General features: G+C 40.6%; 1 long non-coding RNA gene across 1 annotated transcript; it reads left to right on the top strand.

Annotated features, from left to right (window-relative positions):
* Window positions 1-12722: 12722 nt before the first annotated feature.
* Window positions 12723-16708, top strand: LOC147030529 (uncharacterized). Its single transcript, XR_015055795.1, has 3 exons — window positions 12723-15084; window positions 16046-16260; window positions 16386-16708. It is a non-coding gene; the product is annotated as an uncharacterized LOC147030529 (long non-coding RNA).
* Window positions 16709-72089: the final 55381 nt, after the last annotated feature.

Below are 72089 nucleotides of genomic sequence, written 5' to 3'. Positions count from 1 at the left end.
CGAGTTGCAAATCGTTTTTGGACATAAACCACGCCATAAAAGTTTTGATTCAAATGTTTTCAGTTCGTGTTCTGAGATAAAATATAAACACGAGACCTTGTCTCACAGAATAGTTCCTATTTTTTCACAGCATGACAGTCCAAAACCACTTCCTCATTCACACAGCACGGCCGTGTCAAAAAAACTTCCTCATTTTCACGGCATGAACTGAAAACATTTGAAACAAAACTTTTTTTCTGGCATGGTTTATGTACAAAAATGATTTGCAACTCGGGCAGTGGCCAGATGAGATCATTAAGAGAAGTTTATCATTTCGTAATGGCACAAAAGGGGTATCTTAAAAAATATAAAGATTCAAATGTTTTGTTTTTCAATATTTTAGATGGGGATTATTGTGCAAAGAAAATTAAACTATTGAAGGAATTTGAGAATGAACAAATGTTTATAGGTTCAATGAGTGAGCTAAACAATATGCATTGGTTATTTGATAAAGAGTGTCCCGGGGCTTAGACGTTTCAGATATTTCTTTAGAATCACCTTTAACAAATCTTTATCTTGTTGTATGGGCTATTTGAATAGAGAGCCCCTAGGTTAAAAGGGGAAATAAAAAAATGACCGTTTTTACAGCCATTTTTCCCTGCTGTGCAGGGGTTTGGCTTTTTCTTGAGGCAATGTTTTATGGCCGGATGCCCTTCCTGACACCAACCCTGGTCGCCTCTTACGACACACAGGGATATGGTACACCTATTCTAACCGGGGCATACACCGGGACCAGTACACTGGCACTCATTTCGCCGACCTCGGAAGGATGGCAGGCTGAGTCAACCCCCTGGTGTTAATTCAGCAGCCAACGGGATTTGAACTCAGGACCCTGGGATCCCAAGCCACCACCCTAACCACTAAGCCAACACCAGGCTCCAGGTTAAAAGGGGAGACAAATAAATATACCTTGGGCTAAAAAGGGGATTTATTTTTTCAGGGGAAAAAAAAGAAAAATTTCATGGCTGAAAATCCCCCATTCATTTACATGGGGAAAAGTGAGCCAGAACCAGTATTCTTACCCTACTTACGTCATAGCTTGGCTTGTCGAATTGCTACGGCGAACGTAGAAATGAAAAAAAGTTATAACTCTGCGCTATAATTCCACGGCGCCCCTACAGCCTGTAAAATATGGCCAAAAGGCGTAGGGCCTCCCTGAGGCCACCTCAGTTTCTCTGTGGCCGCCGCACGTTTGTCAATTCAGAGGGCGTACGGCCGCCGTATCCTTAAATGTGACCGAGGCCTTACTTCTCTCCCGATGACAATTCTACAATCATTTTACATTGATTGATATAATTATCAAGCGAGAGCAGTGCTCGGGAAAGCACATACAGTGGCCTGCAAATGTATTGACCCCTCTCCAAAGTTTTCATATATTTGATGCTACCTGAGATTATTTCATGATGCTTTCAAATGAAACTTAAAATATGGAGTCTTCACAAACGACTGCAAAGTAGTAAAGGAAAAACATGCAGATAGAATGTAAATTAATTAAATTAACAGAAAAATCAGATTATTATCAGTTGCAGAAGTATTCAAACCTTTTGCCTAATTAACCCTAAATCACCTCAAGAGCAAATTAATTCCTTGAAAGGTTAAAAAATGTGTAATGGGTTTCACCTGCATGTAATCAGTGGTTTAAATTAAACATTAAGCTCCCCCACTTATCTGATGAGTTTTAAAGCGCAACTCACTTCATAAACCAACAAGGCAAACATAATGACCAAGGAGCTTTCCAAAGAAGTCAGACAAAACATGGTGGAGAAGCACCGTTTTGGAGAGGGTTATAAGAAGATTTCAGTCACTCTTTATCACTCTGAGTACGGTGAAATCCATCTTTAAGAAGTGGAAGACATATCATACCACCCAGACTGCAACCAGATAAAGTCGCCCATCCAAAATCAACAGCCGAACAAGCAGGAAACTGGTTCAGAAGGTCACTGTAAATCCAACGAGTGTGAAAAGTCTGCATAGCTCTATGTCTGAGATGGGGGTCAGTGTTCTTCAATCAACAATATCTCATTCCCTTCACAAAGCTGGCCTCAATGGACAGGTGGCAAGAAAGAAGCCGTTAATGAAAAAGACGTATCTAAAAGCTCATATGGAGTTTGCAAAAAAAGCATCTTAATGATGCAACAGACATGTTGAGAAATGTTTTGTGGTCAGACAAGAAAAAAATTGAACTTTTTGGTATAAATTCCCAATGGTACATCTGATGCAAGCCTCACCCCACACATCACACAGTCAACACCATCTCTACTGTCAAGCATGGTGGTGGCAACATTATGTTATGGGGCTGCTTTTCCTCAGCAGGGACTGGTAAACTTATTAGGATAAAAGGGACAATGGATGGTGAAAAGTGAACGAGATCCATGATGAAAACCTGCTTGAGTAGGCCATGAACCTGAAACTGGGTATCGGAGATTCAAATTTCATCAGGACAATGATGCAAAGCACAGAACGAAAGCCACACTGGAGTGCCTGAATAAGAAGAAAATAAATGTTCTTGAGTGGCACAGTCAGTCCTGCCTTGATCCCAAATGAACATTTATGGTAAGACTTGAAGATTGCAGTCTATCGATGATCCCAATCAAACTTGGCAGAACTAGAGCAATTTTCACCTGAAGAATGGGCAAATATTTTACTATCTCACTGTACAAAGCTGGTGGAGACCTACCCAACAAGTCTTGTAGCATTAATTGTTGTAAAAGGTGCTTCCACCAAGTACTGATCGAAGGGACTGAATACATTTGAAACCAGTGACTTTGATTTGTACAAGTTTTTTCAGGTATTCATGACATGTAACCTCCTTCAACTATAACAGTGTTTAGTTTGATCTCTTCAGTTATGAATAAAAAAGTTCATTTGGAAAAATTGTTTCTACATCATTCATAATTCATCTAAATGTGGCATTATTAGTTGGGGGTGAATACCTTTGCAGGCCACTGGACCTCTTCCAGGCTGAACAGTTTACATTGTGGATGCCACTGATATGGCAGATCTGTACCTGGACCTGAACGAAAATATAAATCAGCTTGTTCTTGTCATTAAACTACCTCTCCACCAAGTTTTGTCAAAATCCATCCACAATTTTTTGAAATACCATGCAACTAGCGAGGGAGTATGCTGTTGCAGTTGCAGTTGCAACAACTACGCTATTTGTTGCAGTCTTGGCGATCACCCTTCCCTTTCCAGAGAGGGACAACAATGCCCCTCTTCCAGTTAGTTGGGATGATGCCTGTGTTCCAGGCAGACCACAGAACTTCATGCACTGACATGAAAATTGAGACCAAATTCATAATCCCCCATTTCGGAATGAGTCTAACAGGGTCTAATGAACAAGTAAAAAAGACATAAAATGTCATAGCCCCCGTTGTTTTAGTAATTTTGCTGAACGGAGTTAAATGGCCACCAGTCTACCAGTCAGCCATCTTTGATCAGATAACAAAATAAAGTGAAGTGCATGTGTTTGCCATCATGAAAAGTGCTTGTGTCAAGGTTGAACAAAATCAGACCATGCATGTCTGAGAAATTTTGATAGATTTAATTAACGAAATGGCCGCTAGTCGGCCAGCTTGGATCTGATCTCAAAAAGAAATGACAAACTTATGTAAGCCGTCATTCTTTACCTTTTACGATGTTTGAACAACATTGGAAAATGCATATCTGAGAAATGGTTGAAAATATGTTCAACATCGGGGTTTTTACAACTAAAATGGCCACCTGTCGGCCATTTTGGATCTGATGTCGAAAAAAATGAGGTGCAGATGTAAGTCTTTATTCATTATCTGTGTGCCAAGTTTGAATAAAATCGGAAAATGCATGTCTGAGAAATGGTTGAGGAAGTGTTCGATGCCGGTTTTTTTTTTTTACAACTAAAATGGCCGCAGTCTTCTGGTCAGCCATCTTTGATCAGATCACAAAATAAAGTGAGATGCATGTGTATGCCATCATATGCTGTGCTTCTACCAAGCTTGAACAAAATTGGACCATGCAGGTCTGAGAAAAGGTTGGGGAAACATTTCAGTAACAAAATGGCCACCAGTCGGCCATATTGGATCTGGTGTATAAAAAAAAGTGACGTACATATGTATGTTGTCATTCTTTATCGGGCTACCAAGTTTGAACAGGATTGGTAGATGCATGTCTGAGAAATGGATGAGGATGTGTTCGACACCGTTTTTTTTTTTACAACTGAAATGGCCGCCAGTTGGCCATCTTTGATTGCATCGCAAAACAAAATGATATGCATACCATAGTCATTGGTGATGTGTATGAATAAAATTGGTCCATTTATGTCTGAGATATGATTGCGGACACACACGCGCGCGCGCGCACGCACGCACGCACGCACGCACGCACGCACGCACGCACGCACGCACGCACGCACGCACGCACGCACGCACGCACGCACGCACGCACGCACGCACGCACACACACACACACACACACACACACACACACACACACACACACACACACACACACACACACACACACACACACACACACACACGGAGATGAAATACATAAGCCCCCATTTCGGACTGAGTCCAAGGGGGCCAATAAAAGCAGGGTCGTTTGGGTGGAAACTCAAAATCACAATTGGATTGAGACACGAGAGTGTGGATCGGCTTTGCTCTGCTCACCCCTCCACATGTCGTTACAGAGATCTACATTACAGATTTGCTCTGTTGTCATGATTTGTCCCAAACACAATACAAACATTTATTTTGTTCAAGTTTATTTGTAATATTGGTTATATTATATTTATTTGTAATTTATTTATAATTTACCCGGCATTGCGTGGGAAGAGAAACGTGAATAAGTAATACTGTGTAGCCAATCACAAGGAATGATTGGCTGATTGGAGCACTGTTTCAATTTCTGCGTGTGTCTTAATGATACTACATCAGTGATGCAACATCACTTTTCTGAATCAGCACCAGGAAAATGAGCCACATCTCCATACAGCCGCAGCAAATGCTCACGGACTATGCAGGTAACAAGTCTCATTTCAGTCTCTCTCAGCAACCGCTCGTTGAACACAAAGTCTGACCAGTGATTGCCAATGCTCCGAAGAGACTTGGTACCAAAGAAATTAAGTCTCCATCTCAGATCCCTTGTCAGAGTCCAAGTCTCACATCCATAGAGCAAGACTGGAAGCACCAAGGACTGAAGACTCGGACTTTCGTCCTTCCACACAGGTCCCGGCAGTGCCACACCCCACGATCTAGTGAATCCACGACTCCCCAGGCCCGACCCAGACGTCGATTGACCTCTGGCTCACAGCAAGCAGAAACATGTATATCACTGCCAAGGTAAGTGAATCTCTCCATGACCTCAACATCCTCACCACAAACAGGTACAGACGAGAGAGCAGCATCCAATATGTCAATGAAAGCCTGGATTTTAGTATTGAACAATGAAACCCATAATCCCAGCAGCTCCTACTCCTCAATCAGCACCTCAAGGGCCCCCAAAAGGATATCCAGAATCTCCGCAAAGATGATTGCATCATCTACGAAATCAAGGTCAGAGATCTTGACATTCCCAAACGATGCACCGCAGCTTGAGCTCTCCGACATCCTCCCAGAATCCAGTCCATACAAGTGCTGAAAAGTGTGGGGGACAGTATACACCCCTAAAACACTCCAGGAACAACCAGAAATAAGTCAGAGGTGGTATCACAACATCTCACAGCACTCTCAGTCCCAAAATATAGTTCAGACATCAGATTGATCAGTTTTGGTGGTACCCCCAAAGACCAAGAACCCTCCAGAGGGCATCCTGATTCACTGAATCGAACGCTTTCCAGAGATCAACATAGGCTGCAAGCAGCCCATGCCAAAACTCTCATCTGCATTTGGTGAGGACCCAAAGGGCAAGGATCTGGTCAATCGTTGACCTCTTTGGTGTAAAGGCCCAGTCACACCTTGACGTTTTAGCCAGCTTATGCTGATTTTTGAAAAATTTGTCTAAAACGCTGGCACACGTCGAATAAGTTATAGGTAAGTTTTGGAAACATTGAGAGCACGCTGAAAAACACTGCCATACTTCATAGTACACTGGCTTTCATCGTTGTACTTTGCGGTTGTCCTGAAATTTTAGCATGCTTGAAATTTTATGACTTATGCCAGCGTATGACTCACAAGTTCAGCTACGCTGGCCATAAGTTGTAGGCACGTTATGCGATCGTTGACACACGTTACTTGTAAGTTAATCATAAGTCGAAACACGTCGAGGTAATGTTTAGCGAACCCGAACCTTATTTCTAACCTATGAGTAATGTGTTGTAGGCACGTTACGCGATTGTTGACACGTCCACACACGTTACTTGTAAGTTACTCACAAGTCGAAACACGTCAAGGTTAATGGTTAGTGTCAGTGTTCCAGACTCCCTGTTTTTTTTTTTTTCTTCAGTATGATGGTGATGTTGACACTTCGATTTCTAGTGCAGTTATGATTTAAATCGTTGAGCTTCAGGCTATTAATTATATTATATTATAACCGCACTAGAAATTGAAGTGTCAGCATCACCGTCATACCAAAGAAAAAAAATAAAAATAAAAACCAGGGAGTCTGGAATATTGACGCGAACCATTACCTCGACTTGTTTCGACTTATGAGTAACTTTTGTCGACGTGTGCCAACAATCGCATATCGTGCGTACAACTTATTCCCATTGCATGCAGAATGTGTGAGGCATACGGCAAATACGTTGTAAAATTTTTAACACGTTTAAAATTTCAAGACGTACTCCACTTACGACGAAGTATGATAGCATACTTTAGCATTCTATTCACGTATACCAAACTTACCCATACCGTATTCGACGTGCGCCAGCGTTTTGGATGCATTTTTCAGAGGTTGGCATACGCTGGCAAGATCGCCAAGGTGTGACTGCGATGTTGACACTTCCATTTCTCCAGCGGTTATGATTTGAATCATTGTGCGGCAGCCTTTTAATCGGCTACGCCACGTGATCGTCGGCGATACAAGTTAGACTATCGTTGGGCATAGGTTGTGAACGCCGACAACAGGCTAAGCATTCGTTGGTATAAGTTATCTATAAGACAACGAAACATTCTGTGTCCGTTACTGATATGTTATGCATACGACCAACTCGTTATGAATACGTCCGAATCTTTAAAAAAAAACACCAAAAGTTCAGCGTAAGCCAGCGTTTTACATACATTGATACGTTGCCATACGCTGGCTAAAACGTCAAGGTGTGACTGGGCCTTTAAGCCTGACTGCTCTGGGTGCTGGTGCTGAAGCAGATGGTCGTGAACCCTTTCAAGAATTATCCAAGCAAAGACCTTGCCCGGCACTGAGATCAGTGTCACCCCTCGCTATTTGTTGCAGTCTTGGCGATCACCCTTCCCTTTCCAGAGAGGGACAACAACGCCCCTCTTCCAGTTAGTTGGGATGATGCCCGTGTTCCAGGCAGAGCACAGAACTTCATGCAACGACATGAGTACAGCATTTCCACCAGCCTTGAGATGTGCAGCATGATTGCCACAGATCCCTGGAGCTTAAACCCACCGCTTCACCTCAGCATGTGTTTCCCACAAACGAAGGAGGATCACAGTTGATTGGAGGGTCAGCAAACGGGTCAGTCACACCTCTGACATCCAACTCAACAGCTAGTGGATCAGCCTGGTATGCGGGGACACCAGCGGCTCCAACTCCTCAATCAGCACCACAAGAGCTCCCAAAAGGATATCCAGTCTCAGCAAAGTTGCAGTCTTTTTTTAGTCTCCACTATACCAGATGGTAGAGTTGAGATATCCATCACAACTATACCCTCTGTTTCATATCTTAAAATACAAAAAATACAACAAAAAAATACCTTTTCCCTCGCATTATACCCCACATAACTGCATGTCTTCCTGTACACATTATACTCTCTTCTTCCTCCTTCTGCCGGTCTACCATATTCTACTTTTGCCGACCCACATTCACGATACACATCCACAATTTTTCGATCCTCGTGCAGGATCTCGAAGTGTTACTCACGTTGTTGTTCTTGTGGACTTTTTTTGTTTCACAGCGTACAGTTTTCATTGAAACTTCCTGAAACTTGGCATATATGTGTAAAAATACCCTGCGCAGACAGTAACCATCTCAGATTTTGAAAATTCCTTCGAGAAAAAAAGTTGACGTCAAAATATCTCCGCTAATGGAAATCGCCAAAAAAAATTATCTCAAACTCGGCAAGCTTTTTGAATTCTGTTTATGGGAATCGAACAGGGCATCAGCAGAGATGAATTACCGCACATATGATACATCACTATGAGGTCATATCAATTTTTATGACGTCATTCCTATTTTTTTGACATTTTTTGTTTCACAACCCAGAGTTTTCATCGGATCTTCGTGAAACTTACTAGGTATATGCAGAAAGCCCACGCACAGGCAGTAACCATCTCCGATTCTGGAAATTCTTCCTAGAAAAAAAGTTAACGTCATAATATCGCCGCTAATGGAAATCGCCTATACCATTATCTCCGAAACCAGTTTGTTTCACAGCCGACAGTTTTCATCGAAACTTCCTGAAACTTGGCATATACATGTAAAAATACCCTGCGCAGACAGTAACCATCTCCGATTTTGAAAATTCCTCCTAGAAAAAAAAGTTATGATGCCAAAATATCTCCGCTAATGGAAATCGCCTGAAAAATTATCTCCGAAACTAGGCAAGCTTTTTGAATTCTGTTTGCGGGAATCGAACAGGGCATTAGCAGAGATGAATTACCGCACATATGACACATCATTATGACGTCATATCAATTTTATGACGTCATTCCTATTTTTTGACATTTTTTGTTTCGCAACCCAGAGTTTTCATCGGATCTTCGTGAAACTTGCCATGTATATGCAGAAAGCCCACGTGCAGACAGTAACCATCTCAGATTTTGGAAATTCTTCCTCGAAAAAAAGTTGACGTCATAATATCGCCGCTAATGGAAATCGCCTATACCATTATCTCCGAAACTGGGCATGCTGTTTGAATTTTGTTTGTGGGAATCAAGCCAGGAATTAGCACAGATCATATATCGCAAACCTGATACATCACAATGACGTCATATTCGTTTTTATGACGTCATTAAGAGGACGAGGATCTTAGCTCATTCGAGCTTGTTTCTTCAACCTTTCCTTTACCTAATCCTAAAAAAAAGAAAAAATTGTTATTCTTTTAACCTTTCAAGTTACACCTCCCGTATCCACGTGTTTCTCTACACCTCTTCTTCTTCCTGTAACTTTTGTCGAACTACCAGCTTCCTTATGCATTTACTGATACAAATTCACCAAAGTCCTTCAACATGATTTTTCTTCAACCTTTCCTTTTCCTAATCTTATGTAATATTTATCAAAAAAAAATTAAAAAATGTCTCTCAAAATGTTATAAATTCCTCTTTCACACGGGTGGTTCTCGGTATTGTACCATAATTCACTACTCTTTTTCTTCTTCAAAAGACTGTTTTCAATTCGACCTATTCTTCACCCATGTCGAAAAAGTGCCAATGTTACAACGTTTCTTTTCTCCATTCTATTAATCCTCCTTTACTGCATTCCTCGCGTAATGTCTTTAATTGCATCTCTGACTGAAAAAAATTTTAAATCCCAGTTTGCAACACATGTTCGTGTTCCATCAATCGTCATTTTTTTCCAACTTCATTTCCAATTCATCGCACCTCCTTAAATCTACCTCCTCTGAACTCCTCACCTGTTATCCCCTCTCCTTACCCCTCCGAAACTGTGTACTGTTCTAACATCTGTGGGCTCCATTCTAACCCAACAGATATCACAGTCTCTCAATCAGTACACTCATCACCACAAACATGCTCCTTCCTTCCTCTCAGCACACCTCCCCCTCTTTCCAACCCCTCAAATATTGTACCTCCCCCTGCCCGTTCCCTTCTTCACCATACTTCTACCAAGTCTCATCCTTACCCTCTCCTATCGCCCACCTGCACCTTGGCTGTGCCTGCTCTCATCGTCTCCCCTCCCTCTAAAAGCTTTCTTCTCACCCTTCCGTCTCAAAGCAACCTTCACACTCTTCCCCCTCCAAGCTTCCCTCTCACATTTCTCAAAAACTCCCCCTCACCCTTCTCCCTCCAATCTTACCACTCACTCCCCCTTCCCACACTTGCCCTCCCCCTCACATCCACAAAGCTGCCTACTTCCCCCAACTTCTCTCTTCCATCTCATCACTCCACCTCCTCCAATCTTCAACTGCCCTCTGCCCCCTCTCTTATTATTCCCCACAGTACCTCAGCCCATCACCACCAAACGTTTTCTTCTCCCTATGCTCTTCTGTAATCCCCCACACTCTTTCATCAACTCTCCTTACCCCCCCCTCCTCCCTCATCCTACCCTTCCCCTCCCCTCCCCTGCACCAAAAACACCCTCCCCTCCCTCTTCCTCAACCATCTGGGGCTTTTGCTCAAACCTGACAGATCTTTCCAGACAGGTTGCCACTGACAAACCAGACATAAACTGCCTCACAGAAACTTTCCTCCTTCAAGACATCTCCGACTCCCAAGTATCTCTCTCTGGTTACTCCCTCCTCCAGAATGACAGACCTGAGCCTCGTCTTGGTGGAGGAGTTGCTCTCTTCATCAAAGACTCTATTCCTCACTCTCTATGCACTGCCACAACTCCCCCACACCCCCAGGAATACCTTTAGCTATGGCTTCCTCTCCACTCCCACCTCATGTTTATCTGTGTGTTGTACCGTCCACCAAACAGTGATGACTCCATTTACACCTCGTTCTCTGAAAACATGGACCAACTTCTGTCCTCTCATCTTAACTCTCTCTTCCTCATATGTGGTGATTTAAATTGTCATCTTGCCAGTTGGCTGGGTGTCAGTACCTCTCTCTCTCACCTGCCATAGCACTTCAGCCAAAGACTTCTGTGACTCATTGGGACCGACACAATCTTTCAACTTCTCGACCCGGATCTTAACCACTGGTACTTCATCTCTTCCGGATCCGATTCTGACCAATTTCCCTGAAAGTATCTGCAGTTCTTCCTTTGCTCAAATCAGTTCATCTGGCCATATGTTTGTCAAAGTAGACATCTCTCTGGCTGTTATTAGAGAACTACCTCAGGGCCATCGAGTCTGGGATTTCACTCAGACCGACTGGCAGGGACTTCAAGCAACCAGAAAACTTCTCGACTGGTCCCTCATCTCTACTTCCTCTGACATCAACTTGTGCTGGGAGTTATTTCAGAGAATCAATCAATATCTCAATATATAAATATATATATATATATATATATATATATATATATATATATATATATATATATATATATATATATATCGATCTCTCTCATGCACAGATTTATCCTGTTTCATCTTCAGTTGTCCTACCCTTCCTCCTACCCTGTAAAGTCCCTCTGCAGACCCATTCAGACCCCAATTTTTTTTTAATGTCATGAACAAATTCTGGTACATCACGGGTCATAAAGGTTGTGGTAAAGTTTCATTGAAATCATATGTGTAGTTTCTGAGAAGTTACAAGTATTTGTGGATGGATGGACGGATGGACTGATAATACACCATCCCTTAAGCTCCCCTTTGCTAAGAAATTAGAAAAACTATGTTCCAGGTGAGATAAAAACCATCCCTGGGAATATGATTACAAACGAACTACAGTTGGAAGCTGCCCAGGGCTCAACAACGATCCCGAAGAGAGCCATCAGCACAAAACTTTGAGAACAGAAAACTTCACAGCTTGGTCCATGAATCGTGACCCGTTCCCAAAATGAAGATGGAGATTTTGAGCCCACCCTGGGAGGACTCCATTCCATATTCTGAAACCCACATATGTCGATACCAATCAACGAAAAACACACACACACACACACACACACACACACACACACACACACACACACACACACACACACACACACACACACACACACACACACACACACACACACACACACACACACACACACACACACACGCTGAATATTATTGCGCAAATAATTTGAGGATCCATTCTATGAATTTATTTTCCAAGGTCATCCTGATTTATTTAGCTATTTTATTACCTCTTTACATATTGCGTCATAGTGTGACAGGTTAAAAAAAAATGGCTCTGTAATTTAGAAAACATGTTAATGTGTATCTTGGCAACAAATACGAATCCCATGCATCTGAATTGGCAACACATTACCATGGCAACACAACTATTTGACGTTTTACATTTATAGGTCATTTTGTAACAGTGAACTGCGGAGACTGGGAGAACCGATTGAACATTTCACACTTTTTGGGTCGGTTGGGGGTGGGAGGCTGTTCGAAGTGGAAAGATAATAGGAGAACGTTTCATTTGTTGTGGATCGTTTTATTTTTCTTGTATTCAATGTCGAGGATCGTGAAGGAGATATAACAAAGAACAGATCAGAATGTAATATAACAAAAGGAACAGTAGAATGAGAAGGGGGAAACATACCAACAGCAGGATTGATGGACAAAATAGAGGGAGACCTGGAGAAATATGGGATGTGGAGAAGAATGAGGGCTGGGGAGGACACATGGGATGGACAAGATGGACACAGCTGCAAACTGTCACAAAGGAAAAACCAGACAAGTTGGAAAGGGGTGGGGTTGGGGTGGTTACTGGGGGTAGAAAAATCATGGTTTTGGACTCAGTCCCGTGTGGCTTCATATGTGCTATGGACAGCAGGTAGCCCATTAAATTGGATAGCAAGTTACAAAATTTGGTATTTGGGCTCAACTGACAGTTGGAGCAGGTGACATCCACTGGGGGACATGGTCCATTTGATGAAGTTTGAATTGGTTAAAATAAATTGTGGATAAGGAAGGCCTGCTTGCCCTGCCTGCATTATTGCCTCATTGTTTGAGTGTGTTCTGTGGTGCCGAGTGGGTTATTTTCCATCTTCTTTCCCTGCCCTAGGAATGCCTGAAGAACAGACTAGAAGGGACAGGGGATCAAAATTGATGAACTTTTTTTTTGTATGCAATTGTCATTGCTGTGTGTTTGATTGAAACCAAGGGGATATAGCATAAAGAGCAGGAGGTAAGGTTAGTTGCGATTCACCTCCCACAGCCCTCTGTAATTTATTTTGTTCAGTTAATTTGGTGGTTGACAGCAAGTGTGAAGGCCAGAATCTTGGGTTTCTGATGGAGAACCTTAGCAGGAGTTTAAGGTTCCAGGGAGGGGGAGGGGGTCCATAGCTAGACTGTGGTAAGCGTAGTATGGTCCGTGTGTTTCGCATAGGTTACATTGCCATGTAACAGGGATCTCTCAGAGCAAGTCATTTGTTACATGTGATACTGAGGAGGCAGCATATGCATTTTATAGACAGGGTAGACATTCATTATGCTTGTGTAATACCTCTTGTTTGAAGGTGGGGCAAGGTGAGGACTTCCCATCGCAGAGGTACACGTGCCACAGATGTGCAACTAGGCCGATTGCGAACTCTCTTGCCAGTGTGTGACAGCCATGGTGACGCCGTGTGCTGTGGAGCCAGAAGTGGCATTGCACATTTCTTTTTATTCGGGCTGGCCATGTGGGCGGCACCATGGAGGAGATCTCTGCCCAGGAGGAAGAAGAGAACTCAGTCCACCAGAGAGAACCAGGAGAGGCTCATGTGCAAGAAGGTCGAGCAATTTATCCAATGAAGAGTTTGTGAGGGAGACGTTCTTGTGGTCTTGTAGAAGCTTTGGGATAGATCCAAGCTGGTATTACTCTGCCTTTCGAGAGGGTAAGAAAGACCTCAGCACTTGGATGAGGAGAAAGAATAAGTGCCAACCAGGCTCGGTAGGGGAAAGGACAAAGAGGACCACGTGGCCTGGTTGAAGACCAACTCCTCGCTGGCCCTACATGTGGCTGTTTGACTTCATCATCACTGGTTCTCATCTCCCTCCTGGTTTTGAAGTGGGTTGCATCAAATCTTGCATCCATGCTGCGCATTGTAGAGACAAAGGGAAGTCCCACCTGCATTATTAGTAGTGTCAAAAGGGAGGGTTTGTTGCAGTAATGTGTCACATTTCTCAAAGTCACAATATGTGCTCGCTTACGCTCACTCATATTTCTCCTTTTCAAAATGGAACACATTACTGCATCAAACATGTCCCTATTGATACTACTATCCCTGCGGGGCTGGGCTTCGCCTACCTTTCACATGATAATTTATTTAATCAAATCGAGTACTCAAATAGAGATCCTATCAATATTGGTGCTTTATTTTCAGGAATAACTTAATTTATTCATCAATTAAAAACAATACAGCGGTACTGCGGTAGCCCGTTAAAACCCCCAACCCCATTTTAAAAATTAATACTTGTACTTTAAAACCATATGGTAATGTATTTATTCAATCATTCATTGTATATTTTTTATCATCAAATGCTGTTAGAGCTTTCTTACTGACAGTCCTTGAGAATATTTAGTGTTTATAATTTCTAATAAGATTCATCTTTCTATAAACATCTTTTCTCTTCCATATACATTCAAGGTAATGGTGAAAGTTCATGGTCTCATTTAATACACTCTTCTTTAGACCTTTAAGTATCTTTGTTGAGCAGAGATGAAATGACAAACCTCTCTTCATGCTCTTGTCTGAGCAAATTTTGGGACCACTCGTGTACATTAAACTTATATAGAGTCAATAAATATTTGTTTAAGTTCTATTTAATAAAATGGTTTTGTAGCACCCGTCTTATAAAATATTTTCCATACTCGAACCTTTTCTCAAACACAAAAACATTAAATTTTTGAGGAAGTGAGAAACAGCATTTCTCATGTTGGTATTTTCCCAGACTTGCCACATTGTTCTCTTTCCTGTTTTTTATCCAGACCCTGTAATTCTGGAAAATAGACAACTCCTGACTTCCTCAAACATGCTTTATAAGTGAAGCATGTCTCTCACTCAAAAATAATTTTATCCAACAAAGATAAATGAGAATTTGCTTCATGACCCAATGGTTGACCCAACAGAGATGAAGCATCTTTCATCCGATGAAGATTATAATGACCCATCACAACATTGGTAAGTTTCATACACTATTAAACTGTGTGTATATGTGTGTATATGTGTGTATATGTGTGTATGTGTGTGTATGTGTGTGTGTGTGTGTATGTGTGTGTATGTGTGTGTATGTGTGTGTATGTGTATGTGTGTGTATGTGTGTGTATGTGTGTGTATGTGTGTGTATGTGTGTGTATGTGTGTGTATGTGTGTGTATGTGTGTGTATGTGTGTGTATGTGTGTGTATGTGTGTGTATGTGTGTGTGTGTGTGTATGTGTGTGTATGTGTGTATGTGTGTATGTGTGTATGTGTGTATGTGTGTATGTGTGTATGTGTGTATGTGTGTATGTGTGTATGTGTGTATGTGTGTATGTGTGTATGTGTGTATGTGTGTATGTGTGTATGTGTGTATGTGTGTATGTGTGTATGTGTGTATGTGTGTATGTGTGTATGTGTGTATGTGTGTATGTGTGTATGTGTGTATGTGTGTATGTGTGTATGTGTGTATGTGTGTATGTGTGTATGTGTGTATGTGTGTATGTGTGTATGTGTGTATGTGTGTATGTGTGTATGTGTGTATGTGTGTATGTGTGTATGTGTGTATGTGTGTATGTGTGTATGTGTGTATGTGTGTATGTGTGTATGTGTGTATGTGTGTATGTGTGTATGTGTGTATGTGTGTATGTGTGTATGTGTGTATGTGTGTGTGTGTGTGTGTGTGTGTGTGTGTGTGTGTGTGTGTGTGTGTGTGTGTGTGTGTGTGTGTGTGTGTGTGTGTGTGTGTGTGTGTGTGTGTGTGTGTGTGTGTGTGTGTGTGTGTGTGTGTGTGTGTGTGTGTGTGTGTGTGTGTGTGTGTGTGTGTGTGTGTGTGTGCTGTTAAGTCTGGGTTCCTTCTTGGGACGATGGTGCAGTAATTGGTGTTCATTTTGATTGTATATTATTAATTATACAAATAATTAGTTATTTTCCCTTTTATTGCAGCATTTCAAACTCACTCATAGACAAGGTGAATTGGCATGCCAATGATATTCACAAGGAATGGAAAGCTCTGAATGATGTCTTGATAGAAATCCAGTTCGTCCGTCAGACATTTCACAACGACCTGAAGAAATGCATGAATAACCTGCCTCTGAGATAGATACCTCTGAGACTTCCAACATCACAGAATTTACCCAATGTTTCAATGTCCTTTGAAGGTATTACACATAATAAAATACAATGATGTTAAACTTCAATGTTCTTTGAAGATTTACTGGAAAGGTATTACACATAATAAAATACAATTATGTTAAATGAGTGCCTGTGTTTCCTGTTTTCACAGTGTCAACTACAAAGAAAGTGCAGATATGGTGCCTCTTGTTCCAAACAGTCATCAGAGTCAACCCCAGGAAATTAATTATTCATCTCTGACTGAATCTAATATATGACAGTTCGGATATATTTATTGATAAACCAAGACATCAAACTCCAACATTCCTTGGGTATTCACAGGTGTGTCATATAATATTGATGTGTGTGTGTGTGTGTGTGTGTGTGTGTGTGTGTGTGTGTGTGTGTGTGTGTGTGTGTGTGTGTGTGTGTGTGTGTGTGTGTGTGTGTGTGTGTGTGTGTGTGTGTGTGTGTGTGTGTGTGTGTGTGAGAACAGGAAAGAAACACTCAGATGATTCAAGACCCCCACTCTCTCACTCAAACAAACATTATATCATACAATCTGTTGTAGATATTTCAATGTGTAATATATTGTATGTTTTGAATATTAATTATATCTGCTTTGCTTTCAGCCATTTAATTCTGAATTTAAAAAAGGATAAAGGAGATATAAAAGAGGGGGGGGGGTGGAAGTGGAAGAAATTTCGGAAGATATTTGAAAAATATCGTATGCTCCAGGTGAATCTGTTATAGTTTTGTATCCGCTTCCAGGATTATAACTAAACTTGTAATTTTTCTCTGATATTAAACAAAGTATTAAAAGTTTCCATGGCAAATAAAGTTGCTTCATATTCTTTTGTTGCGTCAAGTTGTCTTGGGTATGAGAAAGAAGATGTGCGATCACTCAATGTGAAATTAAAACTTCAGATTGTGCTTCTCATTTATAAGTTTATCAAAGTCTCTATGTAATTATTATACATCTCATTTTTATTTTCTGAAACACCACACTTGTTAAATAGAATTGAAAAGAAGATAACACAAATAATTTTTCTTCCAACATTGAGTGGCAGTAATTCTGCCATTATCTTATCGATAAATACATATACTTCTTTATCATCTTTTAACAATAAAAAATAATTTCTATTCGCATCTACAAAAAAAAAAAAGATGTTAAAACTTTTGAAACCCTGACCCAAGTGCTTGAATTATTTTCTGTCATTCTTGGGGAAACAACTGAGTTTTGCCTTTCTTAATTTATTTTATTGCTTGGCATTTATTGGATTCCTTTTGGGTGTCTTTTATACTTTGAATAGCACTCCCTACACTCCCACAGCAGTAGCAGTTGAACCATTAGGTCTTTATGTTTTAGAATAGTTGAACCTATACCCATTGGAGTATCAATAATCCCATCTCCTTTATTTATAAATTGATGTCCTTCACCCTGTTGTCTCGTAGGTTTATAGTATCCTCTACCAAGATACACATCTTCACCCAAATAGTATGGGGAAAGGAACATCGCATCCCCTGTAATTATTTTATATTTTCCCAACTCATGTTTCCTTACAATAACCATGGTATTTATTTATTAGAAAACTTCACATTGGTGAATTCTGATGGATATAATTTCTCCATTAAAAGAAATGAAGCGAATATCTTGGTCGGTTATCCTAAAATTTACTCTTTATATGGTTTTTCCAGACATGGGTAGATAAACCAAATCTTTTGGGTTCCATATTGAATTTATAACCAATTGGGGTTGAGTATGCACTGGATGAAAATATTGTATTTGTTCTTATTCCATCATTATAATCACTATCAAATCACAATGAAATAATACCAAATTTATGCCTGAGGATATTTGAATGACATCATCACTATAAAACGTTCCATTCTTTTCAATCTTTTTTGAAGAGAAACCCAATACCTCTCAAAATGAATTATCAATTGTGAAATAAACCTTGTAGTCATTTTACGTTTAATTGTTGAGCTTGAAGAATGTTTTTGAATATCAAAACAATATTTTTTGGTTCATCACCCAGTTCTTTCATAAGGCGAGTAATTTCGGAAGATATTTGAAAAATATCGTATGCTCCTGGTGAATCTGTTATAGTTTTGTATCCGCTTCCCAGATTATAACTAAACTTGTAATTTTTCTCTGATATTAAACAAAGTATTAAAAGTTTCCATGGACAATAAAGTTGCTTCATATTCTTTTGTTGCGTCAAGTTGTCTTGGGTATGAGAAAGAAGATGTGCGATCACTCAATGTGAAATTAAAACTTCGGATTGTGCTTCTCATTTATAAGTTTATCAAAGTCTGTATGTAATTATTATACATCTCATTTTTATTTTCTGAAACACCACACTTGTTAAATAGTATTGAAAAGAAGACAACACAAATCATTTTTCTTCCAACATTCAGTGGCAGTAATTCTGCCATTATCTTATCGATAAATACATATACTTCTTTATCATCTTTCAACAATAAAAAATAATTTCTATTAGCATCTACAATTGATGATATTTTAAAAATTTCATCATGAGAGAGCATTAAACTCATTTAACATGGGATAAAATATCTTTGTATTGACATTTATTAATTACTTTCATGTTCATTAACTGGACTAAAATGGCTGATGCTTCATTTAAACAATTGTTATGTCCAGCCTTCTTACTACCTCAACAATAACAACAATACTACCTTCTTACTACTTAACCAATTGTGATGAGCCATTTGGAAGAAAACGAATTCACCCCTCACCTGAACCAAGCTTACTTAAAGCCTCAATAATGTGTTTCTCCTATTCATTCTTCCTTCCTTTACTGGCAACAGAAACTCCATAATCAAGCGAGTTTAGTAAATCAATATATACTCTATCATCCTCATTTTTTTATATTCAATGGTTTATCGAAATAACTTGATTCTCCCCTCATAGTTGAACCTTGTCTTCCATCTTTTGTAAGAAGAAATATTAATGAGTTAATTTAACAGGTGGATGAACAGAACTCAAGAACCTTAATTCATCATTAAATATCAATCCCTTTTCTTGAACAAGATGGAATGGTGCTTGTTGTTTTGTTGGAATGAGACTGCTATGGTTTTTGAATCTGTTGAATAGTCATTGTTTTGGAGAACATTCACAACATAATCAGGGGGTTCATTTATCTCTTCTCGTTGTTGAAATAATCCTTCATTATCATATTCTAATTCTCCTATATCTTCTCGTTCTTCATCAGTCATTTGATGAAAATCTTTTATCATTTGAAGGTTTTTAGGGGTGTATTATCATAGAAACTGTTCATATTTGTTGGGGAGTTCTTTTTAAAGTGGTTTAAAAAATTTATCTTGTTTTCTTTCAAACACATCTTCACCCGTTCGTTTCTGTCTGCATTTCTTCTTAATGTCTAATTTTTGTTTTACAACTTTTGAAACCAACTCTTGGTGTTCCTGAAATATTTTTGATCATTCTTTTGCATCCATTTATTTATTTTAAAATATCATTTAATAAATTGTAAAGTTCATTCTGGAAATTTTCTTTTTCTTCATCATTAAAATAGATGTGTTCAAATAAATTATTTTCTTCAAATTATTTATTAGACTTAATACAAGTTGTAACTTCTTCTTCACTATGACTTGTGCCTCTGCTTATCATAAGTTTGCATTGAGTTTCTTCATCATAATCAAAACCGAATGATAAAATCTTAACTCCATTACCAATCAAATATTTAACAATTTGTCTCATTCCTTCTGGATTAGTTTCTAATCACCCAAAGCCACCAGCTTTTAGTTTCTTTAACTCACTCTTACAATGTGAATATTTTGTTGTACCAAGAGAGACATCCTCAAATATTTGACCTTCGTTCCTCAATTGCATATGTTCCTCTATTGAAATGTAGTAATAATCTTCACCTTCCACTTCTTCTGGTCACATTACTCTGGTTGTTGTTGATACAATATGTATCACAGGGTGTTTTTGTTTTTTTTGTAAACATGTAATCTTTTCATTTTCACGATTCAAGAACCGAGATTGATGAAAGTTTTTCCCAGAAGCAGATTTACCTACAAGATTGATAATAACAACTATCCTTGATGTTTGTCATTATTTATAAAATAAAATATATATCCCCCAGTATCTCATCTTGTTTCACAACAATGTATTTCTATTTTCCAGTCATGTGTTTCATATACTCCTCAAATTCTTTTTGACTTCACAACATAGAGCAATTGTCTCTCCAAAAATTATATATATATATATATATATATAATTATATATATATATATATATATATATATATATATATATATATATATATATATATATATATATATATATATATATTTAATTTAACTTGCAGAAAATAAAAATATTAGCATTATTTCTTATCGAGCAATGAGGTAGTTGAAAGTATGATTGACGAAGATAAATACAATTACAATAAGAATGCCTCCCTCTTGTGTAATAACTATCCATAACTGTTTTGTTTCTCTCATTAACGCAATCATCAAAGTTAACAAGATTCTTTTTTCATTTATCCAAATCTTGTGGTGAAGGTATGTCTTCCCTATTATCACTAAGAATACAAATTATAGGTTTTGATTTATTTTTACATATCTGTGTATCACAAAATAGTTGGATTATATCTTCAATGTTATAATCATTTAGTGTGTTTTGAAGTTTAAAGAAACTAATTATGTCTTCTTTTTGAAGACCTGGATTAAAACTTTGTGACAGTAGTTGATACTCAGGTTTAAAACTTGACTTTGTGAAAATTATGAAATTATCAAAATCTAAAAAGTTGGGAGTCAGGAGCATCTTCAAAAGCAGGCAGGTTTTTCCACATCCACTTGAACAAACTATGAGACATCTTCATGAATTTGGAAGATTTTTATGGTTGTTAAATTTTATCTTATTTTCCCAAATGAGTAAAAAAATCATTCATTTATACATTTAGAAAAGAAGTTATTTAATTTTTTATTGGCTTTTTTTAGAAACTCTGTTTTATCCTGAGTTCAGGTTTAATTTCAAGATAATCCATTATTTTATTGATACAATATCTTGTGTTGCTATTTCCCTGAAAAATGACAATCGTGAATAATATAAATCATCAATCCATGAAACATTACCATCATTTGTTCAGTCTCTTCTCTTGTTAGTAAAGGTGTATATCACCCGCGTACTTAACATTCATTTCTCTTATTAATCTTGTAATGTAATTCATTTTTGGTAGAATTTTGAAACAGTTGTTCCTTTTAATACTTTTTTATTTTCATTAATTGGAAGATAATGACAGAATATATATTGTTTTGGGGATTTTGACTCTGTTTAATCCCACTCTATCACTTGCAGAACTCTCAAATTTGTCATCTGGAGAATCAGGGAAATCAAGAGGCTCAAGATCTCGTGTACTTTTCATATTTATAAAGTAAAACTTTCCTTCAAATAAAATACATTTTCAGCATCACCTTCAGGACTTTCATTGGTGCTTTCACAATCATCTATAAAACTACTTTCATAACTATCATTTGAACACAAACTCTCAGTATCATAACTGTCTTCTGTTCCAACAGAGATACTCTCATCACTCTCATAATCTTCAAAATCTTCATTTGAATAATGACTCATATTTATTTAGTAGAAAAAAAACATTACCATCTATATCCATATACTTTTTTTCATTAACAGATTCTACTACTACTTTTTAAAACTAGAAGCACGCACTCCCACGGGAGCCATCAAGGGGGTCATGTTATTATATGTATGCCTATTTTACTCCAAGGGGTCCCAGGATTACTCACCCAAAAAATGGTTGCGATCGGTTCAGCCATTTTTGCAGTACCTGGGAACAGACAGAACAGTGAATTATACTAAGATGATTATGTGGATTCCTTTGAAAGATTTAAATAAACAATACTTCCTCCTCAAAAGCATTTTTTATAACAAGTTAGGAAGATGTCATATTATGGGTGAAGAATATGAAAGAGCAAAACAAATTTGGAAAGAGTTTGAGATTTAAAAAAATATGGGTGAACATCATGACTTTATTTAATGACTGATGTTTTATTACTCTCGGATATGTTTGATAAATTTAGAGAAGTTTGTTACAATAAAGATTCCTATGGAATTTGTCCTGTCCATTATTATACATCTCCTGGATTGGCCTGCAGCGCTATGTTAAAATTGACAAAACCCCTTGATCCTCTAAGTGATGTAGATATGCTCTTGATGATTGAGAAGGCTAAAAGAGGAGGAATTTCACAAGTTTGTTCAAAGAGATATGCTAAGGCAAATAATAAATATCTTCCAGACTTCTCACCTGATAAGCCCACATCTTACTTAATGTACTTTGATGTTAATAACTTGTATGGCTGGGCAATGTCTGAATCACAACCCTATGGTAATTTTAAATGGGTGAAAGAATACGAGTAGAAATCTATCCTTGATGATATAATCTCCACAAGTCAAGAAGATTTAGATAAACACTATTATGGGTATTTTCTTGAAGTAGATTTAAACTATCTGAAAAAAAAACTTCATAACAAACATAAAGACCTTCCTTTTGGATCTGAAGAAGAGATCCCTAATCAAGAGCTATTTGATGGTTTTCAACATTTCTTTAGTTCTTCAAATTAGTTTAAATATATTCCTACCACTAAATTACCAACAACATTGTTTGATGGAAAGAAGTATGTTTTACATCAAAGACCTCTAAAGCAATATATAGAAGCAGGACTACAAGTTAAAAAGGTACATAGGGCACAAAAGTTTAGTCAAAGCCATTGGTTAAGTAAATACGTTGATAATAATACGAGGATGAGAACAATGGCGAATAATGATTTTGAGAAGGACTTTTGCAAGTTGATGAATAATTCTGTATTTGGTAAAACAATGGAAAATATAAGGAATTGACAAAATGCAAAACTTGCCACAGACTTAGGTGCAGGTGGAGAAGTTGATAAATAAACCAAGCTTTAAAAGAGTAGAACTATTTTTAGATAATTTTTGTGCTGTTCATTTGAATAAAGAGTATCAAGATGGATAAACCGACTAATGTGGGAACATTTGTTTTAGATCTTTCAAAGTATTTAATGTGGGATTACTTTTATAATAATCTCAAACAAGCCGGGAGGCGATGATGGTTTGCGGACATTATTGAGGAAGCCAAGCGGATCAAAACCTATCTCTTCCATCAAAATTGACCAAATCAAATCGGATTTTTTTATATGTTGTACTTATGGACATTACGCACAGCTTCTAGGAAATGAAATTGCGAGAAAAAAAATAATAAATAAAAAGTTCAAGTGGGCGTGGCTGAACCCACAAGGGGTGTGGGACGCCGCTCATACAAAAAGACACAACAAAACCATGATATCTAGCTTGTGTCAAAGTTTCATCAAGATCGCATCAAACGTCACGGAGCTATGCTCTGGAGAGAGTCACAAACAGACACACATAGACAACAAAAATAGTGGTCACTGCTGGCACCCACGACCCAAAAAAGATATGGTGAGAATATTGCATTGCTATAAATGGATATGGATAGACTCTTATAAGAGATAACTACAGATTATGTTTGTAAGGATATGAAAGAAGATGAAGATATTTATGAAAATACAAGTAATTGTGATCCTAATAACCCGCTCTTTTTGAATAAGAATAAAAATGTTATTGGTAAATTTAAAGATGAATTAGGTGAAAAAGATACTAAGTGAATTTGTAGGTGTTGGATCAAAGGCATATGCTTATAAATACTTAACTTGAGGGTAAAATGAATTCAAATGTGAAAATAAACTTAAAAGGTCTAAAGAAGATTGTATTAAGAGAGACCAAGAACTTTCAACATTACCTTGAATGTATATGGAAGAGAAAGGATGTTTATCAAGAGATTAATGTTATTAGAAATTATGAACACAAAATATTCTCAGAGACTGTCAGAAAGAAAGCTCGAACAGCATTTGATGAGATAAGATGTATAATGAGTGATGAAATAAATGCATTACATCATGGGTTTAAAGTATAAGTATTAATTTAAAAAAATGGGGTTGTGGTTTTAATGGGCTATCATTGCATTATTTTTAATTGACGAAAAAAATCAGTTATTTCTGAAAATAAAATACAAATATTTATAGGATCTCTATTTGACGACTCGATTTGATAAAATAAAGGATCATGTGAAAAGGAGGCAAAGCTCAGCCACGCAGGGGTAGTAGTGTCAAAAGGGAGGTGTTTGACGCAGTAATGCGTTTCAGTTTGGAGAAATGGGACACATTACTGCTTCCAACCCTCCCTTTTGACACGACTATTATTGTCTCATTGTATGAATGTGTTCTGTGTTGCCTTGTGGTTTATATTGTTGCGAATCTGGAAGCCTTGAACACTTTACATACAGGTCCCATAGAACAGTTATATCGGTAAGTATGTGTCTTTAATTAGGGTCCCCATCCCTCGTTTAAAGGTCCCATGACCATGGCCGGATTTACCATGTGGGGGGCCGTGGGCACAATGATTGTGGGGGGCCCCCAAATTTGGAGATTAATCAACAACTTAAATTATAACTGCTTTTTCATCAACAACTGAACTTTTATCGATAGATTTGGCAGACCCTGATCAGGAATGATTTGGCATACATGTTCACAAATTACTATCTGACAAGATGACAAGATGGACGGATTGTTATTGATATGGCTGCTGACTTATCTCTGAGCTCATTCCAAAATCAAATCACAAAAATGCTGTTGCTGCAAGAGTAAGAGATAGAGATGGACTAATATAAGAAAATAACAAACGATGCACTGTCATTAATCATACTACGAACTTCGACTAAAAATCTTCTAACTTCTAAAAACCCTCTGGGCAAGAGAAATCCAAAATGGTGATTAATAGCAGACTTCCAGCGACCGCAAATATACAGCAGTGTCATTCACATCAATGAACATACACACGGTGCCTTAATCAATGGACAAGCTTCCTGCGCGACTTCGCGGCAGCGAACTCGGATATGATACTGTCAACCTGCATGGAATTGAGCACATCGGATTCGGTTGAAATTATGGTCAGATTGACCAGTCTCTGCTGCCCCATCGTGGAACGAAGATGGTTCTTGATAAGCTTGAGTTTCGAAAACGAGTGCTCCCCAGAGCAGTTCGACACCATCAGTGAGAGGTAAATCCGAAGCAGCATTTCCACGTTTGGGAAAGTATCGGTGAGTTTTCGTTCGATGAGAAAACTGTACACCTCGAGTTCAATACGGCCCGAGTCTGGCTCTGACTCCTTCATCATGGCTTGAAGCTGAATCATTTATTCTGTGAGGTCAGGTGATAGATCTTCCCGATACAGCTCGACGAGCTTCAAGCATGACTCTCGAATCTGCTCCACTTCGAGTTAAACAAGAGCACGCAGGAATCCAAATCTGTCGCTCATCTCGCTGTAAGCGTTTGTACGCTTTTCCAACTGCGACAGCAGTACGCCGATCACTGCAACGTATCCACTGATGCGAAAGGACTCCTTGGCGTCTAGTTCTACTTCTGGAGTGTGTCTGTAGTCCAAGGGAGCGAGGCAGACATTACACTTTCGTCTACGCGATCCACGAGTGAATTCCTCCGTACCTGAACGCTCCACTCCGTCAACAACGAATGTATCAAACTGATCGCGTAATGACTGCACGAAGCTCGCCAGTGACTTGAGGAGCTGCGCGGCTGTGTTGAGATCGGTAGCTTGTGACTGAAGGGTTTTACTCGTACGATCAAATCTACCAAGGACAGTAGACCAGAAACCAGCATGGAACCCTATCTCGAGCGTGCACATCGTTTGGTAAAGTGTCTCGGCGGTGTTTCTCGTTTCACCATTCAGTTCTTCATCGTTTGCGATTTCATTGAGGACATCCATGATTTCACTGTAACTGTCTCCAAGAGCTCGGGTTGCATTAGAATGAGCCGACCAGTGAGTGTTGCTGAGGCGCTTTGGTACTTTCAGGGCATCAAATAATCTGGCGTAGCGCGACGTGGAAGCTGTAAAAAATACATACACTTGTTCCACAAATTCAAAGAATGCTGCTGCAGGTCCACAGCATCCCACGGCCGACTGACCGACTAAATTCAGTGAGCGAGTCACGCATGGCACAAATATTGCGAGAGGGTTCTCCTGTTGGATCATTCCCTGCATCCCGTTGTATCGACCACTCATATTAGATGCGTTATCGTAAGATTGTCCTCGGCAGTTAGCGATGTCCAATCCAGTGGCTTTCAAAAAATCCAGTAATGCCGTCGCTTGCTGGAGTCCAGTGTGTCCTGTGTTGCTCAGAAAGGTCATGAAACGCTCCACTGGAGCCTCGTTCTCGATGTATCTTAGAATAACTGTGAGATTGTCGATGTGGATTATGTCAGGAGTAGAATCGACTGACACAGAGAAGCATTTTGCCTCTTTCACACGAGCGACGATGTTATCCAGAACAGATTTTCCGATGATGGAGACTAACTCTTCACATGTCATAGATGAAAATAAGTTGGTGTGGCCACTACCTTGGTTGGCATATTGCTGAATGTGCTGCACCAAAAATGGATCGTAGTCCACAAGTAATTCCATTAAACCAAGGTAGTTGCCATTCGTCCGTGACCCAACAATTTCATCCGATACACGCAACGCTAGACCACACTCAGCGAGAAACGATATCACGCTCACACTTCTTTTCAGCACCTCCCTCCAATAGGACGCAATCTCACTCACCTGTTTGACGAGTTCAGTGTCCACACGACCTGCGGATGTTGCTCTGTCTGACAAGCGGATGATATTCGCACAATGTACATGCGAATGCTCATGCACCTCGATAGAATGACTGGCATGCTTCCAGTCATTGAATCCTTCCCCGCCCAGGGCAGTAGCGCCTCCAAAGAGCTTGCAAGCGATGCAGTACAGCTTCCAGTTGATGTGGAGAAGCAAAGCCAGGACATTTTCATGGACTCTCCGTTTTGTAGTCGACGGTAAAAAAAGATTCTTGGAGCAGCAGCGTTTCCTACTTACAATGAACTGTATGGATGAATCAAAGGGACCAGTCAAATTCTGCAGGGGCTCCAAATCTCGTGATGCCCAGTTGTCGATCATCTCTGACGACGGCCGCTCAGGAGGCCAACATCCAATGCAATTGGAAAAGCCAGGTCCACGATCAGTCAGTATATATCGCGCTTCTTCATCTGATGCATGTTCTTCATCGGTGGAACCTTCCGAGATGTTGGGCAAACTTGATGTGGAGGTTGCGTTGCCAAATCCGCTTGTTCCGTTTCTGTTGGTGTTCTACCCTCTGTCATGGACGAATCACCTGTTTGTGCAGGAGTGAAAAACTCTGAGATTTTCTGGGTGTTGTCGACGACGGCCTTGTGTCTTTCATCTTTTTCCTTGGAACATTTCCGCTTTTGAGCACCACTGTCATATTTCCGTGGAGCCCTGGATTTGTGCTTGTCGTCACCAAAGTCGCTCATTGTGGTTTCTGCAGCTGGTAGGTACCGAGTAACCGAGATATTGTCAGAGTGCACGTGGGACGTACCAGAATCACGAACAACAAGTATGTTTCACACACCTGAAACATAGAAAGTCACACCGTGTTACTGTGCTGTGCGCGCCAGCAAGCAGGGTACTGACAGCATTCCCTGCCAGCCGCAGTTTCAGTGTGTACTCTACTACCCCTGCTGGCCGTGTGCTGTGCTGGCCTGGCCTAGTTTTACCACATCGACTTTCACCTTTTCACTTCTCCTCTGCCTGGACCTCTGTATTCCGTCTGTGCTTGCTGGGCTCTGGCGGGCAGTGCCGTAGTTAGTTGGTCACGCTCAACCATCTGAAGCATCGATGATCGATCCAAAAAAAGATCCGAATGCGGGCCCCCAATGACCGAGGCTTGCCCTGGGAATTTTTGACCACGTTGGATCCATTCTGTGAACCGTGGAAGAAACGGCTTGAAAAGGACCCTCATAATGACAGACAATTTTAAAAAGATATCCTTACAAAGAGTTTACAATCTTCATTCACCGACAATAAAACTTTAGAAGCACATTTTCAAGGGATTTTCAAAATGTCATTGAAATTGTGGGGGACCCCTAAATGTGGGGGGCCCCAGGGCCATGGCCCCACCTGGCCACCCCAAAATCCGGTAGTGCCCATGACACTCAAAACTTTCTGGTTATTTCGATATTAACTTGACCTTCCAAGTGAAGAAATCACCCATATTTCTTTTTTAAAATAAAAAATGGGATAATTAGACCAATATTTCGAACATTTCTAGTGCTTTTCACAACTTGCTATGCCCCGCCCCTCAAAAAAGTTGATTTCAGCAAACCGCAGGCCACGTGACCGTTCACGTCATCTCCAAAACGCGACTCGCACAGAGTGGATTGATTAGATGTCGCGCGCCGTATAAAGTACGTACAAATGCATTGTGCACATGTGTTTGCTATCTCACTGATCGTCTTAATATAATTCCTGTGATTGTTTCGCAAAAGTTTTTAAGCATTTTAGCCTTACTTTCGAAAATGCCTGCAAGATGTATCGTAGGATGCAGCAATACAACCAGAGACGGTGTAAGCCTTCATGTATTCCCGAAAGATGAGAATCTTCGGAGAATATGGACATCTAAAGTGAAGCTGACGAGGGGAAACTGGAAAGGCCCCAGCGACACGAGCGTCATTTGCAGCGCCCACTTCAAAGACAGTTACTTTGATCACGGGCTCTATTCGCTGTTCAGTTTGAAGAAGTTGAGGAGGTTGAAACCTGATGCAGTAACCATCATCAAAAGCAATGTCGTTTCTCATGCCGAGAAAAAAAAAGGGGTGTGAGGACAGCTGCTGAGAAGCAGAAGAAAATAAGGGTAACTCATTTTGAAGACCGATATCATACCAGCAGCCCAAATGGGCAGGCCCCAGCACACATTACCGTCCATGGCTGCTGGCGCAGAATACGTGATCATGATATGGTCCTGTCGTGGATGCGTGGGTTGTATTGCGGGATCGGAGCTATTGTTGTTTATCACCACAACGATGGCACGCAATGCCACTGGCACTAATGACTAAGCCTAAGTCTAAGACCGAATTAAAAGTTAGACATTTTAGGTAATTTTGGTTATAGATTCATCAAAGAATAATAGAGAAACAAATCCTCAGTCTAGATCTAGAAAATTAAAATCAAGATCTATCTAGATCTAGATGTTTTCATTTTATCACTTTTGACATTAAATGTGTACATTACCCGAGATATGCCTCCATTCAAACGTCTGGTATCACCTACGCAAGTGCCCAAGGCCGACGTGGATGTTGGAAATGCCTATTTCTTCCGAGCTAAGAAGTTTGTCAAACTCGGGTTTGGAAATGGCATAATACACGTTTTTGAAACTTACTCTTTCCGATGCTTGATGTTATTTGTTCAATTAATTCCTCTAACAAGTCGAAATGTCGAATTTTACCATCGTCTTTCACGATTTGGCACTCAGTGTCACCGCCATATTGAAAATGCGTGTGTGCGCTTGGTATGGTGCATGTGCATTAGTTTATTCATGCTTTCTTGAAAGAGTAGACCAGTGAATAGATTAGTGAATCGAAAAGCTACTTGTCGACTCTAGAGTCGAGACTAGTCCGATAAATGCGTAGTCCATCCGACGTGCTGTAGCTTTCTTTTATTATTCTTTTCTCTTCATCGTTTTCTACTGGCGCTACATGATAACAGTAGGAATAAAATAAATAAAAATGTAACAGAACGTCAGATTTATCGGACTACTCTAGACAATTGTGTCACAAGGTGTGTTCAGCATACAAGTTTTCATCATATCCGGACAGCGAGATTTCTTCGTTTTATGCGCGGAGAGACACGGCCGATGACATGGGCTGGCCTTGCTTGTGATTCATTCGCCGCGGTGCAATATGTCCGTTGTGCTGCACTGCGCTGGTCACGTCACATCACTAAAATATTTCTGATATCGAGCAGTACAGTATGCAAGTCGAATTACGAATAGGATTTTGTCGAACCAGTTGTTATTGCCAAGTCTTCCTTCGATGTCCTCCCGATCATCAAGAACGCCAGGAATTTCATCGCCATTTTCCTCTGCTTGTCCTGCTTCGGGCTCGAACTGGTAAGGCCGTATTTCATTTCCAGCTGCCTGAACTTCACCTCCCCCGACTACGTTATCCGACAATTTTCCATCTGATTCAGACCAAAATCCTTCATTTCTCTCACACTCACTGTCGCTACCAGACAAATCAAAGTCCATGTCATCCATTATTCAAAACCAAATGTTGGATTTTTGTAAAGCTGAAATGAACGAAGCGATTGAGTCGACCAATCGAATGTGGAAACACACAGGAAGCCAATAGAATCACGTAGACCACCAACCCGAGTAATTTACGTGCAGCCTTTGTTGTTCTGGAGTTGACATCATGTGGGTTACGCCCCTTTCAGTAGGTTTCGGCAGAATTTTTAAGGGCGTTCCCGAAGAGGTTTGTTTTTTTAATTATACATCTTACAGAACGAGTATTGTGAAAAAAATTGTCAGATCTGAAATCACGATGAAAAACTCTGATAGGACATTATATATATATATATATATATATATATATATATATGCAATTTCAGTACTTTTGGGTGTCAAGGGACCTTAAATGGGTGAATAAATGTACTTGTGCTGTGAGTTATTTTGATAGTTAGGGTTTTCTTTTATTTTTACACCACCATGCCTTCACCTCGCTTCCTCACACCAACGCCATTGACTGCGTGCATGCCGGCACGTACGTGGGCGGAGTTCAAGGAGGAGCCTCGCGGCGGCCCTCGATCAATCAGCATGCTACGGGTAGGGGGGCAGCCGCTCAGCCAAACATAACCCGCGACAGGGAGAAAGGGGTCCGCGTGGCGTCACCACACCCCCAGGCCAATCGACAGACTTGCCGCTCGTTTTGGCCAATGGTAGGGCGACGAGCAATTCTGCGCGACAAAACCATCCAGTGAGGGAAAGCAGGGAAGGCGGAGGCATCTCTCCCCCCCCCCCCCCCCCGCCGAGAGAGGGTGAATAAGGGTGCGGCACGATCGGAGAGCTTGAGCTTGAGAGATCCTTCCTCCAAAAGAACCGCAAGGGGTACGTGCCGTCTCTCTGAAGGTGAACTTGCGAGTGTTTGAGATAGTTGATGACCATCGAGCAGGCAGGGTCATGGTCAATCTGACGGGCAGGTTGAACAGGTGTGGAGTTATCAGCCCTTGCTTTGACGTTCGGCTGGGGGACTTGGAGAAGTGGCAGAGAAACCTTCTGGCTTCTCAACGGTTTGGGATACAGAGGAGAGGTTTGGTTGCCGGGACGAGTGCCGGGCGGAGCTCGGGAGGCTGATCGCGGCTCGCCGGTGTCTGGATTCTGCTCGCCTCTCGCTGGTGCCTGGTTCGAATCGGCTCGCCCAAACCACATGAGGTGGACAGGTCCGAGGCAGGCTATGGTCTTCAGCTCGCCTGTCCCTCCGAACTGGAGGCCTCAATAAAGGCTGTGGCCACCGGTTCTTGGGTGTACGTGTGTGTGTGTTTGTGGCACCAGTCGAGTAAGTAGGAATTATACGAGTGCTCTTTGCTTGTCCATAAATTGCCTTGCATCTCAATATTCGGATAACTCTGCTTCTTGCGTGCCCCCCTGCCCCATTATAAATAAAGCCATGTGTTAAATGTATCAGTTCGTTTTTGTGTTTATTTTATTGGTTTAACACGGTGCATGTTGGAGAATTAGCAAGGCCGTTGTTGCCGCCGTAAGGGGACATTTGGACCGATGGATCTCGGTGATCATCCGCTCGGGTGGCACACGAGTTCGAGCACGCTAGCGGCTCGTTCTGTACGAGCGCCGTCGAGGGTGAATTTCCCCGGTAGTTTGGACGACGTGGGTATTTAGGTTAATTGAAATTGGCAATCGACGCTACTCCACATGATCAACCTATTGGCGATCTTCGGTCCGATAAGGGACCCGTCAGCTCCGGAGTTATCCGGGGTGACGACCTATAAATTCCAGGTGTTCGGTGGATCCGACTCCACTGCTCCAGCTAGCAGCCGTGCTTGTCGCCGATACCTGGTCAGCAACAATATTTTGCATTTTATTTCTCCTTGTATATAATTTTGCATATCCCCATTCTCTTTTATCTTTTGCTTTGCTTGGCTTTTTCCGTTTATTATCGTGTCTTGTCGACCCAATTTCCCTTTACTTTGCTTTTCAAATAAACCCTTTAAAAAGGTAAGAAAACATGTTTTAACCATCTGCTTTCCATGTGTGTTTGCCGTCGATTCTTGCTCATTTGGGTGATATTGGGGAATGGTAAAGTAGAGTAATACTGAACGCAGTGCCATAAAAGACTGCTTGGACCATCCCTTGGGATGAAAGGTTCCTACTCTGAGGAATCCCGTATTCACAAGTAATCGGTTGCGACAATATTTATTCAAGAAAAAACACAATGATTGTGTTCAGTGAAACCATATTTAATCATTGAACCAAACATGAATTTCTAATTCTGTGGACCTTTAATGCAGCAGTTCTTGCTGTTGTAGGATAATAAAATGGTACCATTGGAAAGCTCATGATTGATTCAGTTGGTTTGAAAGCTAATCATTTATTTACTTGCATCGAAAGCTAATAATTGATTTACTTGTTTCAAAAGCTCATAATTGATTCACTTGGTTCAAAAGCTAGTAATTGATTTACTTGGTTTGAAAGCTAACAATTGATTCACTTGGTTCAAAAGCTAGTAATTGATTTACTTGGTTTGAAAGCTAACAATTGATTCACTTGGTTCGAAAGCTAATGATTGATTCACTTGGTTTGAAAGCAAATAAGTGATCCACTTGGTGTAAAAGCTAATAATTGATTTTCTTGGCTCGAAAGCTAAATATTGATTTACTTAGTTTGAAAGTTCATAATTGATTCACTTGGTTCGAAAGCTAATAATTGATTCACTTGGTGTGAAAGTTATAATTGATTTTCTTGGTTCGAAAGCTAAATATTGATTTTTTTTTGTTTGAAAGCTAATAATTGATTCACTTGGTTTGAAAGCTAATAATTGATTCACTTGGTGTGCAAGCTAATAATTGATTTACTTGGTGTGAAAGCTAATAATTGATTCACTTGGTTCAAAAGCTAATTGATTCACCTGGTTTGAAAGCTAATAATTGATTTTCTTCCTTCGAAAGCTGAATATTGATTTTCTTTGTTCAAAAGCTAATAATTGATTCACTTGATTTGTAAGCGAATAATTGATTCACTTGGTTTGAAAGCTAATAATGGATGCACTTTGCTCGAAAGCTAATAATTGATTCACTTGGTTTGAAAGCTAATAATTGATTCACTTGGTGTGAAAGCTAATAATTGATTTACTTGGTTTGAAAGCTAATAATTGATTCACTTGGTGTGAAAGCTAATAATTGATTTTCTTGGTTCGAAAGCCAATGATTGATTCACTTGGTTCGAAAGCTAAAAAACGATTCACTTGCTTTGAAAGCTAATAATTGATTCACTTGATTTGAAAACTAATCATTGATTTTCTTGGTTTGAAAGCTAATAATTGATTTACTTGGTTCAAAAGCTAAAAATTGATTCACTTGTTTTGAAAGCTAATAATTGATTTTCTTGTTTCGAAAGCAAATAATTGATTCACTTGGTTTGTAGCCAAAAAACGATTCACTTGGTTCAAAAGCAAATAATTGATTTTCTTGGTTCAAAAGCTAAAAATTGAATCGCTTGTTTCGAAAGCTAATAAGTGATTCACTTGGTATGAAAGCAAATAATTGATTCGCTTGGTTCGAAAGCTAATAATCTATTCACTTGATTTGAAAGCTAATAATCTATTCACTTGATTTGAAAGCTAATAATCTATTCACTTGATTTGAAAGCTAATAAGTCATTTACTTGGTTTGAAAGCTAATAATTGATTTACTTGGTTTGAAAGCCAAAAATTGATTCTCTTGTTTCGAAAGCGAATAATTGATTCACTTTGTTTGCAAGCCAATCATTGATTCAAAAGCTAATAATTGATTTACTTGGTTTGAAAATTAATAATTGATTCAGTTGGTTGTTTTTTGTTTTTTTTGTATACCTTGTCGAGGCTCATATGGGAGCTCACACACAACGCACATCAAGGGGGGCATGAGACAGGAGGGGAGGGAGTGGGAAGGACAAAATTGTGGGGAACAGCGACATTTGGAGATCTGTGGAAGGGAGAGGGATGGGACGGGGAACATGGGGAATAGAAGATTGACATTGCAGGGACTTTCAGGAAGGAAAGCAGGGAATTTGAAGGAGGTGGGCTTGGGTGGATTATCGAGGGTAGAAAAGGTAGAGTATTTGTATGGGGGATGATAAGAGGTGGTGGTGAACAACTGTTTTGAAGGCCTGAATGGAAGAATGGGAATGAATAGAGTGAGGGAGTTTATTCCAAAGGCAGGAAAAAAAAGCGGAATGAAAGAGTGAAGGTGAGCAGTCAGTCATTCATGATTTTGGTAGTTTTACCAGAAGGGGGTTGTTGGCGGACCTTGAGCGCCCTGCGGAAATGTGGTGGGGAGGCTGGGGGGCGAGGCTGGAGAGGAGACGGTACAAGACAGAAAGACCACCGACCAACCTGCGGTGATCGAGTGAGAGGCCCAAGGACTCAGCCTCATTGCGGGAGATGCCAATGATCCAAAATGCCTTGGTTTCTACTGCGAAGCCAAGAAAGGTGGGAGGCAGGAGCACCAGCCCAGAGGGGAGAGCAGTACTCAATCAGGCTGAGAACAAAAGCTTTGTAAGTAGTCAGGAGCTCAGGTGGGCCGTGGAAGGACCTTGCACGACGGAGGATTCCCAGTCGGCGACTGGCTATGGAGGCGAGGTTTGAAATGTGGCTTTCCCAGGAAAGGTCATGGCAGATGGCGAGACCCAGAAGCTTGAAAGAAAGGACTTGTTTCAGAGGATTGTTGAGAAAGTGGATGGGGGGGGGGGGTTCTAAACGGTCCTTTCGGAGAGATATAGTGAGAGTGTGAGATTTGTCCGGATTGAAAGACATGTTCCACGTGTTGGATCAGTTTGTGATTTTATCCAGATCTGCAGTGAGCGAAGAAGCAGCTGCTTGCCAGTCTGAGGGATGACCGATGGTACGGCATAGGGTGGAGTCATCAGCAAAGAGATAGAGGATTGTCCAGAGTCGGAGAGAACATTGATGAAAACCAGAAAAAGAACAGGGCCCAGAACGCTACCTTGAGGAACTCCAGCCTGGACAGGAAGGGGGGATGAAAGAACTCCATTTAGGGCCACACGTTGACTGTGACAGGAGAGGAAGTCTGCAAGCCATGAGTGGAGATGGCCTTGGAGACCATAGGAAGATAGTTTGGTGAGCAGGGAAGGGTGCCAGACTGTGTCAAAAGCACGCGATATATCCAGGGATACGGCTCGGATTTCCTGTGTGGCATTGAGGGCTTCCATCCATTGTTGGGAGAGCAGAAGCAGCATATGGGTCATTCCATGTCAAATTATCAAAGAATCTGCCGTCATCTCTCAGATTTTTGTAAAAAACTTTGGGAACCAATTGGGACCCATGAAAAACGGCAAGAACTCAAATATTTTTGCTAACAGCCTCTTAATTAGTGAAATACAGACTAACGACCTTTGGACTAATTAGCACGACGTCGCGAATTCAAATGGCCATATCTCTAAAATTATAACACCGAGAGAGCTGGTTTTGGTGTCATTTTAAAGGTATTTTCATGCCCTATGAATTTGTCTGGGCAACATTTTCCTACCTCCAACCACAAAAAAAGTTATCACAAAATATATACTTCAATCGTGAATCCCCCAAAAAATGTATCCTTCAAATTTCCTCAAATTCATCCCAGAGGTACCTTATGATGTCAAGAAGCTTCCACATAAATTTTGTGATGGGTACTCCAATAGTTTCTGAGATATGAGCTATAATGTACATGTACGTATGGCATATAGGTTCGAAAATCAGCATTTGTAACGTATTATACAATCAATAAGTGAGTTCACGTACACAGTGTTCACGAACCTGACTTCGGCTTTCAATTTCCTCTTCAATGCAGCAACAGCAGCACTTGTTTCTTCCCCTCAGGCCCAGTTGAAAATGAAAGTATATGATACTTCAAAGCAATTGATGGTCGTTCCCTGTCATGGCTAGGTTAGAATGATTGTATAATACATTACAAATGCTGATTTTCGAACGTATATGCCATACGTACATGTACATTATTGCTCATATCTCAGAAACTATTGGAGTGCCCATCACAAAATTTATGTGGAAGCTTCTTGACATCATAAGGTACCTCTGGGATGAATTTGAGGAAATTTGAAGGATACATTTTTTGGGGATTCATGATTGAAGTTTATATTTTGTGATAACTTTTTTGTGGTTGGAGGTAGGAAAATGTTGTCCAGACAAATTCATAGGGCATGAAAATACCTTTAAAATGACACCAAAACCAGCTCTCTAGGTGTTATACTTTTAGAGATATGGCCATTTGAATTCGTGACGTCGTGCTAATTAGTCCAAAGTTCGTTAGTCTGGATCTCACTAATTAAGAGGCTGTGAGCAAAAATATTTGAGTTCTTGCCATTTTTCATGGGTCCCAATTGGTTGCCAAAGTTTTACAAAAATCTGAGAGATGACGGCAGATTTTTGATGATTTGACATGGAATGACCCATATCCAGGGTAGAGTGACCTGGTCTGAAACCAAGTTGATAATCAGAAATCAAGCCATTGGAGAAGAGGAAGGATTTGATGTCTGAAGCGATGATGGATTCCATAACCTTGCTGATGATTGGGAGAAGGCTGATTGGTATGTAGTTGCAGGGATCTGTTTTTGCACCTTTTTTGTGCAGGGCAGTGATGTTTGCTGATTTCCAAGCAGATGGCAGATGGCCTTGAGCAAATGAGAGGGTGAATAGAATAGAGAGAGGGTGAGCAAGAACAGAAGAGCAGGCTTTGAGGACACGTGGGCTGATGCCGTCTGGACCGGTTGCAGAATCGAGTCGAGGTTTGACAGCAAGCTCTCCACCTTGTCAGGAGAAAAGGACACAGAGTCCAGGGACAGTTAGATGCGACTGGGTAAGGTGGGTCGAGAAAGTGATGGGTTTTGGGCAAAAGATTTAGCTGCAAACACCGAGTTTAGGCATTCAGCTTTTTCACGTGCGGTATCAGCAGTGCTGCCATTTGAGGTAAGGGAGGGGATGGAGGGGGAACATACACCAGAAACAGATTTGATTAGACGCCACCAGGATTTTGAGGAGGGAGAGAGGTTTGAGAGTTCAGACTTGAGATGAGAAAGATGTTGTTTTCTGGCTCTCCTGAGGGTAGATACACACTAGTTCCGAGCTTTATGGAAGGAACTGAGATTGCCCTCAGTCGGGTTTGCTTTCCATGAGGCAAAGGGAAGATGTTTCAGGACAACTGCCTCACCACAAGCTTCAGTGAACCAAGGGCGGGAGGAAGGGGTAGGACAACTGAAGACGAGAGCGGATAAATCTGTGCATGAGGGAGAGCAAGTTTTATTTGAAAGAATTCCCAGGATGAGTTGATGTTGGAGAAAGTTGAGATAGGAGACCAGTCTATACGTTTGAGGGCTGCTCGGAGACCTTGCCAGTCGGCTTGAGTGAAATGCCAGACTCGACGGCGGTGAGGTGGTTCTCTGATAATAGCCAGAGAGATGTCCACTTTGACAAGGACGTGGTCAGAAGAACCGATTGGAGCGGATAAAGAGCAGCAGATATTTTCAGGGAAATTTGTCAAAATCAGATCCAGAAGAGATGGAGTACTATTGGTTGAGATCTGGGTAGGGAAGTTGACTGATTAAGTCAGTCCCAATGAGTCACACAAAGCTTTTGCTGAAGTGCCATGACAGGTGAGAGAGGAACCCACACCTAGCCAACTGGCATGATGACAATTGAAGTCGCCACATATGAGGAAGAGAGAGAGGTTGGTCCATGTTTACAGATAGTGAGGTGTAGATGGAGTCATCACTGTTTGGTGGATGGTACAGTACACATATAAACATGAGGTGGGAGTTGAGGGGAAGCCGTAGCCAGAGGTATTCCTGGGGGTGTGGGGGAGTGAGGGCAGTGCATGGACAGTGAGGAATAGAGTCTTTGATGAAGAGAGCAACTCCTCCACCAGGGCGAGGCTCAGGTCTGTCAAACCGGAGGAGGGAGTAACCAGGGAGAGATACTTGGGAGTCAGACACGTCTTGAGGGAGGAATCTTTCTGTTCAGCAGATTATGCCTGGTTTGTCAGTGGCAACCTGTATGGAAAGATCTGAAAGGTTTGAGCGAAGGCCCCGGATATTTGAGGTCCATAATTTTCATGAAGAGGTAGGGGAGGAGGCTTTGGGTGCAGGGGGTGGGGGGGGGAGGAGGAGAGTAGGACAAGGGATGAGGGGGGAGGTAAGGAGTGTTATTGAAAGAGTGTGGGGGATTGCAGAATAGCTAGGGGAGGGGGCCGAATGAGGAGGAGAAAAGGCTCTGTGGTGCTGGGGGAGAGGGGGGGATAAGAGAGGGGGAAGAAGGCAGTTGAGGATTTGAGGAGGTGGAGTGAAGAGATGGAGGTGAGAGGGCAATGGAAGGAGGCAGCTTTGTGGATGGGAGGGGCGGCAACTTTGGGAAGGTTGAGTGAGGGGGATGAATGGTGGGAGAGAGGTGAGGGGGGAGTTTTTGAGAGAAGTGGGAGGGAGGCTTGGAGGGAGAAGAGTGGGATGGTTGCTTTGAGAGTGAGAGTGAGGGGTGAGGGGTGAGGGGGGTGAGTTGGCACTGAAGTTGGAAAAAAAGAATGATTGATGGAAAGCGAGCATTCATTGCAAACTGGGGTTTTTTTTTAAGTTTTTGGTCAGTTATGTGATTAAACACATTTCTTGAGGGATGCAATAAAGGCGAATTCACAGGAAGAAGAGAAGAAACGCTGTAACAGTTGGATTTTTTAGGCAAGGTATGAAGGAGAGGTCGAATTGAGAGCAGTCTGTTTAAATGGCAGAAGTCGTGCATTATGATACAGTAAAGAGTACCACACGTGTGAAAGAGGAAGAGGAAGCATAAGAGATAGTTTTTGTTATTATTATTAATGTTTGAGAGAGTTTTCAACAGATTAGGTCATGGAAGTGTTGTTGAAAAAACGAGGAAGAAGAGGAGGAAGAAGAAGAAGAATCGGAGAAAAGTAGCGGGTTTTTTTTTTTTTAAAGATAAGATAAGAAATAGAGTTATTAGTTGGGATAAAGGACGTTAAGAATGTGGGAAGGAAAAAAAATTGAAGATAATGGGGAGAAAAAAACAAATAAACACGATCGTACACCGAGGAAAACAAAAGGGTCGGCCACAGGCCTCAAGCACCCACTCAGAACAAGTTCGACGAAATCTCACAAAATAGCACGATTTTTGAAACAAAACCGAACAAGGAAGACACAGTAACATGTGGGTGAGAAAATAAACAGTTAAAACGGGACAGATAACGAGCGGAAACTTAACTTTGAGATTTTGAGCTGGAAGCCCCGAAGGAAACCTGCGAACGCTCCAAACCCGGAACCGGAAATGATTCCAGTGGCAGTTCTGGTTTCGGTGCTAATAACTGATTCACTTGATGTGTAAGTTAATCATTGATTCACTTGTTTCGAAAGCTAATAATTGATTTACTTGGTTTCAAAGCTAATAATCGATTCACTTGGAACAAAACTTTGTCCATTTAATCATGAGGATGCATATTTAAAAAGTCCACTTTCTGGATTGAAGAAGAAGCGATAATGGGAGCTGAATTCAGTGGTTCTAACGGTAGCTTTTATTATGCGATGACAGCAGGAACCCTTTCGAAGAACACGGAAGGAACACACAAACAACACAAACAAAAACAACAACAACAACAACAACAACAACAACAACAACAACAACAACAACAACAACAACACTCACCACAACAGCACCAACAATATTATTATCATCATCAATACATCATTATGTAAGCCATCATTCATTATCTGTGTGCCAAGTTTGAACACCATTGGTAAATGTATGCCCGGGAAATGGTTGAGGACGTGTTTAATACTGGAACCAGATTTTTTTTACAACTAAAATTACTGCCAGTCTACCAGTCCACCATCTTTTATCAGATCACAAAATAAAGTGAGAAGCACATTTGTACCATCATGTACTATGCTTGTGGAAAGTTTCAACAACATCAGAGCATGCAAATCTGAGAAATGGTTGGGACTCGTTTAAACAACCAAATGGCAGCCAATCAGCCATTTGGACCTGATCTCGAAAAGCAATGATATGCATATGTAAGCCATCATTCCTTATCTATGTGCAAGTATCTATGATCGGTAAATGGATGTCCTGGAAATGGTTGAGGCCGGACGTGTTCACCATCAGGTTTTTACATCTTCAATGGCCACCAATTGGCCATCTTTGATCGAATCGCGAAACAAAATGATGTGCATATGTACACCATCATATATTGTCCTTGTACCAAGTTTGAAGAAAATCTGTCTATACATCGCCGATATATGGTTGTGGACAGATGGACGGACAGCCGCACGGATGGATGAGACCTAATCAATAAGCCCCCATTTCAGACTAAGTCCAAATGGTGTTAATAATAATCTCCGAGGACCTATCATTCTCTAATTGCTCCACTGAAACCATCTACTTCCTCTGAATTAAGTAGTTTCTCATTGTTATCATATTGCTTGACAGCCATTTTGTAACATATCTGCCATGGTCATTTGAGGCCAAATCTGCAATGTCCCAATATCCAAATCTGATCCATATATATTTGTCTATCTCTGTGCCAAAGTTTGTGCATTTATCACAAAATGCACAATGAGTTTCCTATGGCACCCCACTATTATAAAAAAAAAAAAATCATTTTTACCTCTGCTACAAAAGATGGACAGAGGTTATGTTTTCACCCGTTTGTCTGTCTTTAAGCAGAATTTCTTCAAAAGTTATAGACGGATTCGGACAAAACTTTGGGGACATGGTGGGTGTGTGTATGACAAGGAAAAATTGATTAGATTTTGGTCAAGATCCACATCTGGATATTATAATTTTTCAAGTGATTCTTCATCATTGAGAGATGGGGTCAAAGACGATAAATAGCATGATATCTCAAAATATGAACAGATTTGGGTGAAACTTGGTGAATGGGTTGAGTGTGTGACATGAACAAAATGGTTAGACTTTGACGAAGATCCGGATCCAGAGAATATAATATTTTAAGTGATACTTCACCATTGAGAAATCGAGCCAAGAACGATATCGAGTATCCCATGATATTTCAAAACGCTATGGATGGATTTGGATGAAACTTGGAAGTAATATTGGGTGTGTGACAAGGACGAATTGATTCGATTTTGGTGAAGATCTGGATCCAGATCAGGATAATATAATTTCCAAAGGGATTCTTCACAATTGAGAGATCGGGCCAAAAACGATATATAACATGCTATTTCGAAAAGTTGTGGATGGGTTACGACAAAACCTGGTGTATGAGTTGGGGAGATGGCAAGAACAAGCGGATTAGCTTTTCATTTTGCTTTGGTCTGGATGCAGATCTGGCCTTTTAGTGGGATACAAAACATAAACTGTTTAGCCTGGCAGAGTTATGTGCTCCACTGAGTGCCCTTCGAGTTTTTTTTAGTGGGATACAAAATGTAAACTGTTTAGCCTGGCAGAGGTACGTGCTCCACCGAGTGCCCAACATTTTGTTTCGTGATTCTAGTTTTCTTGTGTTTCAGTTAATTTTGCATCCTCATTGAGATTCACAAAATGTTTGTGAAGTACAAAATGTTGTCTTTTGATTAAATCCATCAACAAAGCAACCGGTTAGCATGCCTCATATTTACAAATTGAGAACACAGTTGTCATAAACTAGTGCACCCCTCAAAGTACTTCTGCCCAGTACAATCTGGTGGCGTTTGATACATCATTACATCATGCCTGTATGGATCCAGTGACAAGCAACAACATTACCTGCAGCCCTGATGCCCTTCCTGCACTGCCAGCATCCCTAGCTGGCATTTTTTTCATAAAGAGGGATGAGATGACTGTGTTTATCATTGTGCTGGAAATCCATCTCATAATATAAGTAATATAATGTGTATTTTTATATAGTTTAACATAGGTATGATAGGGGACTCATCACACATGGTTTGGTTAATTGCGTGACACTTGTCTTTCATATCTTAATGGTTCGGGTGGTGGGCTTGGGATCTTGGGATCCTGAGTTCAAATCCCGCTCGGCTGTTGAATTAATACCAGGTGGGGTTGACTCTGCCTGTCAACCTTCTGAGGTCGGCAAAATGAGTACCAGCTTGCTGGTATCCTGTGTCGGAGTGGCGACCCATCTAGGATTATGCCCAATAGCCCAGGAGACTGCTTCGGCAGCACCAACGCTTTGCACAGAGTATTGTCCCAATGGATGGATGTATTTTGTGTGGGGCCTTCCTATGCACGTTGAGGTCCATGCACTTCCTCTTCGCGGTGAGAGACATTATAGTCTGGTGCGACTCTTATGAAAGGTTCCAGGCAGCGCAACATCCATGAAAAATGGGCTGGGAGGTTGATGAGAGATCTAAGGATGCAGATATGTGAAAAAGTTGTAGTGGACATGAAATGTGTGTTTATTCTAGAGTTACAGGTCAAAAAGGTCCTGTGAAGCCATATGCTTCATCAGTGCAAAGTGAACTGCATAGTTTGAATAACAAGGAATACTAATCCTGATAATTTCACAATCAGAGGTGGTACTCTTGCATTTGAGCTGGCGAGTATGGCTTTGATTGCTTACCAACTAAAATATGTCACCGTGTTGTTTCACAGGCAGGGTGTTGCAGCAATGATCAGTATTCCATCTTTTGGATGGGGTCTTAAGTTGCAGGACCAATTTTGTGGCATTAGCTGGTTGTCATTAATGATCCCACGGTGTCTTTCACAAAGAGAAGGCAATTCTCGCCAGTATGCTGAACAAAATTCTAAATTATTCCCTCCCTACTACTTATGAGAAGGCAAACCATCCAGTGTACTTCCTTATCCAGGAATCTGCATTTGCAGTTCCCAACTCCCAGAAAATATTATGGGGATCATCCAATGGGATGTTATAATCTTCAGGGATAGTTTTGCTTTACCATGCAATTTGATATAATACCTGTGAATGAAAGTGACATTTCTCAGACACAACTGTTCAGGTCAGCAAAAGAGAATCAGGCAGTCATTTAAGTCGTACAAATGATGGGCAAAAAGGAAAAGTGTGAAAATAGATTATGTGATGAGCAGAATAAGTAAAAAAAGAACAAACAAAAAAGGAAAGAAGTGCAAATGCTGTGCACTTCATTCCTCAGCATGAGCTTCAGCTTACTTCTGTCTACATATCTGCACTTTAACTGTGGTATTAATTGCACTCTCGGGGCAGTTTCACATTCTGTACACATGCTGGGCATTGCCTAATAAATGTACGGTGCACTTTTATTGCAAGAACAATTTATCTGCCAGTTTTCCATATTTTTAAATGCTATATGTACATTTAGCAACAATTCATCTTCGTGGAAATCAAACTTGTGTTATTTTGAATTTTTTAAATTATATTTCCATCTGCCACCACCAAGAATATCACGATCAGTTGCGTTCCAAAAGGAATTGTTTTGTACACTTGAAAACTCCCCAACTGCTCAGCAAACTATCGTACTCTCTGTATCTCTTGTCATATTATTGGAATTTTGTATTTAAAAAAAAAAAATTTACAACAATGTTTCAATGGCATTTTAAAATAAAGTAAAAAAAACTGATTTTATTTCAGACATTCATAGGGGCAGGAGATAATATATTCTTCAAAACACACTGAGAAGGTAAAAGTGACGATGCCTTCTCTGTGTATATGAGGAATCTGTGAGGCTCGTGTTGGCATGCGTGCTTCAAATACCCACGTTGTATACGTGAGATGCGGCATTTGTGAGGCATGCCTCACGTCTTTCCAGTGCCATGACCTTCCTTTTTATCTGGCACTCGTCTTGTAATTACTACATCAATAGTCTTTTCAGGGGGGCAATGAGAGCCGCGATGATATTATAATGGGAGGTAATGGGGAGACGACGGAATGCGATGAGTCTGTGGCATACTACAGTTATTAGGATGACAGCAGAATTACCGTAGAGTTAATGAGGCCTGATGAAGTATGACGGCTGACAAAGTGTTTAATCCTGCAGCCATGGAAAGATGACATTTGTAAAAAGGAACCAACAAGAGACTGCTTTTGTACTTTACACGATTTAATTTCATTACAGCTTGGAGACAAGAGGCATACAAAAGGCTCCAGGAGTGAGACATAATTTAATCGCACAAAGGCCAACATTTTTATTTTCCATTTCCAAATAAATATAATAAATAACAAGGAGGCCCATACTTTTTACAGAGCTTCGAGGATGTTTACAAGTTGAGCAACATTTCAAGACGAGAACCAATCTGGGACAGATTGCCATTCTGTCACAGATAAATAACAAGAAAAAGAGCAATCAGAGATTGCAAACCCTCACCAGGACTTCTTTTGAGTGGTGTATTTTTTTTTTTTATAGGTTTTCAGGTAAATCCAATGTGGCTGCCAAACCATGTGACCTATGACACAATATGCGTCTCTTTTGTTCCTCATGGATAGGCGGGCATATATGTAAAGTTTCACCTCGATCTTTTCAGCCATTTCAAAGGAGATTTTTGAAGGTTAAAAAAAAAAAGGCTGCTGAATCACATGACCGATAACGTCATCAAAAATTGTGGACCATTTTATCCCTAGATGACCCTCAAAAAATTTTATACTAATCAGATGTAGCATTCTACATATGCAATTATGACATCATAACAAAGGCAAGCAATTTGGACATCATAACAAAGGCAAGCACCTATGACATCATAAAAATACCACACTCATTCCCCATGAGGAGTGCTTGCTATGTGCCACTTGTACAACCATGGCTTAGGGAACACTCGTGTGAAGGTTCCCTTGATTTGTCCAGCCATTCTGGAGAAGATTTTTAGAGGTTTTAGGGTAAATACAAAATGGCTCCCAAACCATATGACCAATGACATCATATGTATGAACCTTTTGTTCCTCATGGACAGGCAGTCATATGTGTAAAGTTTTGCATCGATCTGTTCAGCCACTTCAGAGAAGAAAATTTTGAAGGTTTTTTTTTTAACAATACGGTTGCCAAATCACGTGATCGATGACGTCATTAATTTATTTTTCTGTGGACCATTTTATTCCAAGATGACCCTCAATTTTTTTCATACCGATCAGATGAGGCATTCTACATATGCGATTATGACATCATAACAAGGAAACCTATGACATCATTAAAAAATCTCATTCCCTATGAGGAGTACTTGCTATATGCCAAGTTTCAAGTTTTTCCTTGGTGCGGTTTCAGAGATACAGAGGTCCAAATTTTTCCCGTTTTTCCAATATGGCTGCCACACCACGTGACCTATGACATCATAATTACAATTGGAACATTATACATGAGTAGTCGCACCTATGGTGAAAATTTCGTCTCAACCCAACAAGCAGTTGCGGAGAAAAACACGAAAGTTCTGTGCGGACAAACAAACAAACAGACAGACAGACAGACAAATGAAAAATCGTGCTTAGCACGACACTTGGCGAATTAGTTGACCTTTCCGTGTGGTGGTCCAAGCTGTAATGTCATGGAATGTGTGGTGTTTATTTGTTTGTACATTAATAAAATGACGCGACATTACAAATAACAATTATCAGAAAAATGACGTCAATAGGCAAAACTTTGACGTCATACGCTTCCAAAAACTATGCGTAATTTGTAATAAGATACATTTAGTAATCATTTAGATATTTGAATGAAGTTTAATTTGGCGTCAACCGGAAGTCGCTATGACTTCCAGTCACTGAGTTATGTCCAAAAAAGTGTTTTCACGATGTGTGACGTCGCGTCGCGACGTTTAGTCCAATTAAGACGGGGTTTGGATACCGACCGTCTCAGGTGGATTGCCTATCAGGTGTAAAATTTTAAGAACGACTGGTCCAGCCGTTTGGGCTGTAGACGACCGGACAAACAAACAAACCAACAAACGGAACAGACCAACATACTTGACAAAATCGAAGATTTCGCCAAGTAACAAATGAAACATCACTCGAAGAGTGACACCTTGGCAAAACAGCACAAAGTAGATTGGCACTCGTATCGGGAGAGCGCATACCTCTGCCAGGAGCAACAGTTCACGTTTTGTATCCCACTGATGGGCTGGATCGGAACCACAATCCAATCCGCTTGTTCTTGTCACCTATCCAACTCATCCACAACTTTTTGAGATATAGTGATATATTTCATTTTTGGCCCAATCTCTCAATTTTAGAAATTCGGTCTGTGTTGACCTTTTGACATTAAAATGAATTATTAGTTGAATTCAGTGATCTGACGTGGAAATCCTCTTCAAATTTCAATGCAATCGGATGTAAATTGAGGATTTTCGAAAATTTGGTCCAATAATTTGGTCCAAGGCCTTTTGGCCTATGTTAATGTCAAAATGAATCAGGGGTTGAATTCCACGACTTGATATGCTAATGGTTTTCAAATATAAAGTCCATCGGATTAAAATTGACAATTTTAGAAACAATTAAAAAATTTGGCCTATTTTGGGTTGACCTTATGGCCGATGTTGACCTTTTGGACTATGTTGACCTTTTGGCCTATGGCTCCCTCAAAATTAGTAGGCGGTTGAATTCATTGATCTGATATGCAAATCCTGTTCAAATTTCAAGTCAATCGGATGAAAATTGAGGATTTAGAAAATTTGGCCCAAATTGGCCTTTTGGCCGAAGTTGATCTCAAAATTAATTGGTGGTTGAATTCAGCAACCTCATATGCAAATGGTCTTCAAATTTCAAGTAAACCGGATGAAAATTGACAATTTTTGAAACAATTAAAAATTTTGTTTATTTTGGGATGACCTTATGGCCTATGTTGACCTTTTGACATATGATAACCTCAAAAGTAATAGGTGGTTGAATTCACTGACCTAATATGCAAATCTTGTTCAAATTTCAAATAAATTGGATGAAATTTGATGATTTTAGAAAATTTGGCTCAAATTAGCCTATGTAGACCTTTTCGGTGGAATTTTACAAAACTTCAATGCGGGACCATCACAGGGTCAATGACATTAATATCTGAAATTTCTGGAACGATCGGTTGAGCAGTTTGGGCTGGAGGTGAGCGGACAGACAAACAAACACACAAACAAGTCGGAAGGCAACATGGGTGGTCGCTATATAATTGCATACTAGTCATACAGTTTTTGACAGATCGGGCTGAAATTTTTGACAAAGAGGTTGATTATAGTGCGCATAAAAGCACAGAAGCCGATTTTTGATTTTCGAAAAAAAAAATTTTTTTCAGATTAAAAAAAAAATTTCAAAGTCCCGTTGCTAGGCAACGGTGGCGTCCATAGCAACGGTACTCAAAAGCATACAACGAGATCCTGGTATGAACCTATCAGTCAAGTTTCATCAAAATCGGTTGACTCCTCCGGCCTCCAGAGCTGTCCATTACATACATACAGACAGACGGAAAACCTGAGAATAACGGTAGTCTCGCGACCACCCAACAAACACAAACACAAACGGAGGCGAGCAACATACTTGTCAATTTTTTTTAATTTGTTTTTGCCATGTAACAAACACACAAACACACAAACAAACGGAGGCGATGAACATACTTGTCCAAAAATTTTTTTTTTGCCAAGTAACAAATGGACCCAAATGCAATATCCTCTCTGAATCCTTCAATGAGGGTAATCAGTCTATAAATATTTCCTTAACTTCCCGATGTACTGTACATGACAGGCAAATTTACCTGTCACCAGTGATGGGGAAAGTTTAAGATAATCTTTCAATTTAAATTAATTCATGGACTTTTAAAAGGTTAATTGTGTTACAGTCTTGGTTTCACTAAGAGCTCTTTCACTAAAAGCTCTGAGCGACTGATACCACCCACCATGAAATGGTGGTGTCGCATCAGGCTGCAGAGGTTTGATTTGTCTAAATATATTGCTTGCAAAATAAAATTTGGCATCAACATCATTCATGCCTGTTCTGTCATTTCAAAAGTGAACATTATTTTAAGCCTGTGTGTGCAGCTTTTCAAATGCTGCGTGGGAAGTGGCTGCCATAAATGGGAGACAGATGAACACACGGACAGACACCACAGTTCCCAAGAGGCATAGGATGTTGAAGTTTTTTAATGTTGGCATAATATCTTGGATGATGTTTGGTTCTAAAAACTTTTTGAATGCCCTCGTTTTTAAACTTCTTGAATACCCCAAATAAAATAATGATTTTGAATTGCAGCCACAATGTGTTCTTATATCAGTGAAAGCATTCTCAAGTCCTGCCTGGTGCTCTTACTTCTCAGGTTTCTGGTATATAAGACCTGTCCTTCACCTTCTCCCATCTTTCTGAAGACAGCTATTCTTACTCCAATTTACAAGAAGAATGCAAAAATAGGTCCTGTCACCTACCAGAATATTGGTTTTTATGTCCTGTCAACAGCTAGCTTACTTCCAACAATAAACAAGGTAATGGAATCCAATATTGCTGCTGAAGAAATCTTTCGTTTTTACACACAGGTCGACCAACAATTTAATTCCTTCCTGGTCACTGAACTTTGGATATGTTGCTACTTGTCTTGCAACAATGGTTGGAGACCCTAAATGTCAAACAAGATGTCAGGACCATCTGCTTGGATATATCTACTAGGGCATTCTACACAGTCTGGCATCCTACTCTCGCTGCAGTAAACTAAGACACCTTCATAATTAGCTTTCTGACTTGTTCCACTCTACAATCAATGTGTTGCTTTCAACTGAATACTTTCCTCTCATCTCCTGCCCAAAGGAGGCTGGAGTTCCCCAAGGCAGTGTCAGGCTTAATCTTCATGCCATCGACTCCGATAGAGAAGGACTGGAACCTCCCATCCTCGGGGTTTGTAACTTGAGTCTGAAGGATTAACTTGAGTCCGGGGCTAAAATGACTTCTAGAAGGGCTAGAGACACGATCTCGGGATCCATATAGGGGTTTTTGAGGACGGCGAGTTCAATAGTGTCATTTTCAACACCACCTGAGGTCATCTTCAAGGTCAAAAGGTCATATTTCAAGGTCAAATTACTGAATTTTGGTATTTTTTGCCCATTTTTGTGTCTAACTCATAAACGGTGAGAGATGGCTGATTGTAATAAGATGGAAGTGTGTAGAGCTGTCAAACTTTGATATGTATTGTCATATATCATATGACATAAACATTATATGCATGTCACAACACTATGCCTATGACAACTATGTCTATGTCTCTCACTAGTTGGAGAGCTTTTCTTGCCTCCTGAGGCATCGCAAAGCTTTTTCTTTGTTACTTACATTGAGGACATGAGCTTTCAATGGAATGTTAGCTGAAGTAGTACATGCAGCATTACTACGAGCTAAAGGTGCATCTACAGAGGATAACAGCTCAGCAAAATGAAATCGGCAACGCATTTTAGTCTTGTCATACAAATTATAGGCATTATGTACAAAAAAAGACGGTTGACATAGTCGGCACACTCAACCCACCTCTATTCAAATTATCTAGAAACTCAGATGACACCTCGTTACCATCTTCATCATCAATGATCTCCTCCATACTAGTGCTATCGCCATATTTATGTACAAGGTGTCTGGCCAAATAAACTACTTTATGCTTTAGGGCATTGTCAAACCCCAAGAGATCCTGAGTGTCTTGAGGAGTAATCTCGTCAATGAGTTCACTTCACTCATCTGGAAGTTGTATGGAATGGAAGTTGTATTATGGAAGTTGTACAGTTCTTGTCACAATCAATCACACGAGAACTAGATTCGGGCATAATGTCATGCTTGATGAGTGTTTGCAAATTTATAATTTTAGCTGCAGCCATAATGTCAACTACGTCAATGTAGAAGTTTCCACCGCTTCTTTGCCTGGCTTGGCCGAAAAACTTTTCCAAGGCTTCATCTGCAAATATAGCAGGAAGAACGTAGTCAAAGTCTTTCTCTGCCAGAAGCAATTTGGCAGCATCCACATTATTACGTGTGGACACAGTGAAGGCTTCAGCAGTTTGCTGAGTTAGCTTCAGCTTACGACCACTACCTCCTTGCCATGCGCAGGTAGATATAATTTGGCAGGCCTGCTCCAGCCGAGTGAAACTTGTACAGTCTGCTGTCCAAGGCTGTCTGGATTCGTCGCGCAGATGGATAGCTGAGAAACGGTCTTTCACGTTCATCATCTTGAACCACTCACTCATTATCTGGGTAAGGATGGGATGATTGTGCCTTCACTGATGCCCAGTGAATCTTTGAAGGTCTTTAAAGCAGCGACAGTCTTGTCATTGAACACTTGGCATACCAATGGTACGCTCTGGCATTGAAGGGGCTTGGGGGAAAACAGCGGTGTGCGTCAGCTTGGTTAAGCGAATAGGAGTAGCCCGGTCGATCTCATAAACCTTCTGAATATCACTCCAGTAAGCTTTGTACTCATTACCATCTACGACAAATGAGAGTGTCTTGCCATCAACAGTAATCCAGTTGTTGCGAACATTTTTGAAGATGTGCACATAGTCGTACACTAAGAACATAGATTGCTCTTGAATTAACAGCACTTGGCAACTTCATGGTCCTCCAAGTTTTGAATAAACACTGCGGTTGGTGTTGCAATTGTCACATATCAAAGAAATCACAGTACCGCCAGCACCAACTACAGCTGATGCAGCTTCAATCAGGATTTCTTTCAGCTGATCGGTAGTTAGTTTTTTGCAGGGCAAAATGCGTAGAATATAGCGTGGACCACCGAAATGGCAGGCAACTTCAACAACCATAGCATGTGAAGCAAGCATTTCATGCTCACCACCCGCTGCTGCATTTTGAGCATATCCTACAACATGCCCTCCAGAAAATCGCAATGTCTCGACCAGCTTTACCTCGTCAAACATTAAATTGACCAAACGCTGCTGTGGTTTAAGCTGGTCGAACAAGGTTTTGAGGTTGGAGTCCTGCTGACTACTAGCAAGCATCTGTTTTACCTTTTTTGTTGATGGTAGAATGATTAAGCCGGATCGACGAATCATTTTGTATGCACTGGGTGATATGCTGTAAAGCCGCATTGCGAAAATCATAGTATCAGTATCAAATCAGCGACGATCAAGAGGTTTGAACATAAGATACAGCTGCGACAGAAGGAAGTTGAAATGAGGAAGCTCGTGTGCTTCAGTCATCCAACAGAGCTGGCTTATTACAAGCTGAAGAATTTCCTTGCTTGTGCATTCATAGATATTTACCTGGTCAGTTATGGATCTAATCTGGGACCACTTTGAGAGCAGGCTGTTCTTCTGCAAAGGAAAAAGTCGTTTGGGCACCTCAATGCCATCTTTCTCAACTCTATTCAAGAATAGAAATCCAAAAGGTGAGTGAACTTGTTGGAAATGAAAGAACTGCTTGACAGTTTGTCCAGTAGCATCAGTTCTTGATAGGTAAAGGTTTTCCTGGTCTTTTATGACGTTAAAGCCAGGAAAATAGGGTGATTTTAGCACAGAAGTGGTCGAAATCTTGGATATTGTCTGCAGCCTCATCAGCTGCCTGCATCTTCTTAGCTCTTGATTCTGACGTAGAAGATGATGTTGGGTGTGGGGCTGAGGTCACCTGCTTCAAAGCTGATTTCGGTACTCCAGAAAATATTGATGGGGGGTCTTTGGGTCGTTTGCCACCCCTAACTGACACCCAATCACAATTGAAATGTCTCACAAATATATATCTCCTTTAAGCACCTCAAGCTTTCTTTCTCATTTGGCATTGCCAATGTCCATCTCTCCCTCTCCTCAGGATCCTTTGGGAAGGATATGACCTTTACATAAGGCGTCCCATCATAGTTTCCTCTACAACCAAAGCAGCTGCAATGACGTGGCATATTGTCACCAAAGCAGGAAACAACACAAAGATCCTGTGAGATCACCAGCTGGACAGTTTCTGAAAGAGAAACAAACAAAACATACATTAGTTAACGATGATAGAAATCAGCAAGTTGGTGCAGTAGGTGCACAATGTCATGTTTTGTCATAGACTTTACAAAAGTTTTCCTTTATGAGTTAGACACAAAAACGGGCAAAAAAATAACAAAATTCAGTAATTTGATCTTGAAATATGACCTTTTGACCTTGAAGATGACCTCAGGTGGTGTTGAAAATGAAACTATTGAACTCGCCATCCTCAAAAACCCCTATATGGATCCCGAGATCGTGTCTCTAGTCCTTCTAGAAGTAATTTTAGCCCCGGACTCAAGTTAATCCTTCAGACTCAAGTTACAAACCCCGAGATCGTGAGGTTCCAGTCCTTCTCTATAGGAGTCTATGCTTCATGCACATAACCAACTGCTCTGATACCCTGGAACATCCACTCTTCTTCTTTGCAGATGCTGACTCATTATACTGTACTGCACCCCCATCACACTGACAGGCAGCCAGCTGATGCATCACGTTCTACTGCTCTGGAATTGAGTACATGCCATCGGAAAAATGGAACATCTTGAACTGTAAGAAATCTCGCAGTCTCATCCTCTCTCAGGAAAGATCATCAAATGAATCCATACATTTATTTTCACAGTGAACCACGAGGAAAGGTTTACAGTCTTTTGCATTTCTGGACTTGACCATCAGCCATAATGTATAGTAAGATGATCACATATCAAAACTGGCTTCCAATGCCTGCTACATAATTAGCATTGTGTCATTCGAAGTCATTATTTGAAAAACAAGATATAGTCACAGCCTATGTACAAAGCCTTTGTTCATATCTCAAAACAATTACTGTTTTACCCTATGGATTAGCTTTGCCACATCAAAACTGTCTCACTTGGATTCTGTAGAATCTAAACTCTGAAAATTATTGGCTTCTGCCACAAAGAGGCAGAAGCATGATGCCTGTTGCTCTCACAATGTAGACAGGGTTGTGGTATCTTTAAGTTTTACCCCATCTCCCCCAGTCAAACTCAGTCTGCTCCCTCAGCTCACCAACCATCCCCAGCACATCAAGCCTGAATGCATTCTTCCAGTAACCGCAATCTCGATAACATTCAAACAATCCAGGCTTGTGACCCAACTTCACTCTTTCATCCCTCTTTTGTCCTGTTTTTTTTGGACTGCTTGACTGAGGCTGTTAAATTGCACTCCCCCCTCCATGGTTTCAAGATGGCAGCATACGACCATCTTTCCACTCCATTATAAACCCTACAAAGTCAACCCTCTTTTTGCGGTTTACAATGATTCCTCTGCCCTTTCTCTCCTCTTTTCTGGTATGTTCATTCCCTTACTTATTGCACTCACATGTTTCCCGAAAGCTCCAATGTCAGTACATTTTGCCTTTTTGCCATTTGTCACTTCACTCTTTCATGAGTCTAGATTTGGTATGCAAAAGATAAAATAAATAGGTATACAATATAAATTAAATGTGAATAAATGAAAAACTACAAGGGCACTTGGAAGAGCGCATACCTCTGCCACGCAATGCCTGATCCGGTAGAACATATCGGGCCCAATAATTTTTACATCATGCTACACATCATTGTTGGCCCCATCTATCAATGGTGAAGAATCACTTTAAAAATTACTCTCGAGAAACTCTTGTATCGGGATCTGGAGTCTGATCTTCACCAAAATTGAATCAATTCGTCCTTGTCACACACCAAACCTGTCCACCAAGTTTTGTCCGAATCAGTCAACAACTTTTGGAGATATCATGCAATATATATCGTTTTTAGCCTGATAGTGGAACAGATAGGTAAGACAATCTTTAAAATGGTGATGCAAGCACCAAAATTGGCATGAATGCTTATCAGGGACACCTTTAAATAAACAAAAAAGTCCATTAGCCACAGGAAATTTCAAGATGGCTGCCATTTTTCAAGATGTCCACCATTACCAACATAAAAAAAATACTATTTTCACCATAAAATTTGACTGAATACTCCAATTTGAATGATCTTGATAATGCAGAAGCTGAATTTACATCTTTAAATCTTCCCAGATGCAGAGCTGCTTGACAGATTGCCGCAAATTTTGATTTAACTCCTTGTAAGGGAGCAAAACGTCATCCAACCCCCACTGTCCAGCAGCATCTCACCCGTGAACTTGACCGTGAGTTTGTACCTCGACACCTCTTCCTCATCACAGCCTGTATCCTCCAACTCCTCCTCCTCCTCCTCCTCCTCCTCGGAAACCTTGAAAATCGTTCTCAACTCCTCCCTGGTGAGTTCCTCTACATGCGAGGTGATAAGAGCATCCAACTCCTCAGGCTCCATTTCGTCAAAGTATCTCAAACGTGGGTGACCACTTTGGTGCTCTGTACAGTGATCGCCGCAACACTTTCTTGGATCGCCTTCTTGTTCTTTTATATGTGGCGAATGGTGGACTTGTTTACTCCAAACAGTCTGCCCACAGAAACCACACTCTGTTCTCTCGAGAGCCGGTCCAGCAGATCCACTTTTTGACTCAGACTCATCACTTTCTTCTGCCTCTTGGAAGTTGACGCATCTCCGGCACTGGTGTTGTGCGTGGAAGTTATGTTTGATCAATGAGCAAATGAGCAGAATAAGAGGCAAAACACCGGTCAAGGCAGCGGGTTGAGAAGAATGATTGAGACCCAGGACACACTGCAGGAATTGTGGGTACCTACGGGAGGGGTGAGTAATCTGCCCATTGTTTGTGGGGAATGTTGGTGGGTAGAACATTTTGCCACATGTACTCAGCTGGAGTCTGGGTGTGGATGTAGTGAAGCATTTTAATGATGTGAACGTCATGCTAACATTTTATTCAGCAGGTGTCAGATGTGGTGAAACATTTTAATTGTGTAACTCACGAGAGGTGGGGAGGGGGGAAACATCTTCGGCAGCTCGTAATAGATGTGGTCAAACGTCTTTGTGACGGAATGGTGGAACAAGTGATGCAGCTTGGTTGCAGCGTGCCTGGTGGAAAATATGTTTTAGAACTGTTATGTACGCAGCTTGTGGAAGATTTTTTTGTGTGTATAGTACTGTACTGGATACACGCACAGCTTGCTTATAACGTGCCTGGTGGAAAATATGTTTTAGAACTGTTATTTATGCGGATCATGGAAAATATGTTTTCGAACTGTGTTCTGTACACGGCTCGTGGAAAATATGTTTTTGCGTACCAGTACACTGCAGTATGTACTTTACATACAGCTCGTTTATAGCGTGGCTCATGGAAGATGTTGTAGAACCGTTTTATGTGTGTAGTTCATGGAAAAAAAAATTTAATCCACAAATACGCGAATGCGAAGCACAGGCCCGCGGATATCAAAGCAGGTCGCACTTTGTAAACCACGAATATGCGGGGACAGTGAATAGCAAATCCTTGAATAGTGGGATCCAACAGTATATCTAGTTACTTTTTAGTTGGATGCGCCTTTCTTCTTTTTAAAAATGTATAATGCCAACCACCCCAATCTTACCATATATATCATATAAACAAAAGTTTATTGGCAAGGATATGGTGTAAAAATATGCATTTACACAGTAAGTATTGGTGGATGGTTGAGTAGTCTTTCATACAGGTAAGATCTAGGCTTGTGAAATAGTGAGGTGACAAAGTGTTTTCTCAAATCTCCAAAGGACCAGCTCGCCATGACCCATTTGCAAGAATGTAAAGGGAGGATCTTCTTACTTAAGGCCCGGTCACACCTTGACGTTTTAGCCAACGTATGCCGATTTTTGAATTTTTTTTCTAAAACGCTGGCAAACGTTGAATACGTTATGGGTAAGTTTTGATAACATTAAGAGCACGCTGGCATACGTCGTAGTACGTTGACATAAGTCGTTGTACGTTGGCTTTAAACGTTGTACTTTTCGGTTGTCCTCAAATTTTTTCATGCTTGAAATTTCACGACGTATGCCGGCGTATGACTCACACGTTCCGCTACGCTGGCCACAAGTTGTAGGCACGGTCTGCGATCGTTGACAGACGTCAACACATGCGACTTGTAAGTTAATCATAAGTTGAGACACGCCGAGGTAATGTTTAGCGTACCCGAAACTTATTTCTAACCTATGATTAATGTGTTGTTGGCACGTTACGCGATCGTTGCCACACGTCGACAGACGTTACTTTTAAGTTACTCATAGGCTGAAAGACGTCGGTATAATGGATCGTCCTTGCGTCAGCGTCCACGGCCACGGCCAGGACACTTATTTGCAGCATTCTTCAAACTTTTCTTCGGCATGACGAGGATGTTCACACTTCGATGTCGAGCTTGGCTATGATTCCAATTGTCCATCGGCAGCGTCTATTTAAAATAGTCGAGTTTGAGCGTTTTAACACGTTCAGAAGAAACGATTAAAATTTCCAAACCCCAGCGTCAAAAAAACAAAAAAAAAAAAACAAAAATAAAAAAACAAAGGCGAGTGACAGCAATTTAAATCGTTCATTGTAAACAATGAAACTAGCTGAGTGGTACCGTTTAAAAGTCGTTGAGTGTAAAAAAAAATCCAATTGTTGAGCGCAAGCGTCTACTTTCAATAGTGGAGATGCAGCCATTTAAATCGTTGAGTGGCAGCCTATGAACCTACCCGTGGACACGCGGACGCAAGGACGATCCATCATAACCCACACCCTCCCCCTCACACTCACCTACTACTGCCAACATGAACAAACTACTACTAATACTCATACTAACACTGATACTGATACTGATACTGTTACTGCTGACATGGACATCAACTCAAAAAGGAACTCGAAAACACTGTTGGGTTCCCCTTTTATGAACACCATTTTTATATACCAATTCCCAAAATCGCTGGGAACACGTCTTTATATGGCAGTTGTAAGTTAGAAACACGTTCATTTTTTTTTTTTTGTCGACCAGAAGACGTCATTGGAATACGTCTACATACGTCGATGTGTGTTGGGACTACGTAAAGAATTGGTTCAAAGCACGTCAAACATAAGTGAGAAATAAGTTTTGCGTAAAAAAGACATTACCGCGACGTGTTTCGACTTATGAGTAGCTTATAAGTAGCCTTTGTGGACGTGTGTAAGCGTCCGCATATCGTGTGTACAACTTATCCCCATCGCATGCGGAACGTGTGTCATACGCCGAGTACGTCGTAAAATTTTGAACATGTTCAAAATTTTACGACGTACTCTACTTACTACGACGTATGATAGCGTATTTAGCGTTCTACTCACGTATACCAAACTTACTCATACCGTATTTGACGTGCCCCAACGTTTTAGACACACTTTTTGTTACGTCGGCATACGCTGGCAAGATCGCCAAGGTGTGACCGCGATTTTGACCCTTCCATTTCTACGGCAGTTATGATTCGAATCGTTGTGCGTCAGCCTTTTATTAGGCTACGTCACAACATCGTCGGCGATGCGTGCAACGCGCTATGCCTGAGTTAGACTATCGTTGGGCATCGGTTGTGTAGGCCGACAACAGGTTCAGCATTCGTTGGTATAAGTTATCGAAAACACAACGAAACGTTCTGTGTAGTTACCAATGCGTTACACATAAGACCAAGTCGCTATGAATACGTCCGAATCTTTAAAAAAAAACATCAAAAGTTCAACGTAAGCCAGCGTTTTACATAAATTTTAACACGTTGCTATCGCTGGCTAAAACGTCAAGGTGTGACCGGGCCTTTACAACTGCGACCAAAATTAGGAAACGCGTTTTCAACTCAATTGAAGTGATCAGTTATGAAAGACATGTATAAATTACCGAGTTGAAGCAACCACTACAGCACTTCAAAGTGACATAATCATCCCCGGATTGCTTGGCGTGTAAGCGCAGAAACCCTTAGTAAGAAGTCGGTCGGGGCAAGCCTGGATGTGTATCATATGTGCTCGATAAGGAGTGTAGCAAGGAACAGTTTACCAAGCTTTCAAAAAAGCCAAAAATACTTCAAAGCATACCTGCGAGAAAGGAGTGTCCCTCTGCACAACAAAGGATTTAGAGAACTTTCTAATCAACTCGTCCAAAAAGATGATCACTTGCAGCCCATTCTGCAAAACCTCGCAACCATGTGGGGCGTGAAAGGCCCAAAGCTTCATTGACGGGCATTCTATCCAAACCTTCGTTCTTATTAACACCGATGGGAAAGTCATATCTGGAGCGAGTCGATGCACAGGGTAAGTTTAAAATGATGATATTTACTATTGAACATGTTTGGGAGGAGGGGTTAGGAGAGTTTGAGTGCGCAAGTGGAAGTTGGGTGGGCTTTGAGTGCTGTTATAAATTTATAAATGCATATTTTTTTGTTCGGATCAGGCCACAAGACAAATTATATTCGATTTTTGCATCTATTGATGAAAGAGTGTGTGTGTGTGTGTGTGTGTGTGTGTGTGTGTGTGTGTGTGTGTGTGTGTGTGTGTGTGTGTGTGTGTGTGTGTGTGTGTGTGTGTGTGTGTGTGTGTGTGTGTGTGTGTGTAAACCATAGCCATGGCTAGCTTGTACTAACATCAAGTGTATGAACTTGACTCCTCTCATCCACGGATATTTCTTATATTCCTATATTTCTGTGAGTCTGATTTTCATTCAGGAAGAGAACAATTATGCTTAACCACAACAAAATTCTTAATAGTCTAGATGCAGAACTGGAATTTTACCCTCGGTGTGTTTTGGAGTACATACACAATTTTATTGCAGATTCTGGTAACAGACGATACTAAACTCAAATCCGAGTGATGCCACTTTGTCACGCTTGAACAAATGTTTTTTAGGAGCAAAATTCAAAATGGCCGCCATCAAAACCGTTTTTTGGCCATAACTCGGCCAAAAATCGAGATATGAACCCGATTTCAGTGGCAAACCCTATGCTTTCGGGGTCAAGGAATACACTGATATGTTTAAATAAACCATACAACTCATAATAATAGTCTATATTGCAATTTTTCTATTTAGATATAATATTTTGACTGAAAAAATATCGACCGAACTATTTTCAGCCGTAACTATGCCCAAAATCTATATGAACCTGATTTAAGTGGTAAACAGTATATTGTATTGTAACAGTATATTGTATTGTATTGTATATCTTTATTTCCAACAGTACAGTTGAGTAATACAATGATGGGGTAACTACAAACTATAATTAATTATATTAACACATAACCAAATAAACGTAATAAGCAAGGTTTACACAAATTTTACACAAATTCAGATCCAAAAGGGGTCTGTACATGCTATCAACTATGAATACACTGATTGGTTGCTGATGAACTTCTTTCGTTCTGCTTTCACTCAATCTTTCTTTCACTCAATCTCACATACAAGACAGCTGCATAAATCAAATAACGAGTGTTCACTCAAGTTCCACAGCTTCGCTTGCTGATACAGACTTTGTTTGGTCGTTCTGACATTCCTCCATACCATGGCAGCCACAGAACAATGAACAGGAGAGCCTGGCGGCAGAGAAACTACATGTATTCGTTGCACAGGGTCGCACTGCGCTGCACCCACACCTGATCATCTTGAGAACATTATCAGGAGCTCTGATGACATCCAGAGGCAGAGACACAGGGAGCAACATGCTCGACACTTCTTCATGTGACCATCCATGACTCGTTGGATCGATCAATGGTGGGTCTGGATCTAATGCAGCCCGCCATATCGTTGCCTGCAAGTGCGCCCTGAGAACGTGTTGGATGAAAGCCACAGTGGTTGGTGGTAGAGTTTTTAACTCTGGTGCTGATGTCAACTTCTTGTTAGCCATCTTTGAAGACCAGACATCAAATAGAATAGCTGACATGTCTTCTGTTTCCTGGAATTCATAGCAAGCAGCAAAGAAGGCAGTTGCTTCAGATATGACATCTGGTAATTCTGCATCAAGATCACCAAGATAATTTAATTGACGACCATCTTTGAGGTGTTTCACATTTGTGCCTTTTCCGATACCCCACAGGTAGGCAACTGTGTCACATCCAGACACCACATGTGCTGCCAGAACTTGGGTGACAATATGTGCATGCTTCTGCACCGTCGCCTTGATGTCAACAGACGATCTGTCACGACTTGTTCCAGCCATCACAAGGTTGCATGCCAGTTCCTTCAGTTGGTAAAAATGCAACAGCAATATGAATACATCTGTGTCGTTTGAAATTACCCGGATACTCGGAACTCCTGATGAGGCTATAAGGACCATTTGTTGCACTATAATAACATCGGCTTCTTCGTGAGTGGTTCTTAGGTCAGGCCTCTCTACTACTTGGTATTCTGCAATTTCCATAGGTATTGGGTAAGGTCCAGTTAATATGAGCTTTGTGTTGGTAGAAAATGCTTCAGGATGGTCTTTGATGTAGCTGCAAATGATATTTATTAACTGGACTTTGTTCTCTGTCACTGTCAAAATGATCTTTTGTGCAGGGAGTGGCGTCGTCAGATTCAGCTGGTGTCGTCGACTGGCATCTTTGCTTGCACAAGTGGTTCGCGTGACTTTCTTGATGCTGTTGTCGTAATACCGGTCAAAGACCAAATACGTATCACATATCTTCAGCTTATCTCTCAAATAAGAATGAAGATTCTGCAGATAGTCCTCTACTGTTCCTTTCGATGGCCATTGAATCACCCACAGCATAGCACAACCATCTACAATGATTGCTCCATCAGCTGGAAACATTCTGTCAGACACCTCTACCTGCAATTTCTGCTTCAAGACTGCTTTCCATTTTGTGATTCGCATGTCACCGTTATCTTCAAACATAGAAGGCGGTACTGGGGCGAGCTCAAACTTCAGGATATCTTTCAGGTTGATGTCCCTCACTGCCTGAAGGCCCAACACTCTTGAATGTATGAGCCCCGTGTCATATACAGGTGTTTGTCCGACCTTTATCTGCTTTCGGAACACTGCCATTGTGACTACTTGTTTGCTAAGCGGCTTGTTGAAGCTGTCTGGCCATTGCTCCTCATACTCCTTCATCTGCTTGACTCCTATGCCAACAAAAATGTCAGCATTGACAATGTTTGGACTCATTCTTCCAGTTACAATGTTCACAAGCCCATCCGGTGATTCTCTCCACCCTGTGTACTTTAAACATCATCAACACAAACGGTTGCTATGGTATCAAAACAATCATGATATGAAGATCCAAAAACGTCTTGCTTTCAAAACAAAATTGAATAGTCTACTGATAATACTTTACTGTTAATTAACACACAGTTTAGCATGTTTCTTTAAAAATATCCAAGCATATATAACTTACTTGATCTGTTGACACAGTTCATTGATCTTCATGGCAGCCATTTTTTGTCACAACTGTACTGGGGAAAAACTGCTCTGTGAAAAATTATTTTTTAACACTTTTCTCGCTATACCATGAAACTGAATTGGAACCGTGCTTCAGCTATATATAAACACAATAAAAGCGCAATAAAAGCACATCAGAAACCTTTCAGTGTCTTCAACGTATGTACCCTTGATATTATTTGGCTCAAGCTTTATAGGTGTAAACTTCAACAATTGGTCAATAATTTATTACAATTTTAGTCAAAATATGGTATCTGATATACCAATATTGCAATATCGACTATTTATATGGATGATAGGTTTATTTAAACATATCAGTGTATTCCTTGACCCCCAAAACATAGGGTTTGCCACTGAAATCGGGCTCATATCTCGATTTTTAGCTGAGTTACAGACAAAAAACGGTATTGATGGTGGCCATTTTGAATTTTTCTCCTAAAAAAAAATTGCTCAAGCGTGACAAAGTGCCATCACTCGGATTTGAGTTTAGTCTAGTCAACGTTACCAGAATCTGCAATAAAAATTGTGTATGTACTCCAAAACACACTTTAGCCAATGGCTGCCAGACTATAATGGCAAGAGTGGTGGGCTTGTGATCCCAGGGTCCTGAGATCAACTCCCGCTTGGCTGTTCAATTAATACAAGGTGGGGTTAACTCAGCCTGTCATCAGTCTGTCATCCTTCCAAGGTTGGAAAAAATGAGTACCGGCATGCTGGTATCTTAAGTTGGAGTGGTGACCCATCCAGGATTGTGCCCAATAGCCCAGGAGACTGCTTAAGCCGCTGTCACACCTTGACGATTTAGCCAGTGTATGCCGACGAATGAAAATTTTTTCTAAAACGCTGGCACACGTCGAATACATTATGGGTAAGTTATGTATACGTTAAGAGCATGCTGAAGAACGCTGAAGCACGCTGGCATACGTCGGAGTACGCCGAGCTCGTCGACAAATTTTAACATGCTCAAAATTTTTTGACGTATGCTAGCGTATGACTCACACATTCCGCATACGCTGGCCATAAGTTGTAGGCACGTTACACGATCGTTGACACACGTCGACACACGTTACTTGTAAGTTACTCATAAGTCGAAACACGTCGAGATAATGTTTGGCGTACCCGAAACTTATTTATAACCTATGAGTAACGTGCTTTGAACCTCTGAGTAACGTGCTTTGAACCAATGAGTAACGTATCTCCAACGCATATTGACGTATATAGACGTATTTGACGTCTTCCGGATGACCACAGAACTTAATGAACGTGTTTCTAACTTACAGCTACCGTATAATGACGTATTGGCAGCGTTTAGGGGAATTGGTATGTAAAAATGGGCTTCACAGGAGGAACCCGTCAGTGTTCCAGACTCCATGTTTTTTTTTGTTTTTTTTTGTTCGGCATGACGGTGATGTTGACACTTCGATTTCTAGTGTGGTTATGATTTAAATCATTGAGCAGCAGCCTTTTAATTATATTATATTATAACCGCACGAGAAATCGAAGTGTCAACACCACCGTCATGTCGAAGAAAAAAAAAACCATGGAGTCTGGAACACGGACGGGTTCCTCCTGTATGAACCCCATTTTTATATACCAATTCCCCTAAATGCTGCCAATGCGCCATTATACGGTAGATGTAAGTAAGAAACACGTTCAGCAAGTTCTGTGGTCGTCCGGAAAACGTCAAATATGTCTACATACGTCAATATGCGTTGGAGATACGTTACTCATAGGTTCAAAGCACGTTACTCATAGGTTCAAAGCACGTTACTCATAGGTTAGAAATAAGTTTCGGTACGCTAAACATTACCTCGACGTGTTTCGACTGATGAGTAACTTACAAGTAACGTGTGTCGACGTGTGCAACGATCGCATGACGTGCCTACAACTTATGGCCAGCATATGCGGAATGTGTGCGTCATACGCTGGCATACGTCTAAAATTTTGAGCATACTTAAATTTGTCGACGTGCTCGGCGTACTACGATGTATGCCAGCGTGCTTCAGCGTGCTCTTAACGTATACAAAACTTACCCATAACGTATTCGACGTTTGCCAGCTTATTCGGCAAATTTTTCATACGTCGGCATACGCTGGCTAAAACATCAAGGTGTGACAGGGCCTTGACACTTCGATGTCTAGTGCGGTTATGATTTGAATTGTCGAGCGGCAGCCTTTCAATAGGCTACGCCACGTGATCGTCGGCGATACGCTGCCGCACGCTATGCATACGTTAGACTATCATTGGGCATAGGTTGTGAACGCCAACAACACACTAAGCATTCATTGGTATGTTATCTATAAGTTATCAAAACGTTCTGTGTTCGTTACTAATACGTTATGCATACGTCCAACTCGGTATGAATACGCCAAAAACTTAAAAAAAAAAAAACATCAGTAGTTCAGCGTACGCCAGCGTTTTACATACATTTTGATACGTTGCCATACGCTGGCTAAAACATCAAGGTGTTACAGTGGCTTTAGGCAGCACCAATGCTCTGCAGAGAGTATGGTCCCAATATCAAAATTGCCACTCTTTTGCTTAAATGCTGAAAATTATGTCAAAAAGATGATTTGAATTACAGGTTTTGTGCTTGTATTGGCAGGTTAAAAGGGCCTGGAGAGCCAAACCGATTCAGTGAAAGCACACACACAGCACATGCACAAAAGGCCTGATTTAGCATTGATACATCATTTCAAATGTCACTTATTGCAAAAAGTAATTTTACAAATCTAAATATAAAAAAGACATAAAATATCATAGCCCCCGTTGTTTTAGTAATTTTGCTGTAAGGAGTTAAAAGGCTGGCCCATATTTATGTACAACTAAAATGGCCGCCAGTCTACCAGTCGGCCATATTTGATCAGATCACAAAATAAAGGGAGGTGCATGTGTATGCCATCATGTGCTGTAATTGTGCCAAGTTTGAACAAAATTGGACCATGCATGTCTGAGAAATGGTTGGGGAAACATTTAAGTCACAAAATGGCCACCAGTCGGCCATCTGGGATCTGGTCACGAAAAATATGACATGCTTATGTAAGCTATCATTCCTTAACTGTGTGCCAAGTTTAAACAATATTGGTATATGCATGGCCGAGAAATGCCTGAGGACGTGTTCACCATCATGTTTATTTACAACTAAAATGGCCACCAGTCGGCCCTCTTGGACCTGATCTTGGAAAAAATTAGGTTTGAACAAGATCAGTGCCAAGTTTGAACGAGATCAGTAAATGCGTGTCCGAGAAATAGTGGAGGATGTGTTCGACACCGGGTTTTCTTTTACAACTAAAATGGTCGCCAGAAGGCCATCTTGGATCTGATCTCGAAAAAAAAAATGACAAGCACATGTAAGCCATCATTCTTTATCTGTGCCCCAAGTTTAAACAACATCGGTAAATGCTTGTCAGAGAAATGGTTAAGGACGTGTTCTACACCGGGTTTTTTTAAACAACTAAAATGGCCACCAGTCGGCCATCTTGGATCCGATGTCGTAAAAACATGATGTGCACATGTACACTACCATGTGTTGTCTTTTTGCCAAGTACAAATAAAATTGGTCCATAAATGTCCAAGATATGGTTGCGCACGCACGCATTCACGCACATGAAAATCGAGACCAAATCCAAAAGCCCCATTTCGGAATAAGTCTACCAGGGACTAAAAAAAAAAATCTGCTTTCATCAAAAATTCCTAAATACAGTATATATATAAATCCTAAACATGTTATAAAATTGCGAAATTTGGGAGATTAACACGTGGAAATTTTTAAAATCACAGTTTAAGTTATTGAATGAGAGAATACTCAAGAGCAAATTAATCAGTTTAAGTGGATTCCATCAAGGATTGTTGTCTCGCCTTGGAGCAAAATGAATCAAAGCTCAAATTCCAACAAGTTGACATTTTTTTACAGAGAAGGGAGAGAAGGGAGAGAAGGGAGAGGAAGGAGACGAGGGAGAGGAGGGAGAGGAGGGAGAGGTGGGAGAGAGAGAGGAGGGAGAGACTCCAGTATTTACCATCTCTTCATGAGATCATGCTCCTCAATTAAATAAGAAGGCAAAAGAGAAAGAACAATTCAGCCTCACAATTTTTATTGTGTGCTACTGTAACCTTAGGTTGGAAAGAGTCTGATAGATGGTCAATAACCAGGTCTGGATTCACAGGGTTAAATATATCTCTGCTTACAGTCCTCATTCCATCCAGTCTAACACATGTGATTCTGAGCACCGCAATCCATGCAACAAGGATGGTCTTTTGAACCACCAATGAACATAGAGTTTCCAGGGTACTTTGTTCAGTCCAATTAGGCTAATAGTTCCCTCTGTTGGAGTCCATATTCGGCAGGAGTGTGCACTTGTGGAAGAAATCACCAAACCTGGCCCAGATGACCTTTCGTATCCAAACGGAAGACCAATAAGGAACCCGAAAAAGTAAAGAGCAAAGATGGAGTCATCAGGAGGAACCTGGATAGGATTCAGGTTTCAACTGCTACTTTACAACCCTCAAACCCATCCAGACGCAGCCAAGAGAGCCTGCAATAAATTTTTCTGCAATAGCTCACTTCTTCTTGGAGAGGTAGATAACAAAAGAGAGAAATAGAGAGTAAAAGAGATGAAAGAAGCAAAATAGGCCAGTCAAAATAGTGAAAAAGGTCAAAATAATTGCAATAGAATTTATTTTTTCACAATGCATTTTGGTAATGTCTCGAGTTCAACATACGAAAAGTCACCACAGTCAACTGATTCGAAATATGACAAAATTACGTTTTTCAACAATGATGTTGTGATACTTTAAAAATATCTACTCATTTACAATATATGCCATATACAATGTATTTGAATAAAACCACTGTCAATTAATGCATTACAATCAAGGACAGTCCTGTTTTGATTAGTACCATAACAGATAATCATCAAGATTACAGTTTTTTTAATATAAAAATTAGCATTTTACCAGGCAAATGTCTTTAAAAAGTAGCATTATTTTAGCAGTGATTTTGATACTTTTCTTCCAACTTTAGAACAAGCAATGGTATTGATGTATTGTTACGAATCTGGCAGCCATGAGCACTCAACATTCAGGTCCCCACAGCTCAGTTATTTCGTTAAGTAAATGTGGATAGATAGCTCCCTTTCCCCTATGTCTCATGGGAATTAAGTGTACGTGCGCTATGAAGTTATTTTATAGATAGGATTTTTACCCCAACAACAACCCTCTGCTCACGGCATTCTTCGCGCGCTCGCCGGCATGCGAGCATGTGCATAGGCAGAATTGCATGCCCCAGGTAGTGTGGATTTTGCACCAAATATGGTCACGAAGCGTTTCACTTTGGCTTGGCCCAAATATGGGCACGGAGCGCTTCGTTCTGGCTTTGCGCCAAATAAGGGTATGCGTCATTTTCCGCCCAATGGGTGATGCGTGGACCAAAGCTGGGGCGGTCCTTCTCAAGAAGGCGGAGCCAGGACACACCATTCACCCAATGAGAGCAGGTGATGGGGGAGCGGACCCGCCCCGAAAACGACGGAATTGATTGACGATTGCATCCCGTCTGCTCGATCACGCTTCTGTCTGGGTCTGCGGCTGATTGCATCCCGCACATCCGAGGTGTCTTGTCTGGCGCATTACAACAAGCGGTTGACCATCTCATCACGGGAGATCACCTCATCTCGCCTCCTCTGGGTTTGGCTGCCCTGGTCCGTTCTTTGGCGACTGGTGCTCCGGGAAGGTGCAGTCGTCCAGCCGCGCGAACGCAGCCAGGTAGCCAGCACGTTCTCTTCTCTCAGCTCGTCTTCCCTCCGAGCTGAAGGGGCAATAAAGACCTCGAGGTCCATCTATTTCTGGTGTGTGTGTGTGTGTGTGTGTGTGTGTGTGTGTGTGTGTGTTTGTCCGTGGGCCCTGTCTCTAAGTAGTATTGTTTAAGGAATTGCTTGTACATTTGATTCCCTTCTTTATTTGGATAACTCTGTCCTTACATGCTCCCCTTGTCCCCCGATTATTGTAAATAAATTTCCCTATTTTGGAATGTCCCAGCTCGTTCCCTGTTATTTCTTTTATTGGCTTAGCACGGTGCGTGTTGAGAAAAAGCGAAGCAGTAAATTGTTCATTTGAACCGATGGGCCTCGGTAACCATCCGCTCGGGTTACACACAGTTCGAGCATGGTAATGGCTCGTACCGCTCGAGATCTGAAGAGGGTGTGAATTCCCTGGTAGCTTTGCCGCATAGGTACTTTGGTATATTGAAGTTTGGCAATTTATCCTACCCCACGCGGTCTAATTATTGGCGATTCATGGTCCTATAAGGGACCCGTACCCTCGGACTTATCCGAGGGTCACGACCTAAATTCCGGTGTGTTCGGTGGAGCCGACTCTACTGCTCCCTCTCGCGGTTGTGCTCACCACCGATACCCGACCCCACAACAGTATAACAAACTTGATTACATTATAAATGTTTAATGCATATTTTAAAACAAATTTGGATGGAATATGATAAGTACTTGCAGTGCTATATCATTTTTGGTATGTATGGATTACCCCTACCCCCAAATGTAAGTGTTGGCAATTGGGGAGTGCTTGTGTGAGAACCATTTGATTTGTAAATAAAATGTTATTTTGTTCATACTTTACAAACTTGATTACATTATAACTTATAATAACTATATTTTATAACACAGGGGCAGATCCAAGATTTTGTTAAATGGGGGTGTAGTTGACTGCAGGCTCTGATCCTGGCTCATTTATTTTAAAAAAAACAAAAATCAAAAGTCAAATTATTGGTCAAAATATCTTATAGGTCATAACATCCTTAATAATAGTCCAATTTTAAAAAATGTATCATTCCACAGAGAGCTAACTCCATATAGATTTCACAAATGTTATCATTTCACAATTTTGAACAGCAAATAGAGGGTGGCACACTCCTGTACCCCCACCCCCCTAAATCTGTCAGTGTAACAAATTTAAAAGGAATGTGATCAATACTTGTATTGCTATACTGTACTTCATTTTTATACACTCCTTTCTTATTAATCTGTGAAGTATAAGTCACTAACTTTAATTAATTTGGAGGTAAGTGATGGCTGAGTGTCAATCCACAAGACAAGATCAACTGTGTGTGTTATGCACCAAGGATATCACATATGATGCTGAATGTGATATTGTTACCCTTGGAAAGAAAGGGAGTGATGGCATCAACCGTGCGAGTGAAGAACGAGGAAGCAGTCCGCAGACCCAAGAAGGGCAACGTATCCATAAGGCATGCAGAAAAATTGGTGTAATCCAAAGTACATCAAAACTCACAGGCATGTTGGACGAGCTGATGCTTCTGTACCAGAATTCAAGCGACGATCACAATCAAAACCATTTGACTTCACAAAAGATTGGATATTTTGCTGTCAGCAAGCCCATTGTGAGGGTCGACAGAGGGGATATGATGTATTTGCTGTCAGGACATCAGTTTTTGAAAACACTATTAGAAGTGTTTGCAAAATACGGAATGATGTCTGGAGTGTGGAAGTGATGGGCAGGATATCCTATGCTAATGACCTGCATGCTGAGGATGCAGTGTATCATAACCAATGCAGCATAAACTTTAGAACTGGGAGAAACATTCCAAAGAAGTTTGAACCACATGATTCAGTCTCTGGTAAAAAGAAAAAACTATGAAGATGTTGCAAAGTTGAATAAGACAAGTATGATGCCTTTCTACTTGTCACAAAATATCTAGAGGAAAGTGATGATGAACAAATAGCAATCATTGATCCAGTAAAGAAGATGGATGAATACTTGAAGCTGGCTGGCTTGGAGGCATATGGAGTGCAGTACATGAAACAAAAACTAAAAGACCATTTTGGTGATAAGGTTCTTTTCACAAATCTTGAAGGCAACAAAACTATTGTTACATTTAGAACCAATGCTGCCTCCATTATGAATGACTACTACAAATAACCAAAGGATGATAATGATGATGAAACCAGATACATCATTGAAACAGCAGCCAAACTGATGAAAAATGATATTAAGGCACTTGATCTATGTACTGAGTATCCAGTTACTGATGATTTGACAATAGAAAATGCAATGACATTTCTACCAGATAGCCTAGTCCAGTTTCTGCAAATCATGGTACAGTAGACGCCGCTTTAGAAATCCACCATGGGACCACGCCGTTTGGATTTATAAACCGGCTGGATTTATTAAGCGGATAACCTATTTTCAGCCACCTACTGGATAGATAAGACAAAAAGCGAATGTCGTTAAACACTGCTTTATACTACAAAAACATTGATTTATCAAACGGTGAAAAGGGGATTGTTCAAAAGAATCTCTCCAAGGTCGCTTGCTTGGGAGGGAAGGTTTTGCGCAAATGTTCCTTTATTGAATCCATCACGCGGCGGAAATCGGGATGGGCAAAACCTGAGAGCTGCAGTCCCCTATCCAATTTGGCGAGTGCAGTCCGCATCTCTGCCGCTGTTGGCATCGGCTCGGGTTCGTCGTCGCTTTCTTCTTCCACTTCTTCAGCTATGGGCTCGGTGGCTTCGAGAATCTGACCGACGAGCTGGTCGGTCATTTCCTCTTCCGTAATTTTGCCTGTTGTCTCAATGTCGTCGTCGATGGTGATCCATTGATGGAACACTTCGGCTGTGAGCCCGGGTGGTGGCGAGGGCAGTGGCTCTATTTCTGGCATTGGGTCTGGTTCTCCAACAAATCCTCCCTTTCGCCAACAGTTCCGAATCGTTTCTGCCGTAACTTTTTCCCTCCTCTTTTTGTTTGTGGTCGCCATCTTGACTCCAAATCACAACCCAACTCGTGACTCTTAAAGTACAAAAATGCTGAGAGATAGAATTCAACCAACTGGCGCAAGCTATAAACGCATACAAGCTTCACCCGCTGTGATGACCGAAAAGTGAAAGCGTAGAGTGAGCTGGAAATCATTGGACAAGACTGTAGTCAATGGGATTTCCACTGTGACACTGCGCGTTAGGATTTTCCAGTTCTCCTATAGTTAAACACACACCCCCACAGCAGCGCATACTACATCAAGCTTTGGTGGAGACCGCGCACGTGCCAAGCAGGTGGATTTATTAAACGGCGGGTGGATTTATTATCCGGCGGATTTCTCCATGTAAAATTCCATTCCAACTCATTTTGGTCACAATAAGCGGCTGGATTTTATAACCGTGGATTTATAAAGCGGCGTCTACTGTAGCAGGAAAAAAACACTGAGAAAAAGCAGGCCTCATTGGGGCATGCTATTGTCCACGCTGCAAGACCCAGAATGATGACCCACAACTGGTCAGGTGCAGCTGCAGAACAGACTGCAGCACTGCATGCTGCTCATGTCGCAAGCATGGCTTTGACTGCTCTTCAGCCTGTGGAGAGTGTGGTGGAACTGCATGTTCCAACTCACCTGTCCTAAATGATGATCTTGATTCAGAAATGGACATGAATCAGTAGATATGTATACTACTGCATCGGACTTCATATAATTTAGTATAGCTGTATAAAATGTAGTATAACTGTATAGAATGTAGTATAAATATATAGAATGTAGTATAAAACTTTATAGATTTAGTTGGCATAGTTGTTGGCAATACAGCTGGATTTAAAAATGTAAGTACTTGGTTGTCAAAACATGTAAACGTTATTTTTTCCAGCATTTAGTTTTTGTATGTTTTTTGTAGGTTATTAGGGAGATGTATCAGGTTAAATGCTACGATTGGTTATAAGAAATACAATGCAAAACAACCTGTGGAGAGTATTGTTGAAATGTTTCATATAACTCACCAGTCCTAAATGATATTGATTCTTAAATGGACACTTATCAGTAGATATGTGTACTACTGCAAGGAATGACTTTATAGAATATAGTACAAGTACACGAACCATACTGTTGGCAATATGGCTATATTGCAAAGTATAAATATGATTACATTTTACTTACAAAGAAATGGTTCTCACACAAGACTCCCCAATGGTCGACAGTGTATACATTTGGAGGTGAGGGTAATCTTAATGCACCAAAAATGGTATAGCACTGCAAGTAATTGTCATATTCTATCCAAATTTGTTTTAAAATGTACATTAGACATAACTTATTGTGATCAAGTTTGTTATACATCAATGCCATTGCATGTTATAAAGTTTGAAGAAAAGTATCAAAATCACTGCTAAAATAATGTTACTTTTTAAAGACATTTGCCTGGTAAAATGCTAATTTTTATATAAAAAACTGTAATCTTGGTGATTATTTGTGATGGAACGGATCAAAACAGGACTGTCCTTGATTGTAATGCATTAATTGATAGTGGTTTTATTCAAATACATTGTATATGGCATATATTGTAAATGAGTAATAATTTTTAAAGTATCACAACATCATTGTTGATAAACGTAATTTTGTCATATTTCCCATCAGTTGACTGTGGTAGACTTTTAGTATATTAAACTAGAGACATTACTAAAATGCACTGTGAAAAAATTAATTATATTGCAATCATTTTGACCTTTTCCCAATTTTGGGGCGAATTTTACTGGCATAAAAG

Source organism: Eptatretus burgeri, chromosome 3 (assembly GCF_056783735.1).
Source record: "Eptatretus burgeri isolate ZD-2024b chromosome 3, Ebu_testis_v1, whole genome shotgun sequence".
Classification (NCBI taxonomy): Eukaryota; Metazoa; Chordata; class Myxini; order Myxiniformes; family Myxinidae; genus Eptatretus; species Eptatretus burgeri.
Note: the sequence above shows the minus strand (reverse complement) of the source record. Positions and strands in the feature narration are given on the sequence as shown.